Raw genomic sequence first — 60948 nt, 5'->3', positions numbered from 1 at the left:
CATTGTGTATGTGTCCGAAAAATAAAAAAATTGTTCAACTATGATACAACGTAATAAATGTTATAGTTAACACAATATGTGTTGTTATTGTCGGTGCACAATTCTTCTAGAAACGCTTCTAGCAAAGATGCTATCCATGAGAGCAACGGAACAAATTCAAAATTGAGTCCGTTGAATTCATTGACCAACCCCGACGATGAATGCTGAGTACTCTCACCATCCACCGTGCTCTCGTGCCGCGTTCGGTAAAATGAGTGCCCCAGAGGGAAATGAGTACCAAGATAAAACATTCAACTGCGACCAGTCGTTTTCCCATTGTCAACGGAACCGGGTTGCACTACCGGCAGCAGCGGCAGTAGCACTTGGCTCCAGTCGTGTACCCAGTACAGATCGAAACGCGCGTCGAAGTTCGTTGCACGCGGAATGGTGCCGGCCACACTGCGGCCCACTGAAGCCATTCGTACGCGCTGCATACGGGGCATGTTTGCACGGTTGCTGTTACGGCCCCATGCTTACCTTGCCGGGTGCATTCCTTCCGGATGATTGTGAAACAGCAGTGAGCTGGCTAGCGATATAGAGCGTGTAATAGTGTACGGTGGCATTTGGAATTGGTAGAGGAATTTTCGATTACCGGTCTGTAACGGCCGACGCTTGTTGTACTCCCGCTGTACATGGTGATGCATTAGCATTGCAAGATCGCTGATCGAACTGCTGCCGTCAGTGTGTGAGGGGTGTTTACGAATTCCAGTTGGTCACCGGTGGCTGTATGGGAAAGCGGTTTGGGTAAGAAGCGGTTTGGTGCATGCTGACCAACACGATCGATGTTGCAGGTTAGCGGCTGGTGCAAAGCGTCTCCGTGCAAAACAAAACAGTGTATCATTCCGTCCGCGAAGTTCCAACAAAGTTTCTTCCAGTAACCGCACACAATGAACGGTAATTGACCGTTATCGAAGGTCCCGGCGGGATCGCACCATACAGCGTTACTGTGCCACGTGTGTATGTGTTTATGTATGTGAGTGTGTGTGTGTGTTTGTGCAAAGTGTTTGTGTGTGTGTTTTATTGCATTTTCCTATGTTGGAAGATACATGTGCGGCTATGGGTCGTTAGCGTTATTTTTCTCCCTCTCCACTCCATTTCTGGCCTGCCTTCTGGTGCGTATATGTTGTGAACGGAAAATGAAGAGATAATTAGCGAGTGCGCTGCACCTGCAACGTGATCACATATCCACATACATACACAAATACATACATACAGAGATCGTTTGCCCGCCACCCACGCCACCGGGTTGAGTGTCGACTGGGTACTAGGGTCACCGTTTTGTGCCGGCTTCGTCCATCGTCCGTAATGGCCATTTCGTGATCATTGGCCGTGCAAACCGTCCGCACCGCAGGAATAAAAATAAACACTAAACGAGCCGTGGGGATGCAGTTTGGACGGCATTGCACTACCTGCCAGCGAGCGTGAGTGAAGCAGCAGGCGGCCGGCAAAAGAAGGAAGCAGCAACCGTCGCATCGACTAGTAAGTGTGTGGGTGGGGGGTAGTGGTTGGGGTAAATCGTTTGGAGAAAGTGGTGGTGGGATGCGAGCCGGGAAAAAAGAAGACGCACCAGCTACAAACACACAGGCAACAAGCGCAATATCACACATAAATAGCCATCGCGGGAGTATTCTTGCAAAATATTTACGATGTGTGCTGGCGATGGAAAATTTATGAGTTTTTAACGATAGCAGCATATTTTTCTGCCAAGTCTGCGCGCCTAATCGTTTGTGATCGTGCTTCACGGTTCGGTGGTTGGGTGGTCCTTGTTGAGCGCCATTTTTTCTATTGCTGTTACGCCTAGCTGTTGCGGGGATTGGGGACAAAAAACACTGGGAAGCCATTCGTACCCCAAAACACAAAGGAAAACAATAAAAAAACGTGAAGCTAGTCGTCGCATCATATCGGAAGAAATTCCAATTTGCAATCGGTATCAGCAAGAAGAAAAGGCGCACAAAATTAAATCGGCATGATACGGGTTGGTTGAGCGTCTAGGCGTGGAACAAGCGACTGCCGCCAGCGGATACAATCGTACTGCTGCTGGTAGCAGTTGCCTACGTCCCGCGGCCTCTAAACAAAGCGACTTCCAATAAGAATACGTATGCGGGAGCAATGCAAAGGCCAGTGAATCGGGACAGGGAAGGATGTTTTCGCACCGGCAAGCGAGGTGCGTTGCCAGGACAGCCTTCGGCGAAAGTCAAGAAATCGTTGTTGGCGCGCGGCACATCTAACATTCCCGAAAGCGTCTTTTGTTATGCCAACTCGTCGCTGGACGGGGGGCACGGGTAATGGGCGGCGGTGGCGGTATTGCTCCTGTACGATTTCCAATTTGATCGATAAGAATACTTCGACGGAAAAGTTATAAAAGCCAAAGCCGGGAGGCAACACACCCCGTTACCGGATGCCGGTTGTCATCGCCATTAGAGGCAGCCATAAATCGGTGAAATCCGTTCGCCACGGGAAGTGAACATACAGTGCCGAAGGGGACAAACACACTTACACACACCCACACACCCACACACCTGCTCACGCAGGCACAGACAGAGCCAAGGACAAGCTGCTGCCGTAAGCGCCGCTACAGGTGTGTGTCGTCTTACGGCACTTCGCAGCACACGTGTACCCTTGTTTGCGGTGCGTGTCGTTGTATTGTGGCCGAAAGACGCTCGACGGTGGCTTAAAAATAAGTGAGCAATTTTGAGTGGCCGAATTCGGCGGCAGTCTTTTAGGCACTGCTCTGATGCTGGAAGATCGGCAAAGATTGTGAGTGATAATCTTCGTGCATTATGTTGAGTTGATTGAGCACTCCGGATATGGATATTAACTCAGGTACGGGGTGCTTGTTGGGCTTAGGAAGCTATTACAGCCGGTTGATGGGGGATGCATTAAATGTGTTTTATGAACACTTAGCGACTTGCTCAAAATGTTATGCTCGAGTCCGGGAGAGCTCTCGCCATCTTCTGCGCAATGATGCGAGAGGATTTTTGGATGACACGCTTGGATATTTTAATGATTTAAATGTGTTAGTAATGAACCAATTATTGTACGATGTATGTAAATCAAGTGGTAAATCAAGTGGTAATACAAGTGTTTTTGTCATATGCTTGTGCAAATGGTATAAACGGTCTTAAATTTCTTATGCCACTTTTATAGCAATGAATTTGTTTAATATACCCGGTATAGGATCACACTTAATCCATGTTTGATTTTGGCAGGTCTGGCGTAGCAGTGTTATTTTTTCGGTTTTTTAACATTGACCTGTTCAATATTTTTTCGCTTGTTCATTGTTTATCTTTTGTTGGATCAGTTCTACTGTAGAAAGGTGTATGAAATGTATTGTAATGACCTAGATATTTAATATTCAACATTGAAAACGCAGTATAATTTAATAAAATAACTAAAAATGTTCCGCGTTCATTAAACATCTTGCACTCATGGTGTCGATTTCTTAAATTAGCTAGAGAATAGCTGTTTTACTTCAAGATATTTACAAATACGACATGGCTCTGGTCTATAGTCCGTTTAATAAATGTGTTTTCTTTTTAATTTACCGTATGTTTGAATGTTCCGTAAAGGTAGCCGTTTTGTGATGTTCCATGATTCGGCTAGGGGAGACATTTCTACTACTATTTGATAGTTAGGGTTGGGTTGAGTTTTTGATACGCTTATAATTGTTAAACAGATTGATTTGCATACTAATGCATTATAAAGTTTATAACATATTTAAGAAGCACATGGGATTTGGAATGTATGGGATATTTTCTAACTTAACTTATTTCATTTGGAACTTATGATCATTTGGGAAGTTTGTGACTCCTAACAACCTTAAAAATCTTGTATTATTTTTACCTATTTTAGTAATATTCATCAGGTCATAACGATTTGCAAAAAAAAATGTAACTTCTATTTTTATATGGATACAAATACACAAAGCATGTGAGGTTTAAACTGTATAAAATATGTAAACTTTTGAATTTATTGGAGATACCCACGTGAATAGGTTAACCACGAATTCATATGACGGATTTGGTTCATTCTACAGCTTTGTACCTATTACACAGCAATTCGTTAGCGCTAGCGACTATCACAATGAAACTACAGGGATATAGCAATGGTTTGAACATATGTCTCTTTCATAATTTTCCTTCACACTGGACCTACAAAATTTATTTTGTAATCAGACTGGGGGATTAAAAGTGCAATCTTTTTATTAACGACGAATACCAGGCGGCTCCATCACAAATCGAAATGAAGTATGAGCTCACCAGCTTATCAGAATTCTGATAAACTAGTTATTGTTTTGAATTTACAGTTTTAAGACACTTGCCAACTGTAAAACGAAGATTTGGCAAAGAATTATACGGCTCATTACGATTAAAATTATTTGAGCTTTGGTAGGGTAATGGGTCATAACTTGGAAATAAAAAAAAAAGCAATTTGAGTAACAGCTCATTTCCAAAAAGGTTTTACTATAGCTAAAACACTGCACACACACACAGCAAAAATAGTGCAACCACGAACACAGGGTGGAAACCTTCGTTAAAAAATCATCAACTACCAGGCAGCCCCATCGTCTTGGTGTGAACGCTGCCCGACTTTGTTTGGCTCTTTTGCTAACGATCACAATTCTCGACGGTGACATGCAAAGGTGCCACGAGTGAGGAATTGTTTAGATTTTACTTACACTGTCATACACACACACACACACATGCATACACATCCACGTCCACAAGCTTTTAGTCATTCCTATCTTACGTTGCTACCATCTTATCCGGATAGGAGGTTCCATTTAGCTTTTCCCCCGCCACCCGTTTACAAGGTCGGCGTCCGAGATGCTGTATGCTGTTGAAAAGTTGAAAAGAATATCACAGACTGATTTTACCTTTCAAGATATAAGCTTCTCCCGTCCGGTGAATGTTGCTGCGAGTGACGCGTGCTGCTTTCAACCAAATACCGAAGGCACATTCCATGAACAACGTTCCGTGAGCGAAACAAACGAAACAAAAAACGAAAAATGAAATACTCACCTTTCCTACCACATGCCTTTTTGTTTTTCTGTGCGCGTGTATATGAATTGAGGGAAAAAAAACTAGCGCCGGGAGCGCGAGGTTTACACCTGTGCTGTGGTAGAATTCTTTTCCTTTAATCCAAATTCCTCCAACGTGTCCGACCATTGCCGGCGGTTGAAACCAGCTGCCCGGCGACAGTAAGCACCCAACGCGCCAGATACACCCGGGTGACCCGGGAAGAAAAGATGCACTTGAAATGTGCACAACCCGTCCGAAAGCCCCGGTCCCCGGGCCGAATGAGACTGAGTTTGTGCACAGCGCCACGGTAATAATCGTAAAATTGTTTCCGTAGCGTCCCAACGTAAACATAGTGTGACCCAATTTCGTTACTCGTTGTTTCTTACGAGATAGTTTTTGGGGCGGAAAATGGCACCACTGCACTGGGGGAGGGCGGGAGTACAGGGAGCCATCGCGAAGTCTGGTGCTGCATCAGCGTAACCCTGCATCTGACGTAAGTGCATCGGGGGACATCGAGCGCGTCTTGTTGGGGTTCGGGCGATTCTCGAACCAGTAACCCAGTATCAGTGGCCAGCATCACACGGATCTTACCGACGAAAGCTTTTAGCACGTATTGCCAGTACCCGCGGTACGCTTCCCTCGCTGTCCCTGCTCTTCCTTGCACGGTTGGATGGGTAGTGCAACTGCCAAAGTTAGTTCCCGGCGCTCGGTAACATATGGAAAATTTAAAGTTTGTTTCGTACTTACGCTCACGATTCCGGCGCGCTGTCCCTCCCTGCCGGGACTGGTTGGCTGCTGTGGGCAGCCAGTTTTGGGGTCAGCACAGTAAGCGCGCTGGGTGTGTCGTTTGCGTGTGAAACATAAAGACAAGCTAGGACAGCTGCATATACAAATGACCGTCATTTGTAAGGGTTGTGGAATTTCGGGCTCTTCCAACCCCGCCAGGGGAGGGGCTGTTGCGTATGTTATCCATTTGTGAAATGGAGCAGCACACATCGCCTATTGCAGAACTATATTTTATTAAGGCTTCTTTATTTATTGTTCCTATTTCAAGCCGTGCCGTGTGTTTGCTCAAACTTTATACCAAATCAAGTGAAATACAACAATACGCAGAAATTTATGTATATTTCTTTTTTTTCTCGTTAAGCTTGTAACGTTTATCAGTTTCTGAACAGAACGCATCATCATTTGTAGATTCGTTTACTGGTGGAATGCGAATGGGAAGAGAAAAACTGTATGATATTACACTATTACCAAAGTCGTTAGCTGTTGTGCTTCTTTGCGCTTTGCAAACTATTCATTTTTTTATTGCTGCTACGTGCCTGGAAACGAAACAAAAACTATGTCAGTCTACCGCCGAATGGCACACCACTGCCAGCCGAGCAACAGCAACAAAAAAAAAACTATCTAGTGAAATATTGCTCACAAGAAAATATATTCAACATGAACTCCTTATGCTGTTACATCTATTTTATGGGCTCTCGAGCCTGCCGATGGTTGTTTGTGAATGCAAAAAAAGCACGCCAGTAAAATCAAATGGCGAAGAACGATAGGCGCATCACACTTGTTTGTGGCGCACCAGCCGAAACAGATGGGACTGTTCGAAAGATAGTGACACGCTTTCTATGATGTGATGTTCTGCAGCTTCCAGCAGGAGCAGAAGCCCAAACCGAATCGTTTGGTACTTTGGGTAGCAAACGAATGAACGAACGAACAAATGCTCTTCAGCGCAGCACAACGACATGCTCTCGACAAGCACTCTTTAAGGTGTGGCTTGAAATGCTAAGCTGAAGTTACTACTGGTAAGCATCCTCAGCGGCATGTATTATTTTTTTTTTGCAATATCAGAAGAAGGCCTGTGAACGTTTGTCATTCTTTGCACTCTCACACACACATGCAGACACACACGTACAAACATACACAATCACTTTGCCCCTTCACGATTGCGTCTTCTGAGCAATGTTCACATCATAATGGAAGTTTCAAGAAGTTTGGCATGGCACGCGGAATCTGCCTGCTCGCTTCCTAATGGCAAACTGAAGGGCAATGTAATTGAAGAATGCACGAAAGTGTATAATAACAAGTAAAAAAAGTATAACTGAAAAACACACAATGCAAAGATAATGCCAAACAAAAGTTGGCTGGCACAATCCAATGTGGCTATGTTTGGTACGTTCGCGTTCTGTCCCATACTCGGCAATAGTTTGTAAGTAATAGTAAATACATACTTCTTCGCGGATGGGGTTTCATTTTTTTGCTACCAATTTGTCATAAGTTATTGCAACTTCTCACTTGTTCTAGTTGGCAGGAAAAGTGTAGCGCATTTGCGATCATTTCGTTGATGATTTTGAAGCGGGCATAAAGACGAACTTCCCATCCTCACCCGGGACAAAGACATTCGAAGTGACCGAAATTCGAACCAATAAATCATAATTTATGTCAGACGCGTTGGGAGCATACACACACAATCACATACACACATTCTCGCTCTTTATAAGGCTTATCGGGGAGGTTATGTCTGGTTTTTATTGCTATACATATACAGAATACCATTGAACTCGGGCCGTGAGACTTGGGAGTGGCATGACATTTTGCTAGCATCAGGTAACGTTATCGTTCGCTAGCTAATGTAATGTTCTTATTATTCAACATTTGGCAGACTAATTAGACGTGTAGCGATTGTTTTATGGTAAAAAGTTTTTGTTACTTATAAGCTTTGCATTGTTTATGTGCTGCTAACGAAATGAAATTTAAAGCAGTGAAGCAATGCAAAGGGTGTGCTATATTTCATCCCTCAGGAAATGAAAACATACAAACATAATATGTAACGCTACCCAAACTGTGTGTACTATTAGTTTCAATGGTTGCAAATGAAGAGAAACTCGAGGTTGCCGAAGTGTCTGTGAAAAACTTCATCTGTCTGACGCTAACCATGTGCGCTAGTGCTTTTGTATCTTTTTTTTGTATTTTTTTTAACTCGGAAGAGTACGGAAAATTTCCATTTACTGTTCTGCAACAGTTTTTCTAGTCGTAAGAGAGCCGTTACTTCAGTATAAAAAGTAAAAGTAAAAACAAAGGTAACAGTGCCGTATATCAACACAATATGCAACGCTCTGCTAGCACGGACAATGCTGCACCAGCGACGGCCCGACGTTCTCACCGGGTGGATATTTGTTTTTAGTTTTTATCTTACGAGCATCCCAAATGACCCATTTTGAAGGTTTTGGCCGGGCTTCAGTTAACAGTTTGGTTGAGTGGATGGTGGTGGCGGCAGAAAGCGGTAGCTGTTTATGTAGGGAATAATTGAAAGCTCCCTGTGAATGTTTCGGCCGTTATGGCGGCTGGAACGAGATTTCGGTGTTTGTTTGTTGTTGGATTTTGGGAGATGTTTGACTTGTTCAATTTTTATTACTGCCGTTACACGTGAACGGTGCAGCGTACGGGTCATAACACACGCACGAAAAAAAAAAAACAAACTTGTTTGACCAAAGCAATCAACATAGCAACGATGTGCTAAGTACCTTCGGTAAAGCGGTTAGAGTGAGTCTTAAAATAAAACTAAAACAGTGGCATTTCTAAACATCTCACCATGTGGTGGAGATAGATTTACATCGTTATATTGGTATGTTAATGTTTGCTAATCAAGAGCAGACTTTTTCCAATCAGACTCTTTGTCATAGGATGTGAATCAAGTGTGAATTGCATATGAGGGTAGTTTGCGTGGAAGTGTTTATTTTAATATCTAGCTACCTATCAACCTAATCTAACTAGTATGGACTGGAAATAAAAGCGATCAGCCATTTTTCGTTGAACACTGAAACCCATTCATAGACCTGTCTGCGTTATCTAAATCCGCTCTGTTTGAAGTGCAGAATATGTTAACAAAAATGCATTTGTTTCCAGTACTTACACTACGCAATGCAGATAAATCATTCATATAGAATAGAAAATTAAAAAAAAAACATCCAAACCGACTACAGTGTTGTTTTTAATCTGCATTTTATCGAATTTCGCGTTGCCAGAATTCGCTTTGTCATACTATTTATTTCCGCATAATCACGGTGACTGACCGTGTTTATCAAAAGTATTAAAATGTATATGCCACTAAAGATTTTTCGTGGAATTTGGAGCTTGATGATATTGTAAAACAAATGGGTATGATTTGTCAACTAGAAACCGCCTAAAATTAATCCATTTTATTGAATGAATCAATAATGACATAATAGACAATATTTGTAGAATTTCGACTAATTCTTTTTATAATTAGCCTATTATGAGCTTATGCTGCTTGGCACAACAAAATGAAATTGTCCTAGGCCTTTTTTTTGTTTAAATTGTTGACTTTTTTGTTTATTAGCCTATTTTGTAAGACTTGTGTATAACATAGCACGTGATTTTATTATGTCAGATGACAACTTCTGTGATTAGTAGTTCTATCTTCCGTTAATTCTATAAGTACAAACATATCCAACCTAGGGTAAACGTACCTATAGTGGTGCTAGTACCAATAGTGGTGGTATTGCACTAAAATGCGTCTCATACGATAAATTAACAGTAGTTAAGTTATTTACGATAGTGTGAAATGTTCTCTAGCCTTTTACAAAGGATTTAAAAATGAAATGGGGCCATTCCGTTTCTTTATGACCGAAAAATCCATTATTTTGTTAAAGGTATCCACATTTTTCTAAATTCCTTAGGATTTCATAACGATACTCATATGTTAGTTAACGTTCTAAATGATCACATAACAACGCAATTATTAGCTTTTTAACATAATTGTTATCAAATGATATTGTTTTATTCAAATTCATTGGCTTTTGACCATATTTACGTATTTTTAAGTGATTTTTACGATAGTGCCATTATAGGTACACCAAACAGGCATGTTCCTATAGTGGTCCTAGTTCTAAAATCAATAAAAACATGTAATTTTAGATTTTTTTCGACGATATTTTTGACACGTCGTACTGTTTTCATTCAAATAAGCAACAAAAATGAGTTTTCTGTAAGTAATTTACCAAACAAATGCCAAAATTCGCTTATTTGACTGAGTGAAAAATCGACTTCAAATCAAGCAAACTCTTCTGGCTATGGGTTGACGACAGGTGGTATTCAGTACTTTAGTCAATATTTTCATTAACCAAATTCATACATTTTTTACGATCAAATTACGCAAGAAACCTACATTATGGCAGTAATCCTTGCTATTCATACGAAAACAGCTTCTAAACTAAGTTTCATTGATATTATACACCGTTTTTGATGCATCTTTGTTTACCACCACTATAGGAACACAATACGACGACTATAGGAACCATACCACCATTATAGGTACAACGAAGCAATCACAAAAATATGTATTTTTTTCGTAAATTTGATGTGTTTCATGGTAAAAATGGTTGTGATTGCGAAGATAAAACATATTCCAACTGTTATATGTTAAAATATTCAGAAATTGGCCTTCCTGACACTTTAAATCCATTAAAATACATCTGTACCACCACAAATTGCACCACTATTGGTACATTTACCCTACTCTAAATGTGACTCAAAATAGTCGGTGATATAGCACAAAAGTGGTTGTTAGATGACACGAAATAATAGAAAACCGAATGAACATCTGACGATTAACACGTTTATGCATAACATCAACATGTGTCGATTAACGTTACATTAAAAGCATTGCGTTATTAAAATGCGAATGCGTGATTAAAATTGACATATAGTACGTAATTTTAAAGACAAGACCGGTAAAAGATTATGTAGTTATGGTTAGAATAGAAGAAAATCACAAAACGAACTTGTAGAACTTACCATTTAGCTGTACCAACACCAAGTGCATTGAAATTAAATCAATGTGGTGTATATTCTTGAATGATTGGCACTAAATGACTTGATCAAGTTTCTTACCTTGTATTGTATTGTAAAGTAACATAATTCATATTTTTGTAAAACAGCATGCGAAATAGAACATCTGTTTACTTTGAGAAAAAGTGTTAAAAATGAAGATTTGGTATTATAGTGCATGTTTGACATCTCGATTTGTCTCTGGTTTGATATTTCGAACTGAACGCAGGGTTTTGTCACACATTTGCATTATCTGACAAAAACGGGGACCAGTTTTTGCCAAACATAGCTTATAGCTTTCTATGGTTTATTATAGTTGCAATTTCTACCAGACTCGTTGCAAGTAATTATATTTATAAATGAATGATTACCATTTATTACATTAAAAAGTTTGGGAATAGCAAAACACACAAAAGGTCCCCTAATAAAATGTAATGGAACCCTACACGAGATTAATCCGTTCTAGTGCTTTACTCGTTATGTGGGACTCTCTTTTCCATACTATGCGCATGAAATACTATATGCAAAATGAAATAATTGTTTCCATGATCTTAAATGTGCTGGTATGCATTTATTGAAAATAATTTAAAAAATGGAAAACGTTACAATAATTTTGACGTTCAACTGCTAGACATTTCCTGCTAGATTTTTTTAATCCAAAATAAGCCAGTGTCATTACAATTGAACAACTGGTTGAAGTAAACATTTTTCAGCACGAATTATTATTTTTTATTTTAAGATCAAACCCACAACGCGTGAAGACTCTAACAACCTTCTATAATACCGATAAAATCTCCGTTTGTTTGGAATGGGTTTGTTTGACAATTTTCCGTTTGACATATGACGGCTTCTATAGATTTCCTAGACTTATTATTATAACACAACCGGAATGTTAGTCGAAGGGCGATGGTGTATATGGGAATCCCGTCAAACCTTGTCGACTCGTGTTTTGAAATAATTACCAGACCTTTATTATATTTCAATCTATTTTAAAAATGGACACAAAAACTCGTGATACTAATGTATTAAACATAATTAATTGAAAATTAAAGACAAGTATCGTTAAGATGGCATCTTCACCGTTTACATGAAAAGTATTCTAGTATCCAGGATTTACTACGATATAATGCTGTGATAGATACTTTGTACAAACCGTGTCTGTTTTTATCCGACCTCACATATTTTAGAAAAATAAATATTGTAAATTATAGTGCTGAACAGTTGCAAGTGAATCAAAAGCCACTTGATGTAATTGATAAAAAACAGTAATATTTTCAGTTAAAAGCCCAATTAAAATGTGTAACATAACCCATCGATTAACAGCTAAAAAACATCACTGTAAAATAACTACCACAGTTCTGGAACTTTCTATGAAACAAAGCAGAATATATATTTTTTTCATATTTCATGAGAAAATGAAAATATGAAGCGCTGCGCAACATGCAAAATAACGAAAAAACAAACTGGAGAATTTTTATTGTTCAACAACCGTGGTGGAAACATAAATTTTAATTTGGTGAAGGTTTATGTTTATGAGCGCATATTAGCCAATCTAGCCCGGTGACCAAGAGGCCGTGCGGGTGCGGAAGAATAATATATTGTGCGGACTGTTCCGGTCGTTGATCCGATGAATGAATTGTTATTAACCAAGTTTTGACCCAGTCCGGGAAACGCCTTTCCAAACTGAACGGCAATTCAATGATAATAAAAACGACACCTTAACAAGCTTTCAAAAGGGGCTTGGTGTTGTATTTTTTCTTATGCGAGCAATGCAGCAGTTTGTGGCTACAGTTTTCCCAAGAAGGAATACAAAAGCTGGTACCAGCGCTTGCTAATAAACACCATCATCATCAACATGTAAAAGCAAACACTATAGCATCTTTCAGATGATGAAAAAAGGAAGGATATTCAGAAAAAGGCAAACTAAGGGTGCGTTTGTCTCATTTGGCGCCATGTTTTCCTACGAAATAGCAGTGTTTTTTGGGAAATGGTTGTAATTAAGGTCTGTTTGGGATGGGTTTTCATTAACAGTTTTGTTTGCTTGCTTTGTTTGGTGCACCGATCGGAGCGGGTGGCAGGTGGCATGTTACCCGGACGCGTTATCAATAGTGGTCTGCAATATTTGCGCAGCAGTAAAACTTACTGCCTTTGTTTATCTATTTTGTGCGTTCGAGGGGATGGAAATTTGTTTATATTTAATTATCTGCCGCCCAATAAGTCCGAGTCCGAGGACTCCAGGTCAGACTAATGCTTCGGTTCTTGTAATCGTGCGTATCACAGTGTATTGAAATGTTTCGAAGGGTATGCTTCATCCCACCCAAGATACCTGACGTCATGGGCGCTATTGATGGATAGTGGCAACGTCAAATGAACATCACTCAACTTGCTCTCCACACCCAAACCAGACAATGTGTACCAGTTTGGCGCTGGGAAGAAGGTCTTCCGACCTTTCCCGCGACACCAGTTTCTTCGTCCTTGTGTTTTTGGTGTTGTTTTCTGTGTATCGAGGTTGTTTTTTGCTGTTTGGGACACTATCGCACGAATCTGTACGGCTAACCACCACCTACTGGCCTGTGGTGTGGCCTTACCCTTGGTTGTACATGAGTGCGTGCGTGCGTGAGAGTACACAGACCGACCTACACACACACACACTAACATACACCTCCCCGCTATTACTGAATGGTGGCAAGGATAGTGCAAATTTCACCGTTATACCATCGAGTCGACAGTTGTCAAATGGTGACAGCGTGGCGGCACGGGTATGGTTATTGTAATGTTTATTTTCTATATGCTAATGAGATAGCGTTCGTCTCCGGTTGGCGGGCGTCGGGACAGTTTGGGATCTGAGAATAGATTTTACAAGTTTGCCCTTCGCTGGGCCACACGGGGCGCGGCGGCGGACACATTACATTTGATAGGTCACGCGCTGCAACGGCACCAAAAATGGGGGATAGGTTATCGAGCATGTCTTTTGACAGGTTACTTGATCTTGTTGCCAAAGCAAACCAACACAAATATTTGCTCGCTTGATAGCAGGCGAAAAAAGTTGCAAGCAAATTGATTTTGTTTTGCGGAAAACCAACAACATGTGGACATTGTTTGAATATGGGGATGTGTCGAGTATCAGGTATTGTGCTAACCTGGCCCGTAAACATACCACTCGTTCAGAACCGCAAACATAATGCACCGTGGGGGGTTTGCGCAGTTTGGTTTTATTATTCATCATCTAAGATTCACTTGAAATTTATTAAGCACGGTTATAAACCAGGATCAAGTTGATGAGTGCCGTTGTTCCTAGGGGTTTACTAGGCTCGTAAACGGTGCAGCCATAAAATCAAGGGATTAGATTGACAGTCTCGTGAAGGTTTAATAAAATTTCATCCAAATCATTTGTACACTATCGGGCACCAGAATTGGCATTGGAGACAATCGTTGCTCTTATGTACTGCAGTGTCGCTAGACACTAAACCCACCAACCAGCTCTCTGCCCAGGACAGACGTGGTAGAATGTGGAAAATCTTTAATTAACAAATCCGCCAACACTGTACGCGACTCGATCCGCCGCACTGTCCACACCGGTTGCGTTCACGTACCGTGCGCAGATTGTTTGTTCCGTAAAGGTAAACTTATTAGTGTGTACTGTGGCGCCATGGGTGCGACCCCAGGCGGTAAACATCTATTCTCGATTTCCGGATCACACCGTACGCGCCGGTATTATCTTCCGCGCGGAAGATAAAATTAAAGTTCCTAAGCTGATTCCGAAACAGGTGGTTTTATGATTTTAATTTAATGAAAGCGCTCGCCCCCCTGCACACACTACAGCAGAACCCATTCTCCATCCACCGCGTCAAATCTTGATAACGGCCATGGACGGGGCTATCTTCCGGGACTGATGAACGTAGGCAAAAAGGGAATGCAGGAGGGGGAATTATGAGCATTGCATTGCTGTTGACTGGGAAGCAGGACTAGGGATGGTAGAGGTAGGTTGAAGCCGGGACATCGGTCTGGACGCTAGTGGTGGGAATGTGACGCCAGCACTATGGATTTTCTCGGGTTTACAGGTTCGGTGTCATAAATCTTGCCCCGGGGTGACATAAGGCGACTGTTGCACAATCGTGCCATACCGGAAGCCAATTCCGGATCATCGGTGTAGGTCGGTCACCAGCGCTTGGATGGATCGATTGCACGTGACCCAGTTTGTTGTAACGGACATTGCGGAAATGTTGCTACCGTGTCTGTGTGTGTGTGTGCGTGTAAGTGGGGATGTTTTTTTTGTGTGTCCGTGTTGTCTACGTTGATTCAAGCAAATGGAAAAATATTGTTCCGGATGGTACGAGTGCGAACAGGCGAGGAGAAGCATTAAATTCTACCGTAGGTAAAACGCACACAAAAACCGACTCTAACAAACGCACACTCGAACGAGGCGCTTGTTTTAAGTGTTTGCCATCCTGACATCGTCAAAAATGTTACAACTGTCCGCGGAATGTTATTTATGTTTATTTTTTTCTGACGAACAAACCGCCAATATAGCTCTAAAATTATTATCTCAAAGTACACTGTAAATGTGTTCAAACGTAAACACACTGATAGAGCGAGGGCTGTGAAAGTGGCTCAATAGAAAGTGTTATTTTTTTATTCGCTTCTGCTTCAGTTTCGTTGAAGAATTTCGTCAGTTTCATTGATCACTCAATAAAAACTTTTCAATATTTTCAATATAGACGCATATATATCCCATTTTATTTTCTTGTAGCTGTTGTTGTTATTATTCATGCTGCACCAATACCGATTTCTCATAAATATCATAAATATTTAATAACCACTTTACTTGGCGGAGCAATAAAAACATGAGAGCTATCGAAACCGGTTCGGACACAGTTGATTTGCGAAGCGTTTAGTAGCAATTTTAGACTGGCTGCAATTTAGCGGGTGTGCAATCTCATTTTTATTACCTTTTTGGAAAATTTCTTCAAACTGATAGCACGAACGTTGGGGTGAACGGGATTTACACAATTTTTCTTTTCTCAGTAGCAGTACCAGAACCGTCAAAAGCATTCTTAAGACACTCCTGTAACTTTGAAGAGGCTGGCTCTGCGTTCGATCACACAGTCCATTTGCTATCAGTCGATCTGTGTGTTTGTAATCGATTTATTGAATCACGACGACCACGCACTGTGGAATGCGATGAAATTGCTGAATGACAATGAAGTTTTCGAGGAATTGCGGATGATGGCCACCACTGGGCATTTCCGATAGCAAGAAAAATAAAGACAAAAAAGAAACACATACAACACACCAGCACACCCAGCGCCCGAAATGCAAACGGTGGCAAAATTAGTGGCAACTAAAAGCCAGGACAAATATGGCCAAGGCAAACAAACAAGTTTTCTCACTTTTCGATTGCTTTCGATCGCGCAGAAGAGGATGCGTGTTTGCCGAAGGGCTGTTTTCGCTGCCGGAGGACGTTTCGGTATTTGATAAGCGGGAGTTACAGAGTTTTGTTTCCCGTTGAGTGTTGAGGGTTATTATTATGGCAAAATTATTTTGTTTTAGTATCTGTCGATTACAGCAAGATTGAAAAAGGAATACTTTATAATATTTTCCTTTATTTATATTAGGAATACTAGGATAAGTAAGTATAATATTTTTTACATTTTCTTGTGTTGTGGGAGATCAAAATTTTTTAAATTTTATAATAGGCGGTAGGGAAAGAACTAGTTATTCTTCAAACTCAAGCTTAAAGCTTTATGTTATTACTTACAATTTAGTAGTTACAGATTATGTATCCCTCACCTCTCTGCTTGTAATGGCCTAGGGACTTATAGCCCACAAATGTTATTTGTTTGCTTTTTCTCATACTCTTTATTTTGGTTGAATGTTTTTAACCATTTGTTGTTAACATGTTTCATGAATAATTATTAATTATTAATTTGCCCATCGAAAAAAAAATGGATAAAAATGGATAAAAATTGTAAAAATTATTATCATAATTATAAAGTGCATGGCAACACTTGGCAATGGTGTTAATCTTTACATTTTACCTTAGTCTTGTCCAGCCTATAGTCGGCTAAGGAAAAATATTTCCTTTAAACATTAAATTGGTAAATAAAAAAAACTACTTAGAAAAGTACTCTGAAACAGGGAATTCGGTGCTCATACACATTTAATAATTAGCCACTTTTTATTGTAGCTAAAAATTCAATCATTGATAATTATCATGTCTTTCTCCAAATGTGTTTTAGGTAACCGCGAGTAACACAATTTGATCTGGAATTACATGTTAACATATTTATAAAAAAAATCGTCTAGCGGTATGCACTGTGCACAACCATCCATGCGTTACATACCAGTAGAGGATTTAATAAAAAAGAAGCCAATCTTATGATATAATTATGCAACACTTGAAAATAAAATTTGTCATTTTATAACATCTAGCCGATTAGAACACTATTGTGATCAAGTCAAATATTAATAACGATTACTGAGAAATCGCTGACCTGTATGATACTAATTTGCCAGCTACCCCTGTAGGAAATCGGAGCAACCAAAGTACCCCCAAATGAGCTGCTGGTAACGGGTATCTCATAAACTAAGCAGTAATACTATCTCATCTGCCAGATGGTCCGCTGTGTGGAGGAAAAATCGCAGTCCGCGCATCGTTACTAACGGCACCCAATATCAAACCCGCACATGTGAACATATAAACATCTACACATACACCACAATCACACATAACCCATTTAAGCGCACACCCGTGTCTACACGTTCCTTATTTGCCGTTGGGCATTGAATGGCCGCGTCAAGGATATGGAAGTATCGTGAACGGTACCCGAACATAGCCTATTATTTACCGTTTATGATTGATTATCCTTGCGTGTTTCGAAAGACCATTTCCAGCAGGGCCATTTAATGTGCAGTGGTAATCATTTTAAATTGCGCGGTAAATCCCGAACCGTACCGTTTTGTGGTCGCCGCCGTCCGGAAGTGGGCGTTATTTTTAGCGAAATCCCGCTTCAGAAAGTATTTGCTTGCGTGCAATCGATGCGCATTTGTGTCGCAAATCGAACGCCAACGGGTGTTTGCAGTTGTTTGTTTGGAGCTCGGCCGATGATGGCGGTAATGCACGGTACGGTCGGTTAGCCAGCCATACGCGCCCCCCGTGTCGCATGACGGGGCAAGCTGAAGCTTCAAACAGCGTGTCAGGTTTATCACTGCTACTGGCTCGGTGCTGTGTTTACGCAATGGATTGGCCAAGGAATCGAGCAGCAGTGGCCGGTATGACCCGTGAGGAGTGTTGGTCTATTTTTAAGAACAAAAAGCAAACAAATGCCAGCTGAGGCTTTTCCACGCCACGCAAAAACTAGAACCAATCCCGTTTACGCGTGGGGGGTTGCTTCAGATGCATTCAAACTGCTTGATAAACACGAGCTCCATAACAATCAAACAATCGTATAAGCAGCAGTCGGCAGAGCCGAGGGAAATAAAACAGAATCTAACGTGCGCACATCATTCATCAACAAACAACTCTATTAATCGAAACTGCGCGCACTCTTTGTTGTGGATCTTCAACAGGTCGAACCGCTCCGAAGAACCGCCATTTAAACTGCAATTTAATCCGATTTCAATGTAATTCCACATGACCCGCGCCGGGCACTTCTGCTTCAATGCAAATGAATAAAGGGCCAAGTTTCACCTTACACAGTGTGCACCTTTGTGTGAACGGGAGTGTATTTGCGCTCCGGTTAGCTGCTAGCAAATTGCTTCCGCTGGCACAGTGGAACATTAAACCCGTGAACGGAAGCGTACCGTCAAACCGTTCCGTTCACGTCACGCGACCGACGGCACGTCCGGTTGTATTGATTTCGAGCCAAAGGGGTTCCAATTAACCTCCAAAGTCACCGGAGGAGGGAGCGCACTCCCGCCGAACTGCTTGTGTGAGCTGTTGGCTGTGTGAAGGTGGTGAAAAAGGTAAACCGACCCAATGGGATAGACAATGAGAAACTAATTAATTTCGATGACTACCACCTACCACCGGTGAATGGGGCAAGATGTAGCAATTGAAATCGTCAAACAATGGCTTTCGCTCCTTGCGGTTCCTTTCTGTGCCAATTTCTTCTTCTGTGGTGATGCTAAGCGAATGGGATGCCACTAAAGGATATTCCTGGCCGAATGGGGAGGGATGCTAGCTGTCCGGAGGGAGTAAAGTGGTTTCTCATACCTGCCACTAAATTGCGGCGGGAAAGAATTCTACCGTGCACATCATTTAACGGGTGGGCAATAATCACCCCGTAATCAGATTCTTTATATCTTCCCTGAGAGAAGATACATTGCCAACTTCGCACAACAATGCCGAAACCTATCGATGGTATATCGATTCCGATATTTTATTAGAACGCTTTCCGGCTACAGCAGCAATCAGCTTATGGTTTCCCAATTATGAAATATTTGCAAAGACCGGCTGCTCCCACGCGTTTGTCGCGCGGGAAGCTTTAGCGATTCTGTCGAGGAATAATTAGAAGGCCATTAACTTTGTGCGCGATGGTAGGCGAATACATTTTACCGCCAGAACCGGCGGGATTCCCTTGAGATGTAAATGATGACTCCCTGGGCAAGGATGGGTTTTTGTGTTAGAGATTGCCTCGCCATTAGCATTTATTGGTTAGTGTTTGCATTACGCCGGGTGTTAAAACCTCTGCATGATGAAGAAATTAAATTGCCATTGTTAAAATAGCGCCTTTTCTTTCGTCTCTTTTCGTTTCAGCGCAACCAACGTGAGCTACAGCGGAATAAAAAAAACCTCCAAACAAACCCATTAGGAAATGTTTTTGGAATGGTGTAAAAGGTAAATGAATTTCAAAACTGGATAGAAGAAAGTTCAAGCAACACTGCTAACTAAGCACAACCATGAAGGAGGATAATGCAACGTCATTCTTTCTCCTGGGAGAGTACGACTCATTAACGGACCAAAATGTGTCCCAGCTTGGCAATTACCTGGAGAACAGCGACCCCAACCAAACGTTTATGGGTAATTTTACCTGTCCGCCCACGGACATGCCAACGACCTACTATCTGTTCATGTTCCTGTACGCGGTCGTCTGCCTGGTCGGTGTGCTGGGTAACACGCTCGTCATCTACGTGGTGCTCCGGTTTTCCAACATGCAAACTGTCACCAACATGTACATACTGAATCTAGCGATCGCGGACGAATGCTTCCTGATTGGCATACCGTTCCTGATCGCTACGATGCACATGAAGCGCTGGACGCTTGGGGGCGCTATGTGTAAAGCGTACATGGTGAGCACCTCCGTCACACAGTTCACGTCGTCCATCTTCCTGTTCATCATGTCCGCCGATCGATACATTGCCATCTGCCATCACATCTCCTCGCCCAAGTACCGGACGCCGCTGGTGTCGCGCATCGTATCGCTGTTGGCTTGGCTTGCGTCTGCGTTGATCATGCTGCCGATCATGATCTATGCCGACGTGATAGAACAAAAACCGAACACATACTCGTGCCAGATACTGTGGCCTGAAACGCATGGCCATCTGCCTGGGTACACGTTCACACTGTACTCGCTAATACTGGGCTTCGTGATTCCGCTCTGCTTTATCATGACCTTCTACTGTCTGGTGATCCGCAAGCTGCGAAACGTAGGTCCTAAAACGACGGGAAAATCGCGTGGCAAGCGGCGCTCGCATCGAAAGGTAACCAAGCTGGTGCTGACCGTCATCACCGTTTACATCCTGTGCTGGCTACCGTACTGGATATCGCAGGTCGCCCTGATTACGTCCGACTTCGAGACGTGTAGTACGCGGTTGGATTTGATCCTGTTTCTGCTGGTGGGTTGTCTTGGGTACATCAACTCCGCCATCAATCCGATCCTGTACGCATATCTGAGTGAGAACTTTAAGAAGAGCTTCCTGAAGGCTTGCACGTGCGCGGCGCGGGCCGAGGTAAACGCACAGCTGAAGCTAGAGAACAGCGTGATGCCCAAGCGCTCACGCACCCGTACCAACTCGGATACGACGCAGCTAACTACCGGCTCGAAGGTGCAGCACCGGTTGCTCGTGGAACCGACAACGACCGCTACCACCACCACGACGGCGGCATCCTGCGTATCGTCCCGAAATCCCAGCCCTCCGCCCGCCCAAACCCAGCGGAACAACAACCATCTCCTTACCGTACCTGGAACACCTGCCTGTGCATCATCCAATGGTGGTAGCAACCATAGTAACAATAATAACGATACCAATACGACCGGTACGAACGCCACGGCCAGAAGTCAACTGCACGCTGCCAATGGTGGCAACACTAGCAGTGGGAAAGGTGATTACATGTCCGATTCCTGTGACGGTAATGAAGCGTTGAGTGTGCCGTGCGGGAACGGTTTGGAGGAGCAGCTAGTCAAACTAACGTAACTCGTACAAGTGGTTGGTAATGGATCCTAGGGCATTAAGGACACTGGTGTGTTCTTTCGAGCTAAATCAATTTTTTGTCAAAAATATTAAGTAAAATGTAGTTTAAAGTCGGGTTGGAGTATGAAACAGATTTCACTAAGCTGACACAGCTATACTCTAGAGTACGAACGAAACCAGAATCGAAAGCGTTACAACTCTTGTGTTGTATAAACATTGCCAAAATTGAAGTAGTTAAACAGTAAAAGTCATACCAAGGGATAATCGCACGAAGGCAACAGGGGAAGTAAGCAAAACTTATTTATGTGATAAATTAATGTTAACGATGTCACAAACCGTGGGGAAGCATGTATGTGTTTTTGTACTGGCGTAAAGCATCCGGTGCGGTCCAATCGGCCTGGTCGATCACGGTAAGATCGCTCGTGTTAATCTCTTTGGTTGCGCTCAACAGACTTTCTGCACCGCATTGCCACCACTGCAGTCGATCGCGTACGTGATCGCGCGTGAAACGATGGCAGTGAGCCAACACGCGCTCCAAAAGTATCCATCGTGTGATGGAATTTGGATTCCATATATTCTACCGCATTCACACAGACACACACACACACATATATATTCACACACAACCAATCCATGCAAATAAACACGCATGATTCCTTTGGGAGTAATATTTGATGGATGACATTTCGTGCAACATGCACCATCACGGCGTGCGACTGCAGACCTGGGAATCTGGGACGGAATTCGGTAACAAAAAAAAACCTGAGCTCACGAGTTCCGTACCACAACACGCACTGGCACGCGGAAAGAAAGCAAACAAACTACGGCAATGAACATCTTTCGAACTTATAGCACTTACAGACATAAATTACGAGTCCGATTATGGATATGATGATGGTGATGTAGTTGTTGATGCTGATGATGATGGTGTTCACATACAGTTGAGTGCCTTTGGTAGCACGTGAAATATTTATCGCTTTTATAAATCGGGGTCGAGTGGGCTTAAGCAATGCGGATTTGTTTAATTTATTGATCGTGATAGATTTTTGTAACGGATGGTTCCCATTGCCCGTTGCCTTTTGTTTTTCCTCTTCTACTCATCACAAACTTCAAATCGCCCTAGCGAACTTCGTACCCATACATTCTCGGTTCGTTATGTTAGCGTGCGATAGGGGTGCGATGGTGTTTCGATTAAAATTGTTTGATTGAGTTGTTGCTTGCTTGCGCATGGGACGGAAGGCAGAAACGATATGCACGGAGGTACGATCGAATGCATTCATCATCGGAATTCATCGCGTTCGGTTAATGGAGGTTTGTTTGTGCGGAATTCCGATTTACAGCAACAGCACAAAAAAGACATTAGTTTTCCCTTTGGCTATCGTCCAGGGGAGGAAAGAGGGGGGAAGGGAACTATGCGGATGGTCCAATCGGTTAGGAGAAACAGAGGGAGCGAACAGGGAGAAAGACGGGCTGCTTTGACAGCTGGAATGTTTCATTTGGTATGTTTACAGCCGCTGGAATATATTAATCAACGAACGGCTATAGTTTAACAAACCGTGGTGGTAGATCAATTAAGCTAGTGCATCACCATATTTCATCACAAACACGACACATACTGTAGGTGAGGAGCCGATGTTCAAAAGATGTTGCCCGTGAGGTTGTCGAGCGCATTCGAAGAGATTTAAAATCGGCAAATAATACACATTTGATTCTCCCAGTGGAAAAGGCAGAAAGGCATCAGTGCTAATGGAGGTTAGATGTAAATTTAATAGCCAATATTCCCTCAACGCCCTGCAGGATAAACATACGTCGAAGCCCAACGAATAGGTTTTTACAGCTCTTACGACTACTAATGGCATAGTATAGTGATGAAAGGTGTAGCACAATGATAATAGCAAACTGTTGCAGTCGCAGGATGGTTTTTAAACGACAAAATCCCGAACCCCGCAAACATTGCTTCGTACGTTGTGATCCAGATTTTATCGGGAGTATGGTACGAAATATGAGACAACAGAGCTAAAGCTAAAGATACAATAAAATATGTTTTTTTGTACGTGAATCGAGCGATTAATGTGTAAAACTTGCCGAACTGGGCAGGGGGTAACGGGCTAGGCAAAATTGTTCGAATTGTAGTTCTCTTAAAAAAACGAAACGAATCAATTTTCCCTTCCTTATGGAAACAATATCAAACGTCTGTACCGAATTTAATACTATTTCATTAAATGGAATAAACGCTGTAATAAAGACGTAACCAAATTCACACATAAGTTCGCTAGAATGTTTCTATTGGGTAGAATTCAATATTTTGTTTTGTTTTGACATAAAGGTAAGTAAAAAAAAATAAATGTACAAAATATATTTTTTCGTGTGTTGTTAAATCTACCAAAAATCTATCATAAATATACTTACCCCAGCTTTAAGTAATGGGACCGTACTGCGTCATACTTCCCGCATGTGTATTAACGGTTTCACAAAACCCTGTAATATTTGGATTTGAACTACATTTGTTTCCATGCGAGTTCGTTCCACATCCTGACACTATTACGTTGGCAGCTCCCACATTCGAAGGAAAACGGATCAAAACGAAACCTATTAGGGCATGAAATTAACTAATTACTATCAGTATTCCGTCTGAAGTATTCCACCAGACAGGATTGAAATAAATTGGATGGCTACAAAATCCCTTCCGATTCTCGTTTCTACTCGACTGCTTTCGGGCCAGATCCGGCATGCAACTACCATTGGGCGACGATTTATCTTCTGCACGTAAATTACCGGCTCGCATTAACGCTAGCGGCGACGCTTACGTTTGGGATGTGACCGCGGGCGCGCCCAGGCGGACAGGAGGCAACCTTAGCGAATAACTTTGATCGTTGACTCGTAACGGCATGTGCTCGGAGATCTATTCACCGTTAGCATAGTTTTGCGATTGATCATCCCGAAAAACCTAGCAAAGCCCGAAAATAGTATGCAGAGCTTGCATTCCAGTCCCGGGCTGCAAGGTATGCGTGTGATTAATTCTGATGAATAAGTTTAACCAGAGCAGACGGAGGTAGCACATGCTGCTGCGATAAGAATGTCACGAATCTTATTTCACAAAACGGCACCATCAAAGCGTTACGCATTAGAGCGGAGATAGATGGCAAGCGTAAGCTGCTGCGTAACCGATTTTGAAAGATAGTTTAGGTATCTGGAGCAAAAGCTTTCATGATTAATGTGAGACAGTTTGGGCATATGAGTTATTTTAATTTTTATTTTGTTCACTTCTTTACACTTTTTTCATCGTTTCGTTTTAAAATTAAAACTCCAATAGTACGCTTGTTGTCACGCTCGGTTTCAGCTTACACACTGAAAAACATTTTAAAATACTCCCTACATACCTGGTACACATTGTGGCCATCGGCGTCAACTGCAATCGTCGATTAGTCACGTGCAAACGAGGACGAATGTAATACAGGAATGCTTACTTCCTAGCACACCCATTTGCAAATTACACTTGATGGAAAAACACACATCGGAAAATGTCACGCAATGTTCAAACATGAGATGTGCATTGCCGGCATGGTGTCGTGTCATAAACATGTTGTAAAATTTATAGCCATCACTCATGAGCGTTCGTGGGCGCGTTTATTAATTTGCTAATATATATGCAAATATCTTTTATGATTTTGCATCGATAGGCGTTGAACAAGACACGCAATTGGATGGTTTTGCTTGAAAATGTATGTTCTATAATCGCTTCAAGTTAATATGTATCACACATTGTAGTAATGATTCTAACATGTTTCTTATACTGTTTATAAGGCTTTGTTTGTTGTTTTCAGAAGTAATTTAGAATCAAACAAAAGATAACATACACTTTTTTATAATGTTTGCATTCAAAATTAATTGTTTTCTAAGAGTGATGACAGCAAAAAAAAACAAGAAAAAGTGTTAACTTTTCAAAACTGTCTTAAATTTTATTCACATTACCTAGCATTTATCAAAATTCTACGAGCTTATGTTCGTTCGTTTTGTGTTTTTTTGTGTGGCCTTTCTATTCAATTTTGTCTTCAGTTCGATCTCGGAATTATAATAGCAATTCTCGAAAGGTTAAAAATATGATCTTGCTCGTGAGCGTTGCAGTTCGCCAAATAAAGTCCATTTTTTGTGCATCATTATCTGCTGTTCATATGGAGGTTGATTCAAAGATTTTTTTTATCAAACTTAATCTCTCTTTCTACTTGAAGTGCTTGATCAGCTGCATCGGTATTGTAGTGGATGAAATGGAGTCTTAATCTTTGAATTGGACGTTTTCAACTGTTTCGGCAAACCGTTAAAACTAGTCATCTAAGAGGGTCCGGCCCGAAAGGATTTATCTGATTTTGAAAAATGGAAAGAACCTATTCGTATAAAAATTACTAAACGTCTTTTAGTATGAAACTTTATACCGTCAAAGTCTTCCAACTTTGATTATTATAATATGGATTTACGGATGAATCATTATTTATTTAATTAATTTTCAGTATGTAATACTTGTTGTGATTATACACAGGTGTATTTTACAATGATTGTCAAAGAGCTTTTTCATATGGAATCAGTTATGAATTTGCCAAACAGTACTTGATAGAAACAAATAATTTTTCACTCGTTTAGGATGTTGTACTGTTTTGTATACTTACATATATTTGGAAGAATGGTAAGAAAAGGTCGTATTTCAGATTATTGATATTACCTTGTTGTTTTGACTGATCACACTTTTACGCACTCTGTTGCCAATCCTTTACTGATAAATTTTTACAATTACTTTTAATAAAAGTAATTACCGACCTTGGGCCAGTCTTGTGGTACAGTCGCCAACTCGTACAACTTAACAACATGCCCGTCATGGGTTCAAGCCCCGAATAGACCGTGCCCCCATACCTAGGACTGATTATCCTGCTATGGTAACAATAAGTCAAAGAAAGCCAAGCTCACTTCACCAGTGGGTACACAGGCAGGCCTTGACCGACAACGGTTGTTGTGCCAAAGAAGAAGAAGAATTTTTTTCAAAAAAAAAAAAAAACAACAAACGTTTGCTCCTTGGTCCACGACTCTGGATTACTAGCCAAATTTGGCCCTTTACTTATCGAGTACTTTACTTTAAAAGTTTGCCGACCGCTGGTGTATAGGATGGGGAAGGATGTTGTAAATGGTCATATCCTGCGTATTGGGTGAGTATCACATCAGTTGATACGGGATGGTGTTGGCTGGTAGAACGCGTTCTCTTCCGCAGTTGATTCACTGTTTTTGTTCTGGGAATCGCAAATTAACGGATAACCTTATAAACTGATTTACGTAGCACTCGGTTGTAGCTGTCCCCGTGGAGAGCTACGATTTATTATATAGACATATAATTTCAATGTAAACCTCAGGTGCTACGGCTATGGCTGTGGCTAATGTCAAACATTAGCAGCGATCGTATTTAGTGCGCATTTTCGTTAAATCATAGCTTGTTAAATGCTTTGAAAAATAGTCTTAAAATTATTTTTATAACGTTAATTGTTAAACATTATCAAAGAATGACTCAAATTAATCCTTCCAAAATAGTAGCATTTTGAACCTTTCATGTTCATTCGATTCATACGAAGCACCAGTCATGGTAAGCAACATCCCTTAAGAAAACAGTTATTTATAATGTGTTAGTTTTTTCAAGTATAAAAAAAACCCCGAACTATTGCACAAAAATTATCGATTCACTCACGCGCATTCTATCTTAAAGACTTTCCGACAAAACTTATCCCTCCAAAAAGTGCATCGAAATCAATGCATGATTTATTTTTCCAACCATTTCCACAGCGGAATGGGTCAACGCACAGAACATCATCCCGAAATGGCGTGCCATTAGTCTGCAAAGTTTTTCCTGCAATCCAGCTTGACATTCGTCGTTGGCTGTGCGCCTGTTCGGTCGGTTTTGAACTGCTGAGCAGCGTTGCCCTCCTCGTCCAATTAATGCCAATCCGCACTGGTCCGTATTGCCGGTGCACCAGGCAATGCCATTGCACTGGGAGGAGCTTTTTTTCTCTCCAAAAGTGTCAAGTGTGTGTCAATAAAGTCATAATAACCTTGCCAGCTGGAAATAATTGCCCCTCTGCAAACTTTACGTGTTTATCTTTGTGACACGACGCTCCCGACACCGAATTGATTGGATTAATCTGGCGGGACGGCCCTGGTGGGTAGGCACCAGCTTAGACCATGCTGGCGGTGCTGTGATAGCGGTATGTCGATCGTTCGTCGTCACCGACGCTGTCATCGGAGGGGCGAGTGCGGTTTGCTGCAGACGAACTAGCCGCAGCAGTGCGAGATTCGCTCCCGAGAGGATGACCACCGATATTGAACGATATTGCAGGCAATATTGATTCAACCAATTGGATAGGATCAATACTTTTATTTCGCTGGCTTGTCATTGATTTTCTTCCCAATGCGAGGACGGAATAGACGTGGTGGCTGATATCAGAAACAGTCGTCGGTACAGTTGTACCGACATGGATCCTGGAATACTTTTCAGCTGCTGGATACTAAATTGCATCGAACCAGTGGAAACCGAGAAAGAAACCGGGTGGATCAGTAAGTGCAGAAAACGGAGGTGTGCAGATGTGTTTTAACTTTGTCCTTTCCACACAACTGAACTGGCCTGCGCCGGGAAGGAGAGGCAGAATGGTTCCGGTTTTTCAGTGTGAAAGCTGTTTATCCGACTCATGGTTGACCGGCTTGGTGGCGACAAAGGCTTCATTGTAGAGACTGCAGCGTAACAGCTCCTGCTCGGGATGCGTATCCATTAGGAGGGGAACATCGTACTCAGATCCCGTCCAGAGAGGCGAACAGAGATGCTACGGCAGGAAGGCGTACAAAAGCAATATCCGATAAGAAAACAATAGCAGTGACCGGTAGTGCATAGCATAGGATGTCTAGAATTCAACGGAACGGCCGTACCAGGAGATTACCAACAGTACACGCAAATGGAGCGAAGCGAATGTGAGCTAGATTTACATTCAGATTTATATCCAACTGTTTCGCTGTTGAACAATTCGAGCAATAATTGTTAATCTTACTTGCGTACGTGAGGTTTAGAGAGTTTGAAAGATTTGCCACCAAACAACATCTAGCTGCAGTGGGGTCGGGATGGAGTGTGTTACAACACTTGCATAACAATTAATTGCGATTTTTCCAACATTTTCCTTCCGTTGGTAGCTAAATCGATGAAACACATTTGAACAGAAACTGTGAAACAAGTTATAAACACCTTTAAGGTCATGGACAAAAACAACGTTAAACACACGCGTAACATTGTCTCTGGCTACGACCATGCTTCTTAGCTCAACACATCTAAACTGGTCAGCTGCGTTACCTCTGCTTAGATGCAACAAGGTGAAATGAACTCTGTGCCCGCGGTAAGTCCTCACGCTTCGACCGTTTGAGCTACATTTCAGATCGTATCCGTGCATCGTCAGAAGCCTGATGAATGGGGCCGTTTTGCATTATTAAGGTAGCACAACCCACTCTCATTATCGTTGTCAGGGATGCATATCAATGCAGCCGCGTTGATCCGTACGGAGCTTGAACCATCTGCAAGGCGGGGAGTTAAAACAGGAAGACATAAAAAACCTTCACATTGCAAACGAACGAACGTGCTAGTAAATTTGTGGCACAACCTCACGAATAGACGGATGGAAATGTACCGTAGCGTACGTGTGTGTGTGTGTGTGTGTGTGTGTGTCTGTGTGTAGTGTTTCCTTCCCTCTCATTACCTACAATACAATCGCGTAGGATGAAAACTGCTGATAAGCTTAGAGTTATATGTGTAATTTGCAGAAAACCCACCCTGCCGAAGCTTTCTTTACGGGCGGCTTTTGTTGTAATGGGAACTATAGGCTCAGGCCGGTAAGGGTTGCTTTACCTCGGCCCTGCTTGACCGTGTGTGTACATGTTGCTTTCACGAGACCAAGGACTCACTGGAAATTGAATCTATGGAAGAAAGAAGCGGATGAAAGAGAAACTGTTCCGGAAAATTTAAAACCGGGTGCTGGCGAGCATATTTTTTATTCTTCAATGTACTTGCGTATGCAAAGGGCTGGTGCGCTGCTGTACTTTGCACCTTAACGAGATGTTATGCATTGTAATGATTTTCGCAACATGCAAAATGGTGATTGAAGGTGTAGTACTCTGGCTGAGATACGAGCAAAAAGGCAAGGAAAAGAAACGGCCGGAAAGAAAATTATTCCTTACAAGCGGAAGCGCGATTATTTTATCGCTGCTTTCATGCTAGTCGCGGCCAGTTTGACTTAACTTTCCGAGGCGTTAATCCTGTTATATCGGTTTGCACTGCAAGGAAAACTTGCAGTTGTAAGTTGTGGATTACATAAAACTTCTTTTTGGTATTATCTTTCGCACGGTGTAGTTGTGTGATTGTTTTTTTCCGTTGATGGTTGGATGGTAAATAAAACTTTGTATGTAAAGCTGTGTTTAAGGTGTGTCATTGTTAGTAGACAGCTCGAGTTTTTATCCTGATCCATGTGGTGTATGCAAATAAGTTTATTTAATAATAGTTTTTCTAAGTAAAGGTGTGAGCAAACCTTGGGTTTGTGTGATTATTTGTATGATTGAAGAGATTACATTTACATTACTTCTTCTTAAGACATGTCTGTCATATTTATACAATTGCTTAGTTTCAATAGCTTAGTTTTGTATAAAAGTTTATTCAGCCAAGGGGTTGTAAATTTCAATTGTATTTTTCCCCTTAGTTAAATTCTTTTTTAATTTTGCATTTTTTTTAAATCTACTAAATTCTTCCGGCCAAGATTGCCATTAAGCATAGAATTCAATGAGGAGAGAACATAATTTCGCACCTGTTATCGCGTAAGATTTCAAAATTTAAAAATGGAAATAAAAGAACTAACTTACTAACGGTATAAGAGTTACTTATCTTAATATTAGTCTTATCTTAATATCTTAATATCTTAATATTAGATATCTTAATATTAGTTACAGGTTCGGCACATAGCTTGCAGCTGTTATCATAGCACACCTTGCAACAAAAACAAAAAAAAACAAAAAAAATACAAAAACTAATAGTACATTTCAGAAATGTTTTCATTAAATGAAAAATTAGGTGAGTTATATTATAAATTAAATTGGTTGAGATACGCAAATGAGATGATTTTATGTATTACAGACATAAATCTATTCAAGGGATAATAAATTCCAACTATGTAGTGATGTTAAAAAAATTGTTTCAACATGCATACTAAACACAAAGAAGGCCTTTTGGATTTGTGAAAAGAAATAAGCAATCAGTAATATGATCATGCAATACCACTCCGCAGCGTTTTGATAAAATGCAGTGTGCGATTTGGAAAACCTTTCAGTGAAATGAAAGCGTAGTGCAGCAAATCAGACACGGATTATTGACAACACAGTGATAAACGACAATGAAGAAAATCCTTAACCAGCTTCATGGGTGTTAGAAAGATTGGGTTACCAAAAACACCCTTCGCATCGAGTAATGATGCTTGTCGTTCACCTTTTTTTTGTATTGTGGCTGCGTGTGGAACGTTATTTCTTACCTGTCGTGAAAAATGATTACATCCTTAGCCATTTCTCTACCGCACAACGCATATCATAACGATTTGTCAGAGTGACAAAGGTCACAACTAGATCATGACGTTTTTTCTGCTTCAAAGCTTTCAGCAGCATTCATTTTATTGAACAGCTCGGGGTTTTTTGTAGCTGATGTTGAAGCAGTCCCTTCGGAACCATCAATACCAGCGAATGAGATTTCATCCTTGAGCGGGTATAAATAACACTCCATGAATGACTCAAACGGACGGTAACGTGGTGATGCCTAACGTTGTGAAACGAATCGAAAGGATCGCAAATGAAAGCCACACTAGTAAATGCTCTTTTCCAATCGAATGTCACTGTTCATTATTCAAACATCAATAGGCGTAAGCATCTTAGGAGATAAATCACCCACAACATCAAAGAGATTAGTTTAAAAAATGTAGCAGTAACTAAGTTAAGCATAGGAAACATCGCTAGTATCTATTTTGTTGAGACGAACAGAAATAATCATTTCTGTTTAACTTATGCTGATGCCTCCGCGGATGCGCTTAAGGAAAACCACACAAAAAAATATTACGAAAATATATCCATGCAAACATGACTCAAGCCGTGTTCGCTAATTACAAGCTCACCTAACGATTAACCACACTCGCAAGCTAGATAAACAGCAGAGACTGATTAAGATCTAATGGTGGTTGAAGGCTCGGTTAATTCCGTTAATTATGTTCTTCGAGCAATTTTATGAAAGTGTGTTGCTTTGGTTACACATTTCGTTCATTTTTCGTTAGCCTCTAGCCTTTGCCGGTACTTTGTAATCTTGCTAATTTGACCATTCTAAATCCATGCGGATTTTTGTACACTTTTTCCAAGATTTGCCAAGCTGTGGAGAGCAGTAGTTGTACGCTCATGAACAAATCGTATCAGTGTAAACCACACTACTGTCGGCTGTTTCTGTCAATCAATAGTAAACCATCTAAGCACGATTGTAAAGCAATCGTTTTTTAGTGTCAATTTGCTCAATCTACTGATTGACTGCAAGACAGCGCGAACAGAAAGCGTCCTGCCCGCGGTAGTGCAATCCGCAACAGCAACAGCAGCAGCAAAACAAATTACATTGCCACGCTGACGGTAGATTAGTTGCCCTTCTGTTTTCACCAAACAAATGTACACGGCGTATATGTGTGCGTGTGGATCTTTTAGACCATCTTCATCATTCGTCAATGTCAGCGCCACCCGAGGGAAGCTGAACGAATCGATCAGGGAAATGTAACTGTAACGGAGTAGCTGCCCTTCAAGTGGGTACACTGCTGCCGACCCCGTCCAGGGCCGTGCATTTGAGGAGAAAACGGCACCAACAGTAATAGCAGTGTGAAGAATGAACAAGAAAACGCCGCTTGGTGAAGGCGTACTTATGCTGGGGATGATGATGGATTTCATTTGGTTTAGTTCGCTGACAGTGATGGTTTTGGTTAACATTAATCCACCATCATGTCTTGCAACGGGTAGAACATTTCTCCTTCGGTACTACGAGCCGAGATAAGAAAAAGCTGGCAAACTGTTCGAAACATTTAAAAATAAATTGTTTACCGGGCTCGGCAGCGCACCGTTGAATTGCCTGTGGAATCGTAAATGTGCGTGACCATTGAAGAAGAGTGTGATTGTGTATTTATCCGGGCAATTTCTTTCATGAGGTCATGATTAATATTTATTTTTAATTGGGCTAATGAAAAACGCCTCAAAAAACATTAATCATGAATATCTACAGTAGCTACAGTGGATGCATGTATCAAGTGCTCAGGGATTAGTTAGAAAAATGTGCATTTCAATTATTTTAACTTTGATAATTGGCAAACCTAATTTTGTTTTTAAACATTTTAAACGAGTTGATAAGTGTTTAGACAATACATGCATATACAATCAACTGTTTGTAATTTGTAATCGCTCTAATTTGGAAAACCGCTATAATATAGAAAATGTTGCAGTTCCTTCATTTTCAGTACATCTTTGCTTTATCTAGTATAACATATGACAGTATATGTACATTCTGTGGGAGTAGGTAGTGTCTTTGTGACTGACAAAAAGACTGACTATTTAAGTTAAAATTGTTTTATTTAACATTAATAAAAATATATATTTAATATTTGACTATTTGATTTGTTCGATCATAATGCTTTTGACTGCGATCTAAAGTATTAATGTAAGGCATTGGTTTTAACACTCTGTGATGCTATCTTACACAAATTCATCTATGTCCAAAGAATGCCAACATTGATTACAGTCTGCTCGCAATTTTAGTGATTTAAATTTTCCAAAAGGTCAATGAACATCAATTTTACGCTTAGTGTATTATAAAAGATATATTGGAAATTATATGTTCCTAGGTAAAAAAGATACCTCGCTTGACAAAATGTTGATATGACAACATGACAATTTCATTGAAGCGTGTAGTGAATAATTTATTACGATATTTGCAAACTTTCACATTTTCAACACACATTCAAAGAAATAGTAAAATAATTATATTTCATAAATATTTATATAATGTAGGGCTCAGAATTATTGGAAAAAAATATTATTGTTATTTCGAGAAAACAATCTCAATCACCTCCCGCAGTAAACACTTTCAAAAGTAACTTTTATTATTTTCATTCAACTATTTCTCATTTTCTCCGCACCGTAAAGTTTAACGTCTTTGCGCCGAGCAGCTCCTTGCAGTAAAGTTGGTAATTGTTTTCCTTTCGCCGTGATTGCCAACCGTTGAATGTGACCCTGCCAATTCGTTGGGGTAGAAACGATCGTCAGATTTTTTTGTGCTGCTCAGTTTATTTGTTTTTGAGTCTCTTGAATGTTTAAATTTGCTCGACTTACAATTAATCATTTCAACTTTAGAAACAAATGATCAAAACTCCCTATATTGCTTACTGCATATACGTTCCAAATTAAAGACTTTGCAGAGTGTTTAAAACATTGTATGATCTTAACAATATGTGGCACGCCCATTACTTTCCAAAGCAAAATAGTACGCACAAGCAAAAGAAGAATCTTTATTAATTGAAACTAATCTATGTTGTTTTCCATTTTCATTCATTAAATCGATAACTTTTGCCGAGCGACAAAAAGTGAACAAACGGAAACCACCAACTTGTAGAGTGTCCGAGCAATCTTTAAGAGGCGGTCCTCAAGTTTTACGATGCTGGGGGCTTTTTTGTCGAACAATTTTCTGGTCATTGGTTGACGTTCTGCCAACATTTTTCAAGAAGCATCAAACCATCAGAGACACCGAAACCGGCGGCGTTTGATTTCCGTTTGTGACCCTCGGTCCTGTCCTGGCCGGCAGTGGCAAAATGGTAATTTAATGGACACTGGGGAAAAGCGAATTAAGAACTATGCTCTCGCAGCCCGATGGTAGCAAAACTGCAAGGGCGGCTCTTCGTGTGGCGACCCAGATTGGTTTCGGGTCAGTTTTGGGCACGGTTATTTATGATCTGATTTAGAGTAACGAGCACCGGTGTCTGATTTCGCTGAGATGGTAAGCACGATAAAACGGGGCTGCGTCTAGAGATTAACTGTTGCGATATTGTTTACGATCGGACCGGAGTTTGGGAATCAATTTTCAGTTTTCCAATTTGAGGCGCTCCGAAGTGAGAGGATTGAACTTTGCTGGAAAGTTTGCTTACGCAATGTAGCGTTTGGCATTTATTTGGCAACAAAGAGCAATAGTGTGAGTGCATCGTCATTAAACGGGCCATCTTTGACACTGTATTGAGTTACTGAAATAATGATTGGCAAAATGCTAGATGTTACAGCATAACTCAACTATGCCTTAAGTTAACGCGCTAGTTATCACAGCAGTAATGTTGGGGACAAACTTTCTTGGCTAAAGATGTTAACAGTAACGATAATGTAATATTTATCTTACAAACATAAAATTATACTGTTTGCTCAACTAAAGCATTATTCTATGCAAACGCATTTCATTTACATAATGCATACGTTATGTATAAAACATATTGCTTATCTATCATCTGATATCTGCATAGATTATCATCAATATTTCTAAAGTATGTGGACAATTATGAAATATGTTGATATTACTACATTATTATAAATATAATAAAATTCCGCTTGTAATATAGTTATCGATGTTAGTAAGATATAATAGCAACGATTCAAAGATATATATGATCTAATCGAGTAAATTAATACAATTTAAAGTTGTTTCTTAGAAAGAAAGATAAAAGGCCATTATTTTGATTAATTGTACTATGAGCTAGGAACAAGATATTTAAAATTCAACCCCATGAAGCGATTTGGGAAAAATGGGAACAAATCTTACATTTTTCTCTTTCTCTATTTTGTTACGATTTCGTATTTAACTGGAGAGCACGTCCTGTTTATCGTTATTTAATTCTTATCTCGATGTTGTTTAATGGAATTTTCAAGTAGTAGAGTATTATACCAAACAGAAAGCTCGAGAAACCCTTTTCAGGAAATGCAAAACTTGTGTTGCTCCTTTATTTTCCGTCGTCGTAGCGTATAAGAATAGCATAGTAAGGTCAGTAGAAAGTGTTTAGCGAAATCTCTGCACCGTGTTGATTTCGTACTACATTAACAATTCGTATAATCGTTGGGCACGTCTAGCCGGAGGTGAACCGCGCTCGTTCTTCAGGTGAAGAAATTATTATGTGAAGCACATTTCTCCCAAGGGAGAAAAATATCATCCATCAGCACGTGGAGCAACGCGACCGGTTACCGGCTAGTGGAAATGGTGAAATGTTTTCTCGCACATTCCCATCCGCCACTACGCAGAGGTGGTGCTCTGATGAATGCAGTAGTTCTGCATTATTTACGGATCAGTTCTAACGTGTTTGCAGGCAGCGGTATTTTACGGTTACTTTCGTGGAATCTAAGCTGCTGAAAGCTCCGTCTCTTCCTCTATCCTTCTTTGTCTATCTTACACTCTTTCTTTCTCCCTCCGACAACTGGTTACTCCTGGCACCATGACAGGTCCCAGCGCCTTAAACGTGGCGAAATTCTTTCATCTGCCAACACGAATCGAAAGTTAAGCGCTAAAAATTTAAGCTCTTTCCTAGCAGGCAAGGTACGCGCTGGTGTGCCGGTGGTGTGCACCGGACTGAAAGGAGAAATGCAGCCCAAAACGATGATCCGGCAAGGATGCACTTAAATGGTGCCCATGCGCCGGTGGGGTGGTTTCAGGGTCGTTGGTATAGAGCGGTAGTAATAATCGTAAAATTGTTTCCGCAACCGTGGAAAGCTCACATGGGTTGACCTAATTTGGCACAGTCGGACGGTGTGCGAACGTTTGAGTAGTCCAATGCACGGGCGAAAGGGTGACAAGCGGAAAGCAACTTAAACTGTATCCCAGTGCAATGATAAGGATAGTGACCATGCAATATTCTCGGCCAACCAGAAACTTTCCAAATCCGACCGTTCAATCGATCGGTTTGCATGCGTTTGGTCCATGAAAACGAACAAGGGTGCCTCGAGCACAAGATTAAGCAGTAACACCAGCATGGGTTTTAACCTGGCCGGGAGTGTAAAAAGGAAACTTTTAAGTGAAATCTGTATCAAACTTTCGGAAGAAATCAAGGAAACATGGTTTTAGTTTTTAACTTTCAGCAGCTGCTTTTCTCGCAATGTGGGAAAACACAAAATCACATTCAGATCAGCGATAAAAGATATTCTTCAATGAAATAGTCTTAAAACGATATTAGTTTTCGATTTTATTCCTGAACTGCATTGTTTAATAGTATTTGATAATGAAAAATGAAGATTCAATTGCTTGTTTGAAAAAATGAACTCATTGAACTGATATCATGAACCGATATCACCAATGTTAAATGGGTAAATTATACATGGGTCAGCCATACTATATAGATAGTTGTTGAAACAACATGTGGGTAAACATATATTGATTCATTCTTTATTTTGATTTATGATTACTTTCAGGAAAATTATTTTGTAGAATCGTACTAAAAAATCAACTTACTTTTTCGCTTATTTTTTTATTCAATTGTCAGTGATGATTAAGTGATTAAGTAATATATACTTCGAGACATCACGATCTCCCCCCAGACATCTAAACTAAAAAGTTTTTTTTATATTCAATAATACGGGTTTCAAAGAATCATCAACTAATAAAGGTTAAAATAAGCAACATGGCCGAAGCTGTTCCTAGTGAATGTAAAACAAGGTAAAAATACTAAGCTAGATGCTATTGGAGCTGTCAGAATAATGTCATGCACTCACGCATTTTGATGTCAGATATACTAAGCTTAAAGTTGACCTGTCATAAAATATAATAACTATTATCTCGAACAGCTTTTTTATAGTAAAACATCCAAAATAAGCTTCGTCTGCCCATCCGTTATCCCTTTATCTTGCCACTTCATCTTGGGCTATTGTCCTTCCATACATACGAGAAATATTTACATGTTCTCCTTTTTCTAAATTCATAAAAGACCTACATAATAATATGCTTTATATTTTTTCTTAAGCCCATTCTAAAAGATCGATCGAGTACAGTCGAGTATAATATTAATATTATGATGACTAAAAACTAGAATGAAATACTAATTAAAGTGACTAAGAAGTTTGTATAGAACAGCATTCAACGCGCGTGAGATGTTTTTAAACAGCACAGCTGTCTCACATATTTGACTGCCGTTTGAACAACTTTTTGCATGGTATACAGGTATATGAGGTACTAGGCGTCCCCATTAGTACAGTTGTGGCAGGCTAAATTCGGTCGCCTTTTTTAACTAATTTCCTATTCTTCTTCTCCTTTGGGTTCAACAACCGTTGTTGGTCAAGGCCTGCCTGTACCACTTGTGCGGTTAGCTTTCAGTGACTTTTGGATTACCCCCAATAGCAGTATAGTCAGTCCTACATATGACGGCACGGTCTATTTGGAACTTTAATACATGACGGGAATGTTACGTCGTACGAGTTGGCGACTGTACCACGAGACCAGCTATTTTCTAATTATTTGGTTAATTTTTTATAATTACATAGCTAATTCCCATCTTGTTGTTCGTCTAAAGTGCATCTTTTTTACTTTAGACGAATAACATATTTCATTCCAGTACTCATGCACCCCCTCCCTCCCCATCGAATGAATTAATATTTCATGCAATGTATTTTTCAGTTAGGTTTTATCAATTAGGCAAGGGGTATGTTGTGAAAATATCTTTGTGCTGGCCTTCCAAACGGCTATCACTACGTAAGGATGGTCATACTCGTAGCGATTCCTTCATACATCACTGTACAAGGTAAAACAACACTGGCCACGTATCGTGGTCAGGCCAGAACGTGTCAGTATTGTGGAGCAAATTTACATTTCGGGATGAACTGTGTAACAGCGTCAAAGGTAAAAGTACAAAAAGCTAGCGTAAACAGGAGACTAAGGGCCGTGGCAACGCCTTTTCGCATGCGATTTTATCGGACGGCCTGTCAAATTTTTATGTGGGATTTGACAGATAACTTCGGACAACTAAATCCCATATAAATCTCGTCCGATAAAATCGCATGCGATCAGCATTGCCATCGCCCTAATACAGTCTAACACAGATGCGGTTGCATCTAACACCAGCAATAAAAAATAGCCTAAAGAAGAAAGTGACACAAAAGAGAAAACGATAGCTGAGAGTGATTTCCGCTCGCAAGCTAAATCAACTGCTGAACGATCGCCTTCCAGCACAAGTGAAACAACGGGCTCATCACCACCGAACAAACCACAGCTATGCTCATCTAACCGGCGTATGATTCTCTCAGTTGAGGCATTAACTGTGAGTGACAGTGATAACGATAGTTTAAGGGACATTTCGTCGGAGAGAAGGAGAAAAAAACATCGCTTGTGCTCGGTCAATCTTAAAATGCCTAGTGAAATAAACATAAGGTTACGCATCGCCACTATAAACACGTGCAATATTTCAAGCATTGCATAAGTTGAGTTCCTACAAGCTACAATTAGATTAATGTATGTAGATGTTGTATGTTTACAAGAGGTTTACGATGAAAGATTGGAAATAAGAGGGTATGATACATACACTAATTTAAACCATTTTAGCCTACAGACATTAAAAGGAAAGACAAAGTATGTCCTTTACAAATAAAACAATAGAACTCATTACAAACCCTCCTAACATAACACATTTATCACGCCTTTCTTCTTCTTCTTCTTTGGCACAACATTCGCTGTCGGTCTAGGCCTGCCTGTACCCCCACTGCTGAAGTGAGCTTGGCTTTCAGTGACTTATTGTTACCATAGCTGGATAGTCAGTCCTACGTATGGGGGCACGGTCAATTCGGGGCTTGAACCCATCACGGGCATGTTGTTAAGTCGTACGAGTTGACGACTGTACCACCAGACCGGTCCATCACGCCTTTATCCATGTATAAAAGCCAAAGTCACAGAAATAGCGAATCCCCCCTCAACATACATCTCCTACCTACAAACAGCCAAATATCTGTATAAACTAAATCTGCTATCAATAGAAACTCTCACTCCCCCCTCACAATGGAAAAATATTCAAATACTAATAATACTGAAATTAATTCGCAGGATCGAAGTTTATATTATGAACTCATAAAGAACAAAATTCATAAAGAACAAAAAAGAGAAAAAATATCCGAATGGAAACTGGTAGCTTCCCCGAACTGTGAACTCTGTGGGACAATAGAAACCCTTAAATATAAATTAGTATATTGCAAAAGAATTAACAAACGTATCAAATGTTACATGAATTCAAAGGCAAGCACACTTAATATTTACAAAATATACAGATATAATACAGATATGCTGGGACCAAAGTTAAGTAAAATTACACAACGTAAAAAATAGTAATAATGAAGTAATATATTCATTACGTTCGTTTAGTTTTAAATGAAAAATGATAAATTGATATAGACTTAAAAAAAATGTCAAGCCCTTTCCCAAACTCGATCGAATTCGGTAACGATCGTAGCGGTTGTAAAAATTACATAAAATGGTGGTCTCCTTGGATGTTTTTCAAACATTTTGCCATATTCGACGCAAAACTGAGCAGGATACTCATGAAATAAATTAAAGCAACAGCTGTATCTAAGCAACGGCAACTATCGTTCCTCTTCGATCGAGTTTGGGAAAGTGACTGATTATCTAGCTTAATATAATAAAGAGAAATTCATGTAGCGCTGTTAAATTATAAGAAATAAAATCTGAAATATATTGTTTTACAATAACAAATATGATAAGAATAGATTTTTTAAACCTTAAACATGTGATTTTTAGAAAATGTCTAATCCATAAAAAATAATGGTAAAAATGGTTAGTAAAAGAAAATAATTAATGCATGTACTGCACACTACTGCTTTACACGAAAACCGAGGTTATCGACAGTTTGAAAAGTGTGTCGTTTTCATTGTTTCATTTTCTTTATCCTCTCCGCACACGACGAATGAATTGAAATCGAGAACCAAAACACTGCCCAAGTCTTACTCGTGCAATCACTGAATGGATAACATACTCTTTTGGATAACATACTTTTGCATAATTTTTTTTTTTCAATCAATGTTTTCTCTTCAATGTTAGCCGTAAAAGCTAACACATTTATTATTTTATAATAAAATATGACTTTCATCGTGTGAATCTACTGAGTACAATATACAGAGAATTGAGCTGTTTGACAAACTAAAACGAAAAAAGATCATTACTAATTTGACACTTTTTCATATGCCATGTAAGAAAAGTATGGTCAACGTATTATATTCCTTAGAATAGACAAAAACCGACAGGGGATGTAGCTTTTTAAATGTGTAAAATTGTGATTTAAATTTGAATCAAATCATTTTTTTGCAAAACTAATCGAGGTATTAAAGTTCACTAGTTTTAAGAATTGCAATCGTTCGTATTATTTTTTATCATTAACGAATATTAACCATTACTTTGAATCAAAAATTAGTGAAAATGCATGAGGTAATACATTTTGAATGATTTTTTTTTCATTTGAAATATGGATTGGCATAGGTACTTCGAAACGAATTCGTTTGCATCACCAAACATTAGACATATGATGCATACTGCTTGTTTCAATATCATCCATGCATATTGAAACTTCACAAATTACAATCGCCAAGAGCAGTGCATTTACAGATCCTGAACTTTGGATGGAAATGTTGCCACTTCACTCACTGAAGCATGGCACGTTGGGTAGAACAGCTCTTCAGCTTGCTTCCAAAGCACATGTGATGGCAGTAACCGAAACCTCTCAACCCGTTCTGACGATGCTAAAGTGCAGATACTTAAACGAACGTCCATGATTGGAACTACATTTGACTTTTGGGCCAAGACTGGCGTTTACTGGTATTGGAAAGAGTGCGAGACAGCTTCAATTTGAGGATTATTTCGCTTCAGGTTTGGGAGCAAATATTCCAACAAACATATCGCTTACGCTCATGGAGCACCATAAGATGTAAATGTGCTCCCTAACCAAATCGATACAAGTCGATAGCAAAGCGTAGCAGTATGTTATTCTGGCTTGCGGCCAAGCCGCCCGGCTTAAGTCGGATGGAAATTTTCTTACCGTCTCGCCACGAGGCTGTGAGAAACTATTTATGTATCTAGAAGTTGTTTTCTCCCAAAACTATAACGGCGAGAGGATTTATTTGTTTGTGTAAACAGTTCCCTGAACTGTATTTGATTACAAGCCTGCAAATGATTGATGGGATTTAATTATAGGCTAAGTTCACGATGCAATTAACACCGTTTACGCTGTGATTGGTTTTTCTGTTAGCGAATATTTTGTGCACTGTGTACAGATTACCTTTCCATGTTCGACCTAGAGCCATTTTGTTCAATCGTACCGGAGAAGCTGTTTCTAGGTTTTTGCATCCACATTTACTAATGGAATGATACGTAATTGATAGAAGGTACACGATATTATTCACATACATCATTTCAAAAGAAATTTTGACCCTGAATGATAGATGCTATTTATCTTAGGGAAAGTAAATTGGAATCTCATGTGTGGCCAGCTTGATTGAATGGGACACAAATCCATGGGTATTGCTGATGGTCGTCATGAAAGATTCCTTTTTGTGACTTTTATTTATCGTTTCCGGTTTATTCAGATTGCGAAATGGAAGCAATAAATATATAGTATAGGCGTGTCATGGTCAGGTGCAAATCGTACAGATGAAGAGAGTGCCAATAGCAAAATAACAACCGTATCCGACTGAAAGAAATTATCTCATCGAGCTGAACTCACCGCAAGAATTGTTCCATCTGCAAAGGAATACTTTCGACATCAGCTTGATTGGAATGTTGCACAAGAAAGAAAGCATGCGGATGGCGATGTTTTTGCTGTGGCTGATACGGCGTAGCACATTTCACAGGAGGATTAGTTTTTTTTCATTCATTCTTTCAGACTTTTGCAAACCGATAGTTGTATCTCGCCTCACATTCGGTCACGTGTCCAGGCATCAGATGGTGAACTGGTCAAGAATCTTTCGTTTCGAGTTTTTATGCATCGGTAGCGTAATTTGATGCATCGATGATTTCGCTATTAAAGCAGTATAAAGGATATGGGAAAAGCTACATGAGAGCATTCTGTTGAAGGTTTTTTCTTGCTCATACCCGTTTTTCTGTCCCCTGTGAAAGCCTATCTGCCAAAGCTGAAAGGTAAATTACGTTTTAAACCTGCTTGATTTATGTGCCGTTAATTCCAAACATCAATTATGCTGGCTACTTTTTCCGTGCAGATGTTGTTTAAGAATTTTTTGTTGGACACAGTTTTCCATTTTGCTTTAAGTTAAATGTTAGGAAAGTTGCGAAAATATTATAAAAAATATCATTTGGCTTTTTTAATTCAGGCAGGACGACTTCTTAATGCTTCTTCTAGTCGACGTAACGTCATACGCGGACATGCCGACCTATAAGGCTTTCTAGACTTTATTCATATCCACGCAGCCGGATAGTCAATCCTTGCAAGGGGAGAGGGTGTCCATTTTAGGCTTGCATCCATGACGCACATATTATTGAGTCGTTCGAGTCGACGATTGTATCATTGGATCGCTCCGACTTCTTAATGCATTGCTGAAGAATTCGTTCTTTTTAATTTAGGAGGGACGGTCTTATACTGGATTAAAGTTTGTCACCATATCACATTGAATGTTTTATCGTTAAATTTATTTTTTTGAAAGAAAACGAAAAGTAACGAGTCAACATAAATCATTTAGTTACTTAAGTTAATTTTGGCCTGTGATAATAAATTGTAGTGGCACAAGAACTTAATCAATACATCGGTATATTTTTTTATGAATCATTTGGAATTGCATTTATGGATTTATCAACATTTAATCCGGTTTCATTGCATCTCTAGTATTCATTTCTAAATGCACATGCTCCAAACATGTTGGCAAATGCTTCGTGATATCTATTTGACCGTAAGGACGTTACGCTATTGGTGTTAATACTTTTGCCAGACACATAAATTCAAGAATTACTTGCCAAAACTAATCCCTACCATGCAACTTAACGGCTGTGACGCCACTATGGGATGTTAATATATTCATATTGAATGTAGCAAGATGGGAGCCAAGAACAAAATGCTATATTTTTATCCAGCATTACAACCCATTTTGACCGTTTCGGTTTGTTTTGTCTTTACTGGCAGTGGGAACGTAAAAAATTTGCTTGCAGTAGTAACAGACTAGCTTACAGACAGTTACAACTAAAGAAACATGACAGTAGCTGGAAATACTGCTTACTTACACCGCATGTACTTTACTAATAATTGTATGCAAATCAAATTAACATAAATAATTGAAAAGAAGTTTTGATGTGGTTCCTGTTGAATACGTGTTGAACGTATTGAACGTATTCAATAATTGAAGTTTAACTTAAGAATTATATGCCTATTTCCATCTTAAACTTAAGCTTGCAATTCGTTTTAATTAGTTCCATCAACTTAGGAAAACCTTTTGGATAGTTTTGAAAACAAAATAAGAAAATAGTTAACGCACATTTTGTTTCACTCAGAATATATAATTTAAGGCCTTATATCTAATCCCAAACCTTCTGATAATCAAAAACGACATTAGTTTTCGTCCTATGGCCATCCACGTGAATGTATCTTATTGGATATAGTTTTTTAAGATTTAAGATCAAAATATGTTCAAATTCAATGAAAATTCAGCTAAGCTGAAATAAACTGCAAAGTTTGGATCCAAAACAAAATTACTTGCTTTAGTTTAATAGTTTTAAGGCACTAGTTTTGTTTGTTAGTCTTTTTCTGGGCGTCCATGCCTTCTTTTAGCCATAAGCACTTGGATCAATTATATAGCTCGTGATAACTATCAAAGCTCTTTCAAATAGAACACCCATTTCGTGCTTAGGTTTTCCAAATGTATAGCATTTGACAAACTTCGTGTTCATATCATATATAATGTTAGCATATAATGTTAATAAATGGAAAAATCAGTTCAGTAAATATTATGCAATGACAAAGTCAAATGACATCACTGAAATTGTGATACTAAAAAAAATAAAAACACCTGACCATGTACCATGTACAAAAAAATAAAAAAAACACCAGTACCATGTACTTATGAACTCTCACATATGTAGAATATTTAAATATCATACTCAACTTAATTAAAAACAATAGTGTTTCCGAATAATAAAAAACAGATAAAAAAAAACAGAAGAAAAAAAATATAATAGTTTGAAGTTTGCTTATCATCATTCCATCAAATTAATCAGATTTACAAATGACATAGCGCTTCTCCGAAATATGTGAATACAACCGAGGTGTAATAATAAAAAAAAAGAAAAAAAGGCACAAAACGAACAAATAAACAAAGTGCGAGACTATCAAACACTCCTGTAGCAGGCAAAGACCGCAAAGCGATTGTTGCTCCGGATAAGTATGTGAGTAAATTAACTGTAATTTATTTTCTGAAACATCTCGCTTTCAAAGTCCTCTTTGTTCAGCGATTATTATTGACTTATTTTGCATATATCATATTTTATATAATAATCTGTCTCAATTTTAATATTAAATTCAAATAATCCGTCAAAAAAACATATGCAATATTTAAAAAAAACATTTTGAAATACGTATTTATGTGAGATGCGAGGAAATTCGCAACAAAAAAAATCATGTAATAAAGTCATAAAAATAGTTTAACAAACATTATTTTAGCTCTGACTAAAGGCGCATTAAGCTGTTCAAACTCTCTAAATATGAATTTAGTTCCACTTAGCTGGGACGGAGGTGAATTGTTTCCTATTCCCCAATCCAATTACATTCCGAACGATTGATTGATTCTATTTAACCTCACATTTATTAGCTTCCGGCGTTGGGAGTTTACCACAACGCATGGCATGTGCAACTGGTTTTCATTAATTTATTTCGTACTGTTTCGAATTGTTGGTCAAATTTATTATGGACGAATTTTCTCATGTCACTTGCTATAATTAATTTAGTTTTATCAAAACACGCACATGATGCCTGGGATAGCAGATAGTAGTCTGGTAGCTCTATGAGGCGGTTCAATAGCGTATGCCTGAATGCGAAATTGATTTGCGGTTTCGTAGTATCATAGCGCAACGAAAATTGAATTAACATCACACACGAACAGTTATTTTATGCACCTTTAGTGAAAAATCCGTAGTTTGGTATACATTTTTTGAATTTAACGCTTTATTTAATATATGGTTTTGGATAATGTTTATTTTAACAAACTTATGCTAATATTTTTGAAAGCCTTCCACTCAATACGGTGCAACACATATAAAGCGCTACTTAATTTAGGAAGATAGCATATTTTATTTTTTTGGTTTAAATATACGTAAGGGTTAGAACAGTTTTGGAAAGCTAGTCCATCCAATAGAGTTTTAGGATACCATCCCAATAATTAAGGTTTAAGAATCTTTCGAAAGAAGACAGCGATTTTCATTGTGTCTAGAACTACAAACATCTAAATAACCTTTGAAGTGTTTAAAAAATACAACAAGCCCAGGAATTCATAGTTTAAAACGTAGTGGTACAATTTCAAACCAATAGATCATGTTTAGGGACATGGGTTTAATGTATTAGCTTCTACCTCCTCTTTGCATAGGATATTCCATCTACCCAATCGAGAACGCATTACCTTACCACTTCCTTTCTTCCTCAGTGTATAATAGATGTAGTTTACCGAAGTTTAGCTTTGCACTTTAGGTCAGAGTGTGGTTTTGGAGTCCATATACTCTAAGACGGAACACGGTACCAATCCTCAGTGATACAAAAATGCGTCTACAAAAACAATCCACTCTTCTCGTACAGAGACGACGGCATGTCCTCGTTGTGATTTCTCGGCGGCAGTCTAATGAATGTGGTACTTTTATATTATTCAAGAAGCAACAACCCATTCATTATCGCTGGCAGTAATGCGTATCTACCAGGTTGTGTCGACCATGTTGCTTCCGGTAAAATTGAGTCACTTCCCGAGCGAGAAGGCATGGCAAGGGCACCACTGGGACAGGAGTACTACTAGCACTAAAGTGACCGCCCTAAAGGAGGTAAACTGGGTTCATCTTCCAACAACACCTCGAAACAAGTATTTGCCTTGATGTGAGGGATACATATATGGAAGAATGTGTACGCAAGAATGTTCGGTCAACATAGCTGGTGGTAGGAAGCAAATTGGGTTTCAAATCAAATTGACCGACTGATATATTGAACTATTATATGAAGACGTACTGATCGTATTGGTATGTAAAGTAAATGAATGACAATTTTGTGAATTTACATAAGCTGTGTAACGTTAGAACGTTAGGGTTTAAACCATCCACTTAATTGGAAATGTTCACATTCATACCACATTCGCTCAATAGAATTTTCTCTGTATCTTACCGGCAAATCATTACACCGTCAATTTGTACAGTGACACATCTTCATTAAGCAATGTGTAGGATAGTCTACCAGCAGGGGTAGAGCAGTGTCAAAGATTTGTTCAACGGTGCGCAAATTTGTCAATCCGAGGGAAAAGATGCACATACGCAAGCGAATCCCTCGACAGGGCGTTAAACACACGTTCCACGGTAAGGTTTACAAGAATTTTGTTTGTACGATGGTGCGGTCTATACGGTCGCGACTCGTTGAGGTTTAGGGTCGTGTTTTCCCTTACGGCCACGGACAAACAACATTGCCGTCGCGTCAGTTCAAAGCAATGCCGCCAACACGTACGCCGGGAGGTGTTCCCAATTTTACCGGCGCTTTTTGTCGCGTAAACAACAACCCGACCGAACTTGGCACCTATACATATCGTTGGAAGGTTGTGCTGGGCTCACGAGAAGAAATAGAGTGAGAGAGAGAGAGAGAGGGAGAGGAAGAGGAAGAGGGAGAGGAAGAGAGAGAGAGAGGAAGAGGAAGAGGGGGGAAAAAAGAGAATGAGCAGGTGATGCTGTCGGCAGCAGTTTGTTTGCAAAGTTTGGCTGCTTAGAACTGTTTGGTGGTGAGTGCACTTGGTTAGAGTTGCTCTGTTCTGCTGATAATCTGTAGTGGTAGATGGTGTTGGTGATTGGTTAGGCTAACATGATAATTGATTGATCGTGTGTGATGAAGATTTGTGTGGAACATCATTGTTACGTTCAAACCAAATAGCACCTGTGACATAAAAATCTTTGGCAATAAAATGGTTACGCTCAAGATGTATGTGTCGTATTTGTGTTTGGGTGGGAAATTGAAACGGTTCGAATTTTATAACTCAAAATGTATCATTCGTAGGACGATATGTAGAATTAAATTCACTATAATAAAGAAATAATCTACAGCATAGCAATGAAATTGTTATGGTATTCATCGACTTAATTAGCATTGGAATAAGAGACCCAACAATAAAATAACATAATATAACATTGAAATACAGAAATAGTAATGATTTCTGAACACTGATTCTATCGTGAGATCTTGATGGACAAGTAATGTTGATACCTTTGTTAAAGGGCAAAACGCATTAGGTACATTAAAGAGAAAAGGACATCTCTGTATACGCTGCCCAAAAGGAGACAACCTAAAAGTCATCAAAAATTCACATAATAAATCCATTAAACTTAGATTTAAATAACCAAACTGGAGATATAATTAAATATATTTTGAAATTAGATGGAAAACATGGCTAGCCAATATTTACAATCAAACAGTTTTGAATAAGATTAAGGCACATTATCATTAAGGACAAAATAGATTAAGTGTACTAGGAGTGCAATCATGGCTTTAACACTAGAACCGCCGATGAGACTTTTTTTGTCCCATCGCACTCGAAAAAGGTGTGTTATTCCGCTTGCCGTCGTGACAAACCATTGAAATTTTCTGACTTTTATTTATTTTGAATGATCTTTCGAATGCGCTAATAAAAATAATTGTATCCCATATGGTTCTTTCAAAAAATAATTTTTTTCCTAGAACCGCCATATGGGACATTTTTGTCCCATAGGCAAAATACGTAGTAGTGGCTGGTAAGTCTGCTGTCAACGAGTGACGAATGTGCTTCTGCAAGTTTGGCAGCACTGGGTAGAAAGTATGCATAGACAGTACTCCGTGAAAAGTGCTAGTAGAAGATGGCCTGTTCATTCATTTTTTTATATTCTGGATTGGCGGAAATCAATGATTGGGTTTTGTGCAAAGAACTTACAACAGAAAAGATATTTAGACGCAATTTTCTTATCAAGCTAGGCAAAGAACTTTTATGTTTCATGTGAGCCAGGTTCTGGTGAAACAAAGATGTGTTTTAGATGTTTGAAATAATTAATCTAGGTGTTCCTTTTGTTTTCGAAAAAAAGCCTTGTCCTCTTCTTTTGACCATTTAGAGCTAGTTTTAGATGTTTGAAATAATTAATCTAGGTGTTCCTTTTGTTTTCGAAAAAAAGCCTTGTCCTCTTCTTTTGACCATTTAGAGCTGTGTTGACATCGAATTTTTGTAATGTTTCTAAAGCGAGTCATATACGTTTGCCTATACCCTATACATCAGCGGACCTACCAATAAATAATCCGAATCTACGTAGGCGTGATGTACAGATAGGTGAACGCACTTTTGAAGTTGTTTGGTACGGAACCCTACGTTGTGTTTTGTATTTTTTTTAGATGATGTTCTTAATAAAGAATCGGTGGCTCTGAAAAGAGCCGATTGTGTGCTTTTTTGTTTTACCAAGCTGGGTGGTATTGCTTGGAATTCTGTGCCACTTGTGTGCGCCAAGGAGTTGCTATGATGAGCGAAGCGTGTTGCTTGCTAGAGGAGTTTGAATGACAAGAGAGAGAATTTGGCTTTGCCGCTTTATTTATAATGCATTTTTTTTAATGGTGTTCGTGATGACGAAACGATCGATGACCCGTCGAACAATTTGTAGCGATCCGCGAAAGTAGAGTTGGGCTACAATCGGGACAATAGTAGTGATGTGCTACAATCGGGAACGAACAGAAGTCGTCCCAGAATTCACCAATCTGGGGTCAAAGGTCAGCAACGACAACAGTATGGAAGCTGAGTTGCGCGCAAGGATGCTGGCTGCCAACCGGTCATTCTACAGCCTGAAAAAGCAGTTCACCTCAAAGAACCTGTCGCGACGGACGAAGCTGGGACTATATAGTAACTATATAGTACCAGTACTCACATACACCTCTGAGACATTGACACTGTCCAAATCTGACGAAGCCCTCTTAGCCGCATTCGAGAGGAAGATGCTCAGAAGGATACTTGGCCCCGTATGTGTGGAAGGACAATGGAGGAGCCGATATAATGACGAGCTATACGAGATGTACGGCGACCTCACTGTCGTACAGCGTATTAAGCTCGCCAGGCTCCGGTGGGCTGGACATGTTGTACGCATGGAAACGGACGACCCAGTCCGTAAAGTATTTTTAGGCCGTCCAAAAGGACAGAGGAGGCGTGGTAGGCTCAAATTGAGGTGGCAAGATGGCGTGGAGGCGTCCGCCATTAAGGCCGGGATAACGGACTGGCAGACGAAGGCGCGAGACCGTGAGCGGTTTCGGACACTCCTGAGGCAGGCCAAGACCGCAAAGCGGTGCTAGCGCCGGATAAGTAAGTAAGTAAGTATACCCAAACAACTTTAAACATTAGACTTGTTTCCTTATCATAAAAACCCTACTTATCAGTTGATTGTTTAAATAATTTATAGCTATAAGCCTAGATTTACTGTTGTTCAACCCTGTAAGCAATAATTATCTATAATATAATTATCATAAGGAGTTTATCACTAGAAACTCTGTAATGTTATATTATTCTACAGAAAACTGGCTTTGATATATTTGGTATGCGGTTCATATGATCACAATTCGATTTTATCATTGATTGAGTTACTAATGAAGCTTCATTATACCTAATTATAATGTTTATTGATTATCTATCCACAAGAAACCCTTAGGTAATAATAAACATGTCCAAATATTTACACATAACTAATGGGACAAAATTGTCCCATCTGGCGGTTCTAGTGAGGTTGAAAAGCCCGGCGGTTCTAGTGTTAACGAACAATATTTTCGATTTTTTACGCCTTAAACCTTTTGAAATATTTCTTCTTCTTCTTCTTCTTTGGCTCAACAACCGATGTCGGTCAAGGCCTGCCTGTACCCACTTGTGGGCTTGGCTTTCAGTGACTGATTGATTCCCCCCATAGCAGGATAGTCAGTCCTACGTATGGCGGCGCGGTCTATTTGGGGATTGAACCCATGACAGGCATGTTGTTAAGTCGTATTGAAATATTTATGCATGCTTATTTCTGTAGTGGTCGCTTCCGGTTGTAAAATATAACCCTTTAAAATGTGTAACCTAGATGTTTACTATTCTTACCATAGAGGTATGAACAGCATTGTAAGATATAAGAGGTTTTCATGTATCTAACAAAAATTTTATCTGAAAATCATGCAAAATAAATACATTTTTGCTAAAAAATTTAAACCTCTTACCGTTTTTGTTTATTAAATTATTTTTTTAAGTTTATTATTACGGTCTTGCCGTATTGTCGAACTGTTTCTTATTATTATTAATATTTTGGGGAATTCCCCTAAATGGGTTGCTACGCTCTCCCCCCGCTCATGAACTTGTGAGTGGGAAAATACATCTTACATGTACCCTACATGGGGGAAAAGTTGCACAAAGGTTGAAAACCACTGCTCTAAACGCTTTGACCTGTTCTCTTTCATGGACCTTGACATAGAGTTTAGTGAATAGAATGAGAACTTAAGAGTGTGTTGTGTATTTGTCAAGTTATCAGAAAGCCTGTTCGAGCAAAAATTTTCACCTGTCGTGTCAACAAGCGACGTTTAAATTTGGTTACAAAAACAGTTTACGAGACCACCTGGTCTACATAAAATTTGGAAATTCATTCCACTCATTCTGTCGAATGGAGCTTTTTTTTATTCATAAATTACAGTGAATCTAAGACCTCTCCAATTTGAAAACTTCCTCTGGTTTGAACATTTTTCACAGTCCCTTCATTTTCAGTACATTATTGCCCATGTAAAACCTTTGGTTTGGAAAACCTCTGAAATCTGTATTCCTCTTATTAGTGTATGGTGTTACCATGCTTATTGAATGATGATCCAATCTGCAATTGTGTTTGCAGTTTCCTACAGCATCAATCAAGGCTGCATACTAAATATTCTATCTCTCTCTGGTTTGTATTTTTCTTTCACTTTCAACATCGTTAAGTTGAGTCATTGAGTTAAGTTAGATTAAACATACAAATAAACAAAATTAAAAACACACAGAAAAAATAAAATGAGAGAATTGTTTCATTACTCATTTTTACTAATATAATAAACGTTTGAATGAAAATTACAGTGAAATAAACCTCACTGTTTTATGTTATTTTTGGTTTTATTTGTAGTTAATGCAACGTGTAACTGTTTAATGGAGTGTTCTTTACAACACTATACACATTAAATTAAACACTACTCAAATACTCAAATACTAAGAGCATATGTGGTGTATTGAAGGGACAACAAGGTTGGATGTGGTTAGTTTCCCATCCGGTCCAAACTATCATACTACGTTTTAATTTGCTAGAAAAAGAAGTGTATCATGCGTGCATAGGGTTGGCATGAACGTGTTGGTCAAATGAGACGTAATAAATGAGATGCAGTGGAAATGCTAAAGTATGATAGATCCGAAAGTTGACGACGAGGCTTTCCGTATGAGAATCGAAACAGTTTAGCCTTGTGCGAGAAGACGCTTCTATTGAATAAACCACTAAGTTGTTCTATTTAAGTTGTAGATGTTAGTAATCAGGAAAAGAAAAAGGTGATTACAGTTTTGTTATACATTCCATGAATACAAAAAAAAAACAAATTATATGTTGTTGACTTGAATGCAGATATGTTAGAATAAAATTGTCACAATCGTATGTCTCACCACTCTTGATGACTGCTGTCGCTGCTATGCTGACAAAGCTTGTTTTACTTCTGCGAATGAAATGATTGCTGCTACGTAAAAATAAAGATTCTATTACAATCGCCTTACTTACACAACTGACCTTTGACACTGTGCTTGTGGCGTAACAGTATGCATGAAAGGAGATCAAAGGCTCTTCAGTTTATGCTTCAGAACAGCAGATCTGTGAATGACATATTATTATTCTTCATATGAATGGTTTACGACACAACAAAAGCAAAACGCTTTTGTTTGATTTTCTCAGCATCATCATTTTGTATTATATTGTAGCATTATTTCATATTGCATACTTGAAATATTCTTATCGATCGTTGTAGTAATGCTATCAATGCAATTCCACGTTGTTTACGTCTCTGGTTGGGATAGCTGCACACAGTGCTCGTCGTACCTAATCGCTTAAAATCTTGGTAAATATGTTTTGAACTCTATTGTTTATGAACCAATAACGGGAGTAGATTAAGAAAGTTTCACGATTGCACATGCCTGCTAGTACCGCTGCACGAACGCTCTCGTTGCATCATCAGATTAGATTTGCATACACAAAAGTTTGCGCTCGTGCAATGCACTCCCGATACTTTACTGTTCAGTTGCTTCCTTTGCGCACCACTTGCTATTGCAATTATTTGGTCAGTTTTACTTTGTAAATGTTTTGTCGTTGGGACTGTCGGCTGTTATACAACTTCCGCTCGACTGGTTAAAAAGTTTCAATCGAAAAACAAGCAATAAACTCTTCACAAGCTACACCACAATGATAGATGCTCTGGATGTAAGAGGGATAATTTTCATATACCTACAGCCGACAAACTTTCATGTTATAAAAAATATAAAATGCTTTAATTTTTTAGCGATAAAGTAAACTTTTTATGCTTCTTCTTCTTTGGGACAACAACCGTCGCCGGTCAACCGTTGCCTGTACCCTTTACTAGTGAAGTGGGCTTGACTTTCAGTAACTTTTTGTTACCAAAGCAGGACAGTCAGTACTACGTATCGAGGCACAATATATTTAGGGCTTGAACCCATGATGGGCATATGGTTAAGTTGCACGAGTTGACGACTGCACCACCAGACAGGCTCAAGGCTAGGTGGTTTTGTTCACTCATCTCCGTTCCGTTCGGTTTCGGTTTCGCTCATCTGGAAAGCCTCGTCGTCAACTTCCGGATCTATCATGACTTTTTAAAATATCATGACTTTGGCATTTTTACTGCATTTCATTTATCACGTCTCATTTGACCAACACATTCATGCCAACCCTAAGGAAGCATGATATACTTCTTCTTCTAGAAAACTACTGTTTATGCATTAAACCGTCAAATTACATAAGATATTTGAAATAATTTCTTTAAAATGTTGATTTTGGTATTCTAAGTAGAATAGATTTTATAAAATATGGCACATTTTAACAGCTCAATAGGCCGTATCAAAGCTTCTACATATCATTTTCACCATCGTTGCAGCAAGAAGCTATGACAAGCAGCTACGGCCACGGAAATGCTTGGTAGGCTGCTCCACAACTGCCTATTTGCTAACCATCATGACGAAGCAAATTCCTCCCGCGTCGCCCTCGTATCGTGGACGACGGTGAAATGAAATTAAAATTTGCTTTCAAAAAGTTTTCTCGATTTTAGCGAGACGCGTTCGGATGCGATGCGGTACCGACCGTAATGAGCAGTGACATTATCTATTTGTCGACTCCCGTATACTAATGAATTTCATTAGCCCGTTGGACATACTGGCTGGTTAGATAAGTGAAGCACCCAGTACACAAAGAGGTAATTTTGGATGCCTTTTTTGTACGGGGCATACAACACTGTATTAAATTGCTCACATTGACCTATGGTTGCCGTTTCGGTTATTTTACAGGGACAACAAAGAAACATGTTTTTGGCTCGAATTTTACTGCACTAGTATGTGTATGTTGAATAAAAACTTCAATGAAAATATAAAGCGTCATTTGTTTTAAAACAAACGAACCAAAATGCAAAGCAGTAGTTAAAAAATGGACACCATCCGCTGATTCACGACTGAGACATTGCAGTCAAATTATTGCTTATGGTTTGCAAGTTTGTCTAACATACCCTACGATAAGATGAAGTACCTTCCAAGAAATAAAAAATAAAAGACACATTTCAATGACTCAGGTTTTGACAAAAACGATTCACCGAACTCAAGAGACAACAAGTTTTCCAACGCGCGTAAAAAGCGCCTGGCAGTAACCAAAAAAGTTAGCTAAAATAAATTACGATAAATGTTTGTCATGTGCAATAATCGTAGATAATCGCTTATGTTTTTGTTTTCCTTCGCTGGCCACCCGCAAAACAAATCTTCCGCCCATCAAGCGTGGGTGTGTAATAAATTATACGATAATCAAACATATTTACAATGATTTAGAGGGCAAATTAACGGATGAAATATATCCTTCTTACTTATTGGCTGATTGGGTCAGTTCCGTTGTATTTGCATGTCGATGTTAAAGGTAATTGCATAATAATGAATTCCGCGCTTCATGAAATTTGATACATTTTGCCTTCTTAGGAACATAGCGTTTCTAGCACATTTCAGTCGGTATTTGTATTTTCCTTCGTTTCCTCTAGCGTTTCGTTTGCTCTTTCGCTTTTTAAGCTTAATAATTTACACTTGTACATTTAGCAGCATATCTTTATTTGCATAAAATCAGTGAATTGGATGTTTACTAGAAACTGGCTGTACACTCTATATCTATCCTTGCTAAGTTTTCTGATATTATGTTCATCGTTAAGCAACTAAAAAAACAAAATCCAAATAACAACTGGTACGTACCTTTCTCAACTAGAACCGAGCGAGGAACGGTGGACTTTCTATTAGCATAAAACGACAGTGTGTATACAAGTACATCGCAATTGTCCTACCCTTCCATCTACATTTATTTATATCATGTTGTTCTTTTGGAAAGCGTACCGCATGCGAAGCATACGATGGAAGCCTAGCAACAAACTTTGTCTCATTTTACAGTATTTTATTGTGCTTTTTTCCAACGGGAGTTGCTTTACTTGTGAAAATCAACTAACGTTGATGAAACAGATATTACACAACAAATGATTGCTATACGGTGTAAGGGAAGCGCATTTGACGATCCAGTTTCTTGGAATACAGTGTCACCGGTGTCAGCATTTCAATTCGATTCTAGGGCTGCTTTGTGTTTTTAAATTCATTAAAAAACACAATTGTGGGCCGTTGGTCATCCCATTTCGTGGAGTGGCAATTAGTTTGTGTTCATTAAATAAATCACCCACTTGGTGCCAATTAATCTCGAACACTGTACATTCTATTGTGTCGTACCACTTAGCTATGAATTAATTCCCTTCTCATTGGTTTGGAATTTGGTTAAAAAAACTATGCAAAAGACATGCTCTAGTTACTTCCTTTTTTGAACATTTTTCTGATTTTTTGATTACAATACAACTTAAGTAAATGGTCAGAGAATTTAAATTCTTTAAAATTCCTATAACGAGGGTCACGAGGTAACGAGCTTTTTTTTTTCGAAAAGTACGAGAAATACAATTATCTTCATCTGAATTCGGTCCACCGCAATAATGTAGTCTCCAAGGGAAAATGTACTAAAAAAAGGATTTAATTATTCCCCGTGGAATATTATTCAAATGTGTCGTCCTTTTTGGTGTTATGCAGAATTTTTCTCCTTTAGCGTATCATCACGGCCAAAGTTATTTGGGATGAAAAAAACTTCCCGCATTGTGTATTGAATTAATGTAAGGAATTTCACGATAGTAAAAAAGAAATAGGTAGTTTTTATTTGTGATTGTTTCGTTTTTTGAATAAAAATAATTACATATCGATGTTTTAAATATTAAATTAAATGGCTATGCTTCATATATTGTTTACATTATTCTCATGGCATGCTGTGAGTTAAACATGCTGTGCATTATACTACTCTCCCGGATCGATTAGTTTCGAACTCGGCGCGTACTTAAGCTCCGTCTCAGTTTACGAACGATTGCTATGTTTTAGTTGCAATTGACATCTACCCATGGAACGCATTATCTTAAGATATGTATTTTGTTTTCTCCTGTCCGCCTACTTGCGAGGGTTGCGATCAGGGACAATAGAGTTTTTCCCCACTTGCTGCAAACTATTGCTTTGCATTGCGCTCCTCCTTTCTTTTGTCAAGTTTTCAGTCGCAATAAGTACGTGACAATAGGTAGAGCAGCATGACGTCAGTGCCGTCAGTCCTGTAAGAGAAGACTGCAGAATCTAAACCACACCCGATCGTTGTCCATCATTTCCAGCTTGACGTCTAGGGCTCTTCTGCTGAACGTTACGCATCGAAGCTACTATTGCACAGCGAGTGAAGTTAGTGTCTTTTGATGGTGAGGATGATTGCATCAGTAAATTGGTACAATAGTTTTGTGATTTTTTTTTATCTCTGCAAATTTTCAAACAAATTTTTCTCTCTATTTTTAAATTAGCATCAATACACAGTAATTTTATACCTTTGTATTTGCATTTTGTACGAAAAATACACCGTACTGGATAACACATTCATCTCACTGTGCTCTCAGTCTGTATGCCATTTTGAATTAGATAGTATCGATTCGAATGCTAAAGGATAACTCTTTTCCCGTATTATGCAAGATGACGGCAAGCAAGCTTTTTTTGCTATTCGTACAAAAGACCCACTTTAAGACGGTTCACGATTACTTTCTCAGGAAGCTATCGATTGAACCGACAAATGAGTATGCATGAGAAGCAACTATGCAGCCCGTGATGGAGGGAGGTGTCTTGTCAGCGTCATTTCAGCATCTTTGGATAGGGCAAAATGAAGAAAGAAAACATGACCGAGACGAGCGTTGCTTGTTCGTGCTGCTATTATTCCATCAACGTGTCGATATCGAATGTACTGTCTGCGTGCAAGATTTGCGTTTTGTCCTTTTCTTCCTTGAGGGGAGTGTAAAGGTTTTTAAAACGCATTTTTTGTTGTAAATGTATAGACTTTTTTCGTCCCTGCAATCGCTACTTCGATAAGACAAATACACTCAGTACAAAGAAAAAAAACACACTTTGGAATGAGGAGTGCAATTTGTAGCGGTGGCGTTAAATAGCGAATTTATACCATGCATACGTAAGCTGTTGCATTGGTCTCGTGTACATTATATTGGTAAAGTTGTAAGGTTATGGGTGATTGCATTCCATCGGCCAAACTGCCAACTAAGCAAATAAAATGCGATTGTAACTGATTTGTTGGTACCGGGGATAATGTTATGACAGACATTGGGTGTCTGCATAGTTTGGGTCAATGAAATTTTCTGTTGTAGTATGATGTCCTAAAGACTCGGCATAATAGTAGCAATAGTTCCCATACCCAATCAATTACACATTTATTTATTTAAGCAAACAAAATAAATTAAGTTCAATATGAAAATAAGAGATAAAACATTTCAAAACCCCGTTACAAAATATGCTAATATTTAAAAAGCATGAACAACTTTCTCAAAAAATGAATTAAGCTCTAATGAACTACATTATATGATAGAAACAGTCAAACATCATATGCAAAATATTTCAGCCAAAAATATGTATTAAATCCAAAAAAAACAATGCTCACACATCATGCCGGCATAGTAAACCGTTTGGGTAAAAAATGGGAGAAATGTCTTTCTCCCCATGCGAATAAATAAAAACGAGCTGCTAGATAATCTTGAAGCTTTCAGGCCGGAAACTGCACCCATGATTTCCGGTGCCATGTGCCAAGAGCTACGCACGGTAGAGATGGCGATAGACGGGCAAAATTGCAGTTTATTTGCCAACACTTGGCGCGAACGACGTTGTTAACATTGTCCCGGGATGAAGCAAGGAACGTGGCGACACGTTTGCAACCAGCCTGTCGTACAACGCTTTCAACGTGTTAATATTGCAAGACGAAGGCTTGAACCGAGGACCTCGATAGTGATCCTGATACCGGTATCTGTTACGGTTAGGATTGCCTAACAAAGACTTTCATGTTGTTTCCTCTGCGTGCAACAGAGTGTGTTCTCGAGAAAGCACAGTGGTCGTTGGCACAAGTGAAGCGAATATGTTTTTATGGTTATCGATATGGTGGAGCAACGGTTGTAGGTAGAAGCAGCAACAACGATTCCTTCAGGTAGAAAAAGGACACAACAAAATAGATAAAACACTTTCAATCAAAACCAAAGTGATTCGTATTTTCGTGTGAATGGTAGGACAGAAATGTAAGAAAGGTAAGAGGATAAAGAGCAGGGGAAATTGTTGCATTTGATTTGAGTTTTCTCTGTAGTTAAAAAAAAGATCGTAACCCAATCTGTAGAGAATAACGAAGTGTATGCATTGTTCTCAATTTTTCCATCTTCAAAAATCGATCAAATCAATCACACCGTATTGAATTACGTTCGTAGTCATAAATCAAACGAGCACTGTGTTTTTGATTGACTTGCATTTATGTTTGTTCGTGATCTATTGTTTGAATTGCATGCAATAACAGTCTCAGTTTATTTGCCGTTCTCAGCGATGCTTTATCGGACAAACAATTGCAATATTTCGTTTGTCCGTTATGAAGATCATAACGAATAGCAAAAATAAAAATTGAATATCTAGTAGAATGTTTGCAAAATGACGATAATTATACATTGAAAATTCCAGATACGTTAGCCACTGGGGGGCTAAACTTTAATAAAACTGTCAGCAATAACACATACTTTGCTTTGGATTGAAACAACAACAACCAACATTCGACCATATCACAATAAAGATTATGGTGATAAAGTTAAGTCTTCTTTAATACCCTAATATTCGTTTCAGAGGGATACTCTTATCGTAAAACCTAAGATAGCGTCAGCTACCGCTTTCAAATTTCTTCGATTTAGATTATTTAAAAAAAACACCCTATTTTTCGTTTGTTTTCCAAATCTCTTTTCTCACAAAAAACTGACGCATGTACACGTGTTTATTTTGCTTATTTATGAATCTGATCTGCCCGCGGGATTTTCTACCAAATGCTCCTATTGCGCGCTCGGTACTTTATCAATCGGTACACAAACTCCCCCGCTAGCAATGACAACATTGGTTTACCACAATCTCATTCTTTATTCACTTTGTTTAGAGACAAACCTACCTCGGATTACGGGAATGCGCGATATCAACATATCCTCACCAAATTCAAATACCAGAAAGTGAAATATTCTACCACTGGGAACGGTGACAGTACCAACGGCAACGCAGTGAAACTGTGTCGAGAGATGTCTTTTGCGGGGTTTGAAAAGATTACACCGTGCGCATCGAGTGGCAACTCGAGTATTCTGACGTGTCGCTTGCATGAATTAATGATAATTAGTTTTGCATTTAGTAACGGAGATTTCCAGCTCGGAAGCTTGCGGTCCAATGTATAAACAATGTATGCGGCTTTGTGCTGTCGTTAGGGTAGCGTTATAAGCATGATCTTGAAGCATCCGTATGTAACGCTACATGACGTTTGCAGAAACCGGCACTCGAGGATTATATGTCGTGTACGCATTCCATGTTGACGTCATGTCTGGAGACAAAAGACATGTCGCTTTTGCTTGACGAAAACTAGCTACAGTTTAGTTCGATGTCATGGAATGTGTGCAGTTTAGTAGTTTCCATTGTCAAACATTGACATGAACATTGCGGAAGTTGTTGAACTTCTTTCATTAGAATCTAATTTTCATAAAACAAACGAAATATAAGGGTTGAGAATAAGACTATTCAACATAGTATTAAAGGCTAAAATATACAAAATTACCCTTAGTAACAAGCGCGTCAGTGTTACTAAGAAAAATAAAAATATGTAAGAAATATGATAATTATATTTTAAATAAAACTCAAACACCTTAAATCTCAGTAGCAGATTTAGGATGCCAGAGGCCCTATGCGGTAATGTTAATGTAGATCCCCTGTGATATCCTGTACTTACAATCCGTGAGGTCTTTACACTAATGGAGTTCCCTGCGACTGCATGGGATGATGATACTCATTCCAAGATATGAAAAGGCGTTTCTTCAATCTGAAATCATATCTGACACCAAATCTAGATGGGTTCAACCTATGCCCAGTAAGCTGTACCAGCTGTGCTAATATAAAGCATGCATTTATTATCTAGAATTTTTTTAAATTTTTACATACGACGACCATTTTCGGTCAATAGGCTTGGCTATCAGTAACTTATCTAATGCCCATAGCAGGATAATCATCCCAGCATATATATAGGGCACGATCCATTCGAGGCTTTTACCCATGCCGATGTTATTGAGTGCTACGAGTTGACGATTGTATCACGAGATTGACTAATTATTTCAATTTCACTTACTATTTAAAACAAATAGTTTTCCACACAAATCGTTTACAAGATCACGGCACTCAAACGGTTGTCGAATGGAACAGAATGCTTCGAATCGAATGGCCAAATATTGGAATCATGCCGAGTGCCAAAATCAAGTGGATATCGTGGCATAAGAAATAAATACATTTTATTTTTCGTTGTTCATACTCGCATATTATAATACATCTTTTCCAACCCGTTCTGCCATATGACTACAGATTTAAATTTTATAATAGTTATTTGTCTAGTTAAAAC

The 60948-nt window shown here is 39.3% G+C and overlaps 1 protein-coding gene across 1 annotated transcript; it reads left to right on the top strand.

Moving 5' to 3' along the window:
- Positions 1 to 292: 292 nt before the first annotated feature.
- On the top strand, positions 293 to 23587 carry LOC120957418 (somatostatin receptor type 2-like). Its single transcript, XM_040379622.2, has 2 exons — positions 293 to 1518; positions 19666 to 23587. The coding sequence occupies exon 2, from the start codon at positions 19809 to 19811 to the stop codon at positions 21321 to 21323; it is 1515 nt and encodes a 504-aa protein (XP_040235556.2). The 5' UTR covers positions 293 to 1518; positions 19666 to 19808; the 3' UTR covers positions 21324 to 23587.
- The last annotated feature ends 37361 nt before the right edge of the window (positions 23588 to 60948 follow it).

The sequence above is a fragment of the Anopheles coluzzii genome, chromosome 3, assembly GCF_943734685.1.
Source record: "Anopheles coluzzii chromosome 3, AcolN3, whole genome shotgun sequence".
NCBI lineage: Eukaryota > Metazoa > Arthropoda > Insecta > Diptera > Culicidae > Anopheles > Anopheles coluzzii.
This window is presented reverse-complemented; position numbering and strand designations above follow the sequence as displayed.

Coding starts and splice junctions, on each gene's coding strand:
- LOC120957418 (XM_040379622.2), top strand. CDS start 19,809: ATGAAGGAGGATAATGCAACGTCATTCTTTCTCCTGGGAGAGTACGAC.